This window comes from Chionomys nivalis, chromosome 8 (genome assembly GCF_950005125.1).
Source record: "Chionomys nivalis chromosome 8, mChiNiv1.1, whole genome shotgun sequence".
Lineage (NCBI taxonomy): Eukaryota > Metazoa > Chordata > Mammalia > Rodentia > Cricetidae > Chionomys > Chionomys nivalis.
The window spans coordinates 54,784,495-54,853,607 of NC_080093.1; the positions used below are offsets into that span (position 1 = coordinate 54,784,495).

General features: G+C 51.9%; 3 protein-coding genes and 1 long non-coding RNA gene across 10 annotated transcripts; 1 reads left to right on the forward strand and 3 right to left on the reverse strand.

Annotated features, from left to right (window-relative positions):
* Positions 1-1,943: 1,943 nt before the first annotated feature.
* On the reverse strand, positions 1,944-12,754 carry Tnnt3 (troponin T3, fast skeletal type). Of its 3 annotated transcripts, XM_057779931.1 has the most exons (11): positions 12,731-12,754; positions 12,508-12,522; positions 9,600-9,618; positions 7,247-7,292; positions 6,548-6,664; positions 6,386-6,463; positions 6,021-6,134; positions 5,807-5,916; positions 5,571-5,661; positions 4,347-4,387; positions 1,944-2,162 (listed from the first exon to the last, which is right to left on the reverse strand). In XM_057779931.1, the coding sequence occupies exons 5-11, from the start codon at positions 6,629-6,631 to the stop codon at positions 2,108-2,110; spliced, it is 573 nt and encodes a 190-aa protein (XP_057635914.1). In that variant the 5' UTR covers positions 6,632-6,664; positions 7,247-7,292; positions 9,600-9,618; positions 12,508-12,522; positions 12,731-12,754; the 3' UTR covers positions 1,944-2,107. The 3 variants fall into 3 exon arrangements, with proteins under 3 accessions (XP_057635914.1, XP_057635915.1, XP_057635913.1); XM_057779932.1 differs by lacking the exon at positions 12,508-12,522 and having other exon boundaries at positions 12,731-12,748; XM_057779930.1 differs by lacking the exons at positions 4,347-4,387; positions 12,731-12,754 and adding an exon at positions 3,677-3,717.
* A 2,765-nt stretch (positions 12,755-15,519) lies between these two features.
* LOC130880743 (uncharacterized) lies at positions 15,520-18,506 on the reverse strand. Its single transcript, XR_009057621.1, has 3 exons — positions 18,419-18,506; positions 15,700-15,734; positions 15,520-15,558 (listed from the first exon to the last, which is right to left on the reverse strand). It is a non-coding gene; the product is annotated as an uncharacterized LOC130880743 (long non-coding RNA).
* A 1,805-nt stretch (positions 18,507-20,311) lies between these two features.
* Prr33 (proline rich 33) lies at positions 20,312-25,245 on the forward strand. Of its 2 annotated transcripts, none has more exons than XM_057778981.1 (2): positions 20,312-20,395; positions 23,509-25,245. In XM_057778981.1, exon 2 carries the CDS (start codon positions 23,516-23,518, stop codon positions 24,824-24,826), a length of 1,311 nt encoding a protein of 436 aa, XP_057634964.1. In that variant the 5' UTR covers positions 20,312-20,395; positions 23,509-23,515; the 3' UTR covers positions 24,827-25,245. The 2 variants fall into 2 exon arrangements, with proteins under 2 accessions (XP_057634964.1, XP_057634963.1); XM_057778980.1 differs by having other exon boundaries at positions 20,312-20,381.
* On the reverse strand, positions 22,032-56,258 carry Lsp1 (lymphocyte specific protein 1). Of its 4 annotated transcripts, none has more exons than XM_057778982.1 (11): positions 56,039-56,255; positions 32,413-32,556; positions 30,419-30,577; positions 28,193-28,289; positions 27,791-27,883; positions 27,571-27,614; positions 27,337-27,418; positions 26,605-26,739; positions 26,214-26,291; positions 26,010-26,104; positions 22,032-22,374 (listed from the first exon to the last, which is right to left on the reverse strand). In XM_057778982.1, exons 1-10 carry the CDS (start codon positions 56,104-56,106, stop codon positions 26,015-26,017), a joined length of 990 nt encoding a protein of 329 aa, XP_057634965.1. In that variant the 5' UTR covers positions 56,107-56,255; the 3' UTR covers positions 22,032-22,374; positions 26,010-26,014. The 4 variants fall into 4 exon arrangements, with proteins under 4 accessions (XP_057634965.1, XP_057634966.1, XP_057634967.1 ...); XM_057778983.1 differs by having other exon boundaries at positions 25,998-26,104; XM_057778984.1 differs by lacking the exon at positions 56,039-56,255 and adding an exon at positions 44,906-45,447.
* Positions 56,259-69,113: the final 12,855 nt, after the last annotated feature.

Genomic DNA, 69,113 nt, shown 5'->3' on the forward strand with positions numbered 1-69,113 from the left:
CCGCCCTTCGCTTCACCTCACTCCTGCAGCTCTGCTCTGACAATACAGCAGGCCTGACTCCATGAAAACCACTGCAGTCTCTCCAGTCTCTGCTCTAGCTCCCTCCATTCTGCTCTTTATCTTATCAATAATAGAGACTCTTAGGGCCCTATCAATTTCCCAGCTTTGGCTTCTCGGGGACTCTTTGAAACTTCCTGCCTCTTCAAACCTTTGTAGCCATTATGTAACATACATATATAGATAGAGCTATAGATAGATGTATTTACTGTGTGGTGTGTGATCTGAGAGTCAATATTGGTAATTAAGATTGGAATGAAAGAACCTGTGTTTGCCTCAGCCAGGCTATCAAAGAAAGCGGATTATCTGGCAAACGCTGCCGTTGAAACAGCCTTACCTTGTGAGTATACCGCTGTTAATCAATACATTCTGACATTGTGGAAAGACACAAACATGTTTGTCTCTGTTTCTCACTTACCATATTGAAGATACCATCTGAGCAATGTCTAATCCCCCAGCAGCATCATGTGAGGTTTGCTTAGCCAAAGTCCTCTGCCCTGATGTCTCAATCACTGTCCACTCCTGCCCTTTGGACATTCCAGACTGACTGAGCCCATTTTTTTCCACTGTGAGGTGTGCTGCTGTCCCTGAAGCTGGCCTGGTGGCTCATAGAACCTTCTCCACTGGACTGCAGTCAGGGCCACTGAACAATTTTTTTCTTTAATACTGTGTACTGGGCATAGAGCATCCAGCTGCATCATCATACAGTGTGCTTATATCCCTTTGGTAAATTAGTAAATTTAATAAATTTGCACACTTAGTGCAAATGTGAGTGCGTGTGTGTCCGTGCATGCGTGTGTTTCCCAAAGGAACCACAGCAATGTGTACTGGAGTGCACACACGTGGGGTCTCCACCACTCTCTGTGAGGGTGCACATAGAGACGGAGTCTGTACCACTGTGTGTGTTGGGGTGCACACAGAGATGGAATCTGTATCACTGTGTGTGTTGGGGTACACACAGAGATGGAGTCTGTGCCACTGTGTGTGTTGGGGTGTGCACAGAGATGGAGTCTGTAGCACTGTGTGTGTTGGGGTGCACACAGAGATGGAGTCTGTAGCACTGTGTGTTGGGGTGCACACAAGATGGAGTCTATATCACTGTGTGTATTAGGGTGTGTGCACAGATGGAGCCCTCACTGCTCTCTCTTGGGGTACATGTGCTCTCTGAGGGGGTTTATGTTGCCCTCAGGGGGCTGGTAAAGGCTGACTACACTCCCTGTCTTTCATTCAGGGCACTGGCTGCGGCTGCCCTGCCTCCCCAGTCTTCCTGGAGGTGTTTGTGCATAAGCCCCTTCCTCTATGAATACCTCGCTGTGCAGGGCTCCGCGTCTTGATCCAATTTCTGTGATTTATATTTTCCATAATTCTATTTGGTCAGGACTTTCAAATTTATTGCACAGTTGTGTTCTGTGTTCCCTGTAATATAGGAGAACGCTGTTTGCCGAGCTTGCTCCCTCGTGGGAAACGTGCTTTCCTGCATTCCTCTCCCCCCTTGATGTGCTAGCTGGAGCTCCCCCTCGCCTCCCCCCTTTCGGGGTGTCTGCAACGTCTCCAGGCAGCCAGCCTTCCTCCCTAGCCCTCCCAAGGCTGGGCTGTTTCTTCTTTAAACAGTGCTTTGGGCTGCCCAGGCAGCCTTCTAACATGGAGGGCCCTGGTGCTGGGGACAAAAGGGGTGCCCTAGAAGTGAAAAGCCTCTGATAGAAACAGCAAGTTCTGGAGGCACATTAGAGCAAAGCATCCTGTGCAGTTGAGCCATGGTTGTTAGCAGCAGGAAGGTACCCGGAGTCTTCCAGGGCCGTACTGGGGTATGCTCCCATAGTGCTCCTGTCCTGCATCACCACCTCCCACCCACCTCAGGCCCCTTATACATGACAGCATATACACAGTAGAGGGGAGTCTGATAACTTTATTCCGAGACCCCGGAAGGTGAGGGCATTGAGGCAGGATGGGCCCTGAGTTCCAGAGGAAGCCTGGCCGTGAGGGTTGGAGGGTGCAGAGCTGGCAGGAGTCAGGGTAGAACGTCTCTGCTGCAGTGCACCACTCGGCTCCTTTACTTCCAGCGCCCGCCGACTTTGCCCTTGGCTGTAGCACCAGCCTTCTTGCTGCTGCAAATGGGAAGCAAGTTGCGCTTAAGGGTCAGAGTGTCCAACCAGCCACTGGAGACCTTTGGCTCCTGTCTCCCCAAGCTGTTGCCCCCACCTCCACTGCACACACCTCGTTCCAACCTGAGCAGTAGGAACTGACTCACCTGCAGAGGGCCTGACAGGTCCTGGACACTAGTGTGGTTAGGACAGGGTTAGCTGGTTACCTGGGCTCACCTTCTCTTCTCCTGCCTTGGCCAGGGGGAATACTGCAGACAGACCCATGCCACCCTAGCTTCAGACATTATTGTTTTTGAAAGGCCTGTGCCTTTCTGATGGCAGCTAAGGGTACCTGTTCCAAAGGACTTGGGACCCTATTAGCTGAGGTCATTTGCACCCCAACAAGTTGGAAGCAGGATGAGCACTGTGTGAAGGTCTAGGCTGACCAGAGGCTAAAAGTGTGTGAGCTCTGAAGTTAACCCAGTGGGACCGTGGGCTGGCAATGCTGTGTCCTCACAGACCTTCCTGAGCATCCTAACATGTGTGCACACACATTCACATGCCCGTGGCATCTCGTCAAATTAGCCTGCCACGACCCTCCAGCCCACCCAATAGAGATGCAAGCCAACAGCCTCTTCCCTGGAGGAGCACCCATCTTTCCCTGAGCATCATGGATGTGTGGAAGGAAGGAGAAAATTCCCAAGAAACAGGAAATCTAAGAAGCCCCCCTTGATTCTGTCCTTGAAGTGTGACAACCCCATGTCCAGCCTAAGAATTATCAAACTCAGAACCTGGTGAGGGGTCACTATAGCAACAGGCCCTGGAATCCTGTGGGACCTAATGTCTTGAATGGAGGGGTTACCCTCCTGTGGAGTCAGTTCTCTCTCTGTCTCTCTCTCTCTCTCTCTCTGTCTCTCTCTCTCTCTCTCTGTCTCTCTCTCTCTCTCTCTCCATCTTAAATATCCCAAGTTAGCCTTAGAAATTACTCTTCAACTGATCTTGAACCTCTTGATCCTCCTGCTTCTACATCCTCCCACAATGCTGGGATTTATGGATGTGCTCAAGCTTAGGTACTGGGGTCTAACTAAGAGCCTTGCATATGCTGGGCAAGCACTCTATCAACTGAACTATATCCCTACTCCCCACTCCTTTCTTTTGGTTGTTGTTAGCTAAGATAGGGTTTTATGTAGCCCAGGCTGGTCTTGAATGCCTGATCCTGCTCCCAACTCTGGAGAGGTATTGGGATTGTAGGTTTTCATTACCACATCCTGTTACAGGCTTCCTGCTGGCCAGCATATCATAGAGTTGGAAGGTATCACTAACAAACCCCATCTGGCACCTCCTGCATGCAGAAGAGGAAGGAACCATTGGGTCCCAGGGCCCTGTTAGTCTTGTTATTGCTCTGCTAAGGGCCAGCCACCAAGAGCCCTTGTTCAGGGACCAACTGCTAAAATGTCTAGGCCCTAGGTAGGGTTGCAGGTGGCTGGTCCTGGGGACTCTGGGTCCAGCACAGAGCGAGAACAGGCTGGGTTACTTACTGCTTCTGGGCTTGGTCAATGCGGCTCCTGAGAGTAGTGATCTGTAACAACACAGGTGACTTACTGTGACAGGGACCTGGGAAGCCCAGCAGGGCACTGGCCAGGGGACACAAGTCTTTACCACAGGACTGGACAACCGTGGCCTCTCCACTGTATCCTCATGGCAGGGACAGTCTCCTGTGCCATTTTCCTTACTGTCTCGTGGTTTCTTTGTGAGAAGACACTGTTGCTTTGTCCTCAGGCTGCGTCTTGACTTGCTCTCTCTAGCTACCACACACAGCAGCTCCCGACTGGCCACTTACCTTGTGGCTGTGGCAGGATGCAGGTAGGGCAAGGGACAAGGTGGAGCTGAGGCCTCCAGACCTCCCAAAGTTCCACCTCTGACTCCTGATCCCCACCTTCCTGCTCCTTGACCCACAGTGCCTGCTCCTGATTTGATGGCCTAGAGGCCCTGGCCCCAAGTGGAGCTCTGGGAAGGCAAGATCCTTCCTTTCTCATCTGCCAACAAGGGCATCGGCCGGCCTCGTAGCCACCAGCTGAGGTCAGGAGAGAGGAGCTGTGGCAGAAGGAAAAGGCTCTTTGCCACCAGTGTCCTCAAAATCCCAGATCTTTGCCATGCGAGAGGCTAGCTGAGCATTGCACACCCACAAGCCTGGCTCTGCCTACTCACAACTTGGCCAGCATCTCCACTCTGGCCCGGACAGTCATGATCTAGAAAAATCAAGATGGTTACCAGGTTGGGTGGGCAGTTGAGGCTTCAAGGCCCTGATAAAAGTGGGGCCAGTCTTTTAATGGACAACCAGGCTCTGCAAACCCAGGAGACCAGACATGGGCAGAGTATATCTGGAGGCTATGGGTTCCTGACTTAGTATTGTTGCTGAGAAGAGTGGTCTGGTCTCTGCTTGGTGGAATCTTCTCTGAGCTAGCTCCCGGGGTAGCTAAGGGATGAGTATCTTTCTAGAAATGGCCAATAATTAAGGTATGGAGACCAAGGCTCTTCAAAGTTGAGAATATAAGACCCATTTCATCAACCTAGAGGTTGCAAGAAGGAGCCAGAGCTTGTGGATTGCCTATCTTTTTTTTTTTTTTTTTTTTTTTTTTTTTTTTTTTTTTTGGTTTTTCGAGATAGGGTCTCTCTCTGTAGCTTTGGTGCCTGTCCCAGAACTAGCTCTTGTAGACCAGGCTGGCCTCAAACTCCCAGAGATCCGCCTGCCTCTGCCTCCCGAGTGCTGGGATTAAAGGCGTGCGCCACCACCACCCGGCTGGATTGCCTATCGTGATGATTGTGGGAGATGCCCCTGCATGAGTTCTCGCCTCTCCCTTTACCTGGCACTGGGGGGACAAGTGGGGAAGACAGTACAACTATGCCAGTGAGACTAAGGTGTTTGCATTTGCAGTAAAGCACAGTGGAGAAACCAGGACAGGGGCCTCATCCATGGTGAGCAGGACCAAGCTTGGCTTCTAACTCGTCCCCCAGGGTCCTGCCCTGTCTCTCCCCTTACCTCTCCCTCATACCCATGAGTGTTGTAACACCATTCCAGATTCTCAGACCCCCAGAGGAGACACAGTATTAAACTCCCTTTTCCAGTTTCAGGTGAGGGTGTAAGTCACCCTGCCTGCCTGCTTGCCTACCCTGAATATGTCATGGGAACTTCAGCAGTTTGAGAACGCATACTAGTTCTAGCTACACCGTTGGCCAATTCAGATGTAGGTCAGGCTGATAGCTCAAGTGCCTCCCCTGAAGGACAGGCTCTAGAGGTGGATCCCCGCTGGGCAGTGGAGCCAGGTCTCAAGGTGAAGGCAGACCGGAGTATAACTGGGTTATGGGGAGACAGCTGACCCTCCAGGAGAGTGAGACCTTGTAGGCCCAAGAACCAGAGATGGCTAGACTCACATCGTATTTCTGGCGTTTTAGCTTCTCCCCAAACTCAAATTTGTCAGTCTCCAGTTGGTACAGGGTATCCCAGAGTTCCTTGGCCTTGTCCCTGGAAGATGGAAAAGAGGAGGTTTGATAGGATGACGTCAGAGAGGCAGGGCCTAAGACCCCACTTCCTCCTCCAGCCACCACAGAGAGTTGTGACTTGATTCTTCTGGGGAAGGGCCCAGTGCCATCTGGGAGGGCCACTCTACCTCAGCTTGTCATCACTGAGATGGTCGATGTTCAGAGGCTTGCGTCTCTCTGCAAGAATCTTCTTCTTCATCTCCCTGGCTGTCTGCTTCTTGCCTCTCTTCTGGTCAGCCTGGGGAGGGGAGAGGTGGTGAGAAGCCCAGTCTCAGGAGGTACCTGACCCAAACACCAGCCTCACTTGAAGGCCACCTTCAGGGCTCTGAGCATGTTCCTTACCTTGGCCAGGTAGCTGCTGTAGTTGGCACCCATGGAGGACAGAGCCTTTTTCTTCTTCATGTCATCCTCGGCTCTCCTCTTGGCATCTTCCTCCTCTCTTCTGGCCTTCTCCTCCTGCGGAGACCCCATCCCCAAGATCTTCAAGGGATGCCCTTTGAGCAGGCTTCAAAGACTAGTTTTGGACTTAGCAATTTCTAGAAAGAGGTTGCTCTTCGGCAGGGGAGGGGGGGCTCTGTAGAGTAGGAAGCATTAACCCAGTGGCTCTGGTTGTTGGCCCAACAGAGGGCCACAGTGAGAGGAAGCCCTAAGATCATCTGCTTCCCTGGCTACACAGGCTGGAGGCAGCAGGATGACATAGTCCTTACCGCCAGTCTGTTCTGGCGTTCCCGCTCCTTCTCAGCGCGGATCCTCTGCTGCTCAGCCCTCTCTGCACGACGCTTCTCCTGAAGCCAAGAGGGCAAAATCGTCAGCCCTGCCCTGCCAGGCCCAGTCACTGCAGAAGCACCCTGCCAGGGCTGCAAACTCACAATTCTCTCCTTGAGTGCAATCAGCTCTTCTTCCTCTTTCTTTCTAGCTTCAAAGTGGCTGTCGATGAGGGCCTGGAGCTCCATGAGGTCCTTGTTCTGACGCTTTTTCTGGATATCCTTGGGGGGGGGGGCAGAGAGAAAAGTTCCTACCCTTCCTGGCCAGCCTGAGACCCATCTGCAGCTAAGGAAGCTTTCTACCAAGTCTCTACAGCTGCAGTCTTCCTGAGACCCAGAGTGACCCAGTCTGGACAGCCCAGGGTTGAGATAACGCTCTTCCTGTGGAGAGATCCAGGTCCTGACTCATCGTGAAGCCAGTACCATCCTTGAGGTGACCTGTCTCAGACTTGACTCTTTCATCCTCAGAGACGTCCTCTTGGGTCAAACACAGAGGAGATTGTGAGACTGACTTGCTGCATACATGGATGGGTGTTTGAACAGATAAACGGATATATGAAGGTGTGGATGAAAAGAGAGACGGTTGAGGGAAAGGCTAGGTGGATGAGTGGATGGATGGGCGGGTACAAGAATGCATGGAGGAGAAGGGAAGGGATCTCTGTTTCCTTGGGTCTATGAGCGAATTATGGTCCTGTGGATGGGCTACCTTGCTTCTGGCTGCTTGGGAAGATATGACCTGAAGCCTAGCCTAAAGTTCAAAGACTGGAGCTTGGGATGAGGGTGTTCTGGGCCCCATACACTTACATCGAAGTCTACTTTCTCCCCTTCTGGGATCTTAGGAGCAGTGAGTCTGGGGAAGAGACACAGAAGTTGTTTCATAAGCAGGGACAACTGGAACCTTCCCACAGCAGAGGCCAGCCAGCCTCGAATCTAGGCTGGCCTCCTCTTCTTTCTTGCACCCTGGCACCCAACAGAGCATGTCTCTGCTAGAGCAGGTTTGCCTGGCTCTTTGTTCTTGGGTTTCTAACCCATGTTCCAGGAGTAGTTTGTCCCTTCCTAGAAGGCGTCACCCTGTTTTTGTCACCTCTGTTTCGTTCACTGCTTCATGCTGCCTTTCTCAGGCACATAAACAAATGTAATTAAGCCCTGGCAGAAGGCAGGGTGGCCACTATGAGCCCTCCCGGGGCAGTGACTGGCATCAGCTTCTGGGGTGAGACCTGTCTTGTGGCTCTGGACACTCTTTTAATCTTTCTTTCTGGGCGCCCAAATGAAGGAGCGCCTGTAAGGGGAAAAGGAACCCCCAGCCCGCTGGCTGTGCGACCCCCTCCTCCTGCCAACACATTCCAGATGGAGCAGGGAGCCCAGACAACCACGGCTTTTAGAAGCAGGCCACAGAAGAAAGGGGAGCTGAATAGCGATCAAAACCTGGAGAGGGAAGGGATTTTTCTAAGCTCTGAAGCCCCAAAGTTCCCTCCAAGGGAAAGCTGTACAGATGATGTTGTGCAAATGAAAAACTTATGTATGTGGGGTGGGGGGGAGAAAAAGAGCAAAAATCGAAATGCAGAGGGGAAAAAACCAGACTGAAAAAAAAAACAACTTTTCAGCAAATACAGAGAAGATTTATATCCCTGAGTGAACGGGCGATTAAGCAAACATGGAGACGTGTCGCCCATGAGAAAAACGAGCAAGGGGCACAAGCCACTGACTGACTCGCAAAGAAAGACGACCAGTTGACAAACATGGACAGTTCGTGGTGGTGCCATCGGAGGAATGTAAGGCAACCATGAGATGTGGTTGGCCGCTCATCAATGGGTGAGGGGCAGACACCCGTTCCCGCCTTTGGGCGCGGAGGGTGTGGGACACAAGACTGCTCACAGCCCACTTAGGAGACCGCCTTGGCTGGGCCCTGGTGGAAAGCAGCTTGGCAGTGAATGTCAAAGTCTTCAGAGCATTGGTCTTCTTTGACCCAGTAATTCCAGTTCTGGGAATGTGGCCTAGGCAAACAGCCCTCAAGATGGAAAATGCTTTCCAACCAGTGTTATTTATGATTGTAAAATATTGGGGGAAGCCTGTGATCGGGGAATGGTTAGGAAAATTATGGTTTGTCCAATTGATGGAATATTATGTGGCCATTCAAAATATTTAAGAAGACTATGTAAAAACATGGAAAAATACTTATGAATAGTGCTAAATTTTTTTAAAAACAGAATTCAAGACTGTATAGACAGTCCCGTGCTTAAAAAAACATAGTCAAGATCTTTATTTTCCAAGAACTTCGTGTAGAAAAAGAGCAGGAAGAAATAAAGACCTTTTTCCCCTCTCTGGTGCCTTCCACAGTCTGGCTGGTGGGTGGGGGGAGAATTATGGATGGATATTTTCCCCTCTTCATTTGACTTTTATGTATTTTCCAAATTTTCTTAATGAGGTGTTTTATTTTCATATTGAGAACATAAATAATTTTTCTAAGATGAGAAACTATCTCACAGTTCTGCATTACTTTATGTGAAGTTGATTTAAAACAGCATTCAAGGGAGGAGTGTGGGCCAGTCACACTCTTCACTCAGCTTCTACCCTTCTCTCAAGGATGGGGAGGGAACAAGGGGCAGGAGCCAAAAGTTCAACCTGCTGTAGTGTGGAACAGACAGAGAGGCTTAAAGGGACAAAAGGGGGCTGTATATGGAGGGTTGTGGACTTCCAAGTCCAAGATCCTGGGTTCAGCTACCCCCTGGTGCACTCACAAGTGAGCAAGCAAGGCCAGGGTAAAAACCTCTGCAGGGCGCCTCCCGGGGGGTCTCAGCCCCTTTTGGGATCAGGTCAATCCAGAGAGGGTTTTCACCTCAAGCAGGAAATCCTCACCCCTCAAGTCCATTTTTTTTTTTTTAATATCTGGAGACCTGGGTAATCTCCCAGCATAGCCAGGCATGGAAGATACGTGACCCCTTCAGTCCTACTTCTGAGCCTTAGTCTGTGTCCAGCGGCCTCCTTGACTGCACTGGCTGATGGGGAAGACCAGCCTAATGCCTTTTTATTCCTTCCTACTCGCAACTTTAGTCTCTATTATCTTCTGCCATTCGGACTTTTCTTTTAAAACAGTTCCAGGCCTCTCCTCCTGCCCTGTTCTGGCACCCCCATAGCACTGCCTGAATCCCCCACTTACTTGGGTCTTGGTTTCTCCTCTAGTCATGTCAGCCAGCATGGGGAGAGAAAGAAAGAGAAATCAGGTAAGATAGGATGGTCTTTCCTGCCACAGGAACCACCAGGCTGGGGACTTCTACTCAGCCCACCCAGACTCCTCAACTATTCAGAAGCAGGAAGCCTGTGAAATTCCCCATGGGCTCTAAGAAGGACTTAGGGTGCGGGGATGAAGGGATAAACCCACAGGAAGGCATAGGTGTCCCCAGAGGACTGGAAGAGTGGGAAAGGTAGGAAGAAAAGAGGCCTAGAGGTCAGATTTCTGGAAAATCTGGGAAGCATTTGGGATGCTGGTTTATCTCCACTGACCAACTAACTGCCTCTGAGTGGGCAGATGCTTGGCCCTGGCCCTCTAACTCCGTGGCGGATGCACATAAAGCCTCAGCATCTTGAGGTTCCATGCCAGAGGAAAAAGGAAGACAGACAGACATGTGGACAGATGGAGTGAAAGGGCTGGAGAGTGAGCAATATAGACACTGGACTAATGGCTCCTCTCGCCTCACACAGGCAGAACCAGAGTCCTGTGCAGGTGGAGCAAGGGGCTGCAACAGCGGCTGGCAGGCCTTACCTTCCTCATCCTCCTCCTGCTCCTCCTCGGTGACAGCATCTTCATGGCGTGGGCACAAGCGCACATGCAAGAAAAAAGCCGCGCAGCTGCAGAAGTGCAGAGGCCACACAGCAGCAGTGGCCACATGAACAGCGGAGGCAGGCACGCACAGGGCCCCGTGCTTGAGGGTGGCAGGGAAGCTCCTACACCTTCCCCAAGGCTTAGTCCCCTCTGTGGATCCTTGCTGTCCAGGTTGGCCTCTAACTCTCAATATAGCTAAGGATGACTTTGGACTCTTCCTCCTCCTGCCTCTACCTCCCAAGTGCTGTGATGACTGGTATGTTCTGCCACACCTTGTTTATGCAGTCCTGGGATTTGAACTCAGGGCTTTGTGCATGCTGGGCAAGGAGGCTGGGCTGTGAGTAGAGAGCATGGGGACCTGTCTTGCCCAATATGCACACAGTGATGGGATCTAGGTTTAGCCCTGGGAAATCCTGAGGCTGTTCTCCCTTCCAGCTGTCACGGAACCTGCCATTACTTTCCAACACGTATATACTTCTACTTGGGCACATACTATGGTTTTGACAGTCGCTTTATTTCAAACCCTTCATAAAAGTCTTTGTTCATAGAGCCTGCCTGAGAATCAAGAAAATATTTTTGGCTCATTTATATCTGTGAGTTTTGACAGGTTCAGCCCTTAGGATAGGGTCTCCTGATCCTGGGAACCTGCCCTCTGACCCCTGAGAGGCTTTTTCCCATGAGTCTCGGTGGGGCCTCTCTTCTTCAGAACCTCGTCTAAGCTGGTTGTCCTGAGGAAGGGCTGCTTCCTGAGTGTGCCCCACTCCTGCAGAGGTTGGGACTGGTGTTGACCCTGGTCAGGGCCTGCAGCTGCTCAGCCTCGCCCTTCCGTGCACGGTCCTGTAGCCCCTGTTCTACCGCTAGGCAGACGCAAAGCCACTGCCATTTGTGCACTCTGTCTGCCCGGAACACAGTGAGACCTGGCAGGGGAAGCATCTGGGACTCCCAGCAACTCTGCACTTGGCCAGTAGCCAGCAGGCCCCATCTAAGGTTTGGGTGGGGGTCTTGCCTGCAGGTTCTGACCAGTGCTCTTCTGGAACACCTATTTCTCACCTCTCCAAAAGACACGGGGTGACTTAACAACCAAAGCTTGTGGCAGCACTACCTGAATAGTAGCTTAAATCTGCCCATAAGCCTGATGCCACTCTTGCTTAACCCGACCCAGGGAACAGTGGGGTCCTGCAGAGCTCTCTTGCATGAGGTCTAGGGGAGTGGCCTGGGGAAGGACGTTAAGGGGTTGGTGGACTCACGCTCCCCTTATGAGATTCTGGGGACCGGGAAGGATGGGGTGCTCCCTAGAATTAATTGCCTGAGAGGCAGCTGCATAGTGGCAAGGTAAGGTTTCCCTGTGCTCTTTCTCCCTACCCTCCTGCCTGTCTATTTGTCCCAGTCAGTCTCAGTTCTGGCCCCAGGGAGGCCTGGTGACCTAAGATGTGTGGCCTGAGAACATCCTGGATCCCGCTCCTAGCATTATCCAGGTACTTCCTGTCAGGCCCAGCCACCAGGAGCCTGCAAGCATGAAATGGAGGGGCTGAAATGGGCCTCTTGAGTTCAGCCCCTCCTCCCTTCCCCAGTGTAACCAGCCTTGCTGCTAGGTTGACAGTTGCTCCCCCCTCCCCCGACAACCCCTGTCAGTTCTGCTTGATGGGTGTGTCTGGCTCAGGCCCAGGCACTGGGTGGGATGCTGGGATCTGACTGATTGCCTGTTTGCATGCATGGCCCCCGGCTGTTCCAGGTCTCTGACATCCCCACCTTGGGCCTCAGCCTGACTTTCCGCTTCACCCCACTTGCCCCTCCACCCTCCCTTCAGCCTCACCCCTCCTTTCTTTCCTCCCTCTGACTTGATATCTGGGGTAGGTTGGAGGCTGCCTATCCAACCTTTTTGCATTGCTCTACCTATCTTGATGAGGCCCCCAAGAGTCCCAGGGGATCTCCAGTGCCATTTTCCTAAAGCTAGCTCTGTAGACCCAGGATAGCCCATATGCTCCACTTAATCTTCCTGATGGAGGGCTAGAAAAGTCTTTTTGCTCCTTGCCTTTAAACACTGTGATTGGGACTGCCACTGTCAGCCACCTAGGCCAGCAGATCAGGTTAGCTTCCCTAGTCTGCTCTGTCCTCAGTCCAGAGGCCAGCAGGGCTTAGTTGGTGGTGGTGGGTACATTGGAAAGGGGGTGGGAGGCAGGCAGTTGGAGAGGGGAGGGAAAGGAGGGGAAGGCTCTTCATGGCTGTGAGGCAGATCTGGACCTACCTTCTTGGACTTCCTCTGTGGAGCAGCACCAGGGGAGAAGAGAGGGAGGGAGGAGAGAGAATGAATGAGTGGAGGGCATGTGGGAGAGGGGGAGAGGGAGGGACAGGTGTACAGGGGAGATGGAGTGAGTTACACGGCACCCTCTTGTTCCTTTTTGGCTGGCTCCTGCACACATACCCCCATGGCCACATATGTCATATGGCATTGAAGTCATGTCACATACCTGGTTCAGGGGCTAAGGAGGGCCACGGAACAAGAGGCAAAACCGCGGGTCAGAGGTCAGAGGTCAGAGAAGGGATCCAGGTTAAAAGGACACAGCCAGTCACCGAGGGGTGGGATACATGCAGGAAGCGAGCAAGATACTGTTAGAGTTAGCGGTGGTCCTGCCACCCTTGGCCCCACACCCCAGATTCTGGGACCCACTCAGAATTTGGGAATAGGAGGGGCTGAGGCAAACCGAACTCACCCCCAATCTGTCCTTCCTCACAAGTGGGGAAACGGAGATGAGGGTTGGGAATCTGGCTCTTGCTTTTGGGGCAGTGTCTCATTTGGTTTCTTCCCTCATCTACCCACCCCCTGTCTGCCCTCAGCCAGGATCAGTCTAGAGCTGCAGCCCACTTGGAGGCTCTGGTACCCAAGGGGAGCAGAACCAAGGCCTGCTCCAAACACCTCTTTTCTTGCCATCCCAGAGCTAGGTACAAAAGCCCATTCCTTGGGCCTCTCTGCCTGATAGCCCCTAAGGAGGGTTGGGGAGTTGGGACTGTGATCAGGTTGATGGGGGACACAGGCTAGGGGAACTGACTAGGGAGGAGGCCTTGGCCTGTCTTCACATCAGGCCCTATAGCAGGGCCTCTGGCTACTCCTGCATCTCTTCCTAAGATCTGAGCTCTTCCGATGTTTGGCTTAGTGAATCTGGCCTAGCAAAGGTCTCAGTCACCACTGTGGGCTTTCACCGACTTCTCTGGGAAAAGGGACTCAGTCTATACCTGGCTCTATAGTCTCTGCTCCCCCCCCCCCCGTACTAGGCTGTCTTCTCTAGCGTTGAAAGCATCTGATAGAGATTGGGGCACTTATGTTGTTTGTGGGGATTTTTGGAGTACTCATCTCTTTGGTCAAGCGTTGGCCGTGGTTAGTAGGTTATGTGGGGCCACATGGGGGGCTCCTTGGTTGGCTGGCGCCTCCTTGCTTCCCTGCCCTCTTCCCCACACCACATGGCTCCAGCCAGACCCTAGGCTCCACATGGGGACCAGAAGTCCTGTATCCTCATACCTTCCTCCTGGACTTCTGCAGCCGAGGAATGCCAGGGAGTGCAGGGTGGCAGGGAGGAGAGAGGATAGGATTAGAAAGGAGCACACAGCAGGCCCTTAGAAACAGGGGCTGAAGCCGGGCGGTGGTGGCGCACGCCTTTAATCCCAGCACTCGGGAGGCAGAGGCAGGCGGATCTCTGTGAGTTCGAGACCAGCCTGGTCTACAGAGCTAGTTCCAGGACAGGCTCCAAAGCCACAGAGAAACCCTGTCTCGAAAAACCAAAAAAAAAAAAAAAAAAAAAAAAAAAAAAAAAAAAACAGGGGCTGAGGTCACAGCCCTGTAAGATGAAGGTTACACCAATTTCACCATTAGGGCAGAGGACAAGGGCAAATGGGGGTCAAGTCCTAAGCCAACTCACCTTCTTCCTGGGCTTCCTCTGAGGGTAAGTGAAGGTGACAGAGAGATGGCATGTAGGAGAGAGAACAAACAAGGACATTAGGAACAGGGCCTTTCCTGGGCTCTCTTGGACCAAACATGATAGGGAGAGAGAAGAGAAGCCACAGTGGCTCTGAGGGGCTACAGTGCAGGGGCCAGGACCCCTGTTATTAATGAACTGAGAGTTTTAGAGGCCAGAACACATCCCACTTCACACACCATGGACACAGTGACCACAGAACATGTGTGAGTGCTTAACGAGTATCTATCAACCAGTTGAAGAGATAGAGGGTTAATAGTTTAATTAATGATCGAACCATTGACCATTAATTAAATAATGGAATTATTAATTTGATGGTTAATGGTGCATTAATGATGAGGGAAGTAGACAGTTAATTGTCAGCTCAGGGAGGATCCCCGAAGGCCTTCCCAAGGACGGCCATGGAGAGGCCTGTGGTTTCCTGAGTTACCTTCTTCTTCGTATTGTTCTGTATTAGAATAGAACAAAAGAAAGGAGCTCAGTTAGCAGAGATGGGACTGGAGATGGTGAGGCAATTGAAGGGCCAGCCTGTTCTGTCCCTGGATAGTTGGGTACCACTACTGGCTAAGGATCAGGTCTGAGAGCCTCAGTCCAAAGAGGCTGTGTGGTCAGTCCACAAAGTGCTTGCCATGTAAGCATAAGGACTTGAGTGTCAGTATTCAAATAAAAATCCAAGTGTGGTTACACACTCTAGGGACAGGAGGAGCCCCGGGGCTTGCTGGCCAGGCAGTTTCGGCTAATCACCAAGTTCCAGGTTCAGCGCCCCCCAACCTCTCCACCTCCCCACCCTCATCTCGGAAAAAAAAGCAACAAGGTGGACAACTTCTGAGAAATGACACCCAAAGCTGACCTCTAGCCTACACATACAAACATGTGGAGCACAGCTATACACACACAAACACACACACACACCAGAGGCTTTGTGGCCTTAGAGGAGGAAATGTCTCAGCCATGAGGGTGACATAGGATGTCTCTAGATGTCATGTCCTGCTATGGCCATGTGAGTAACAAAAGGTGACAAGGACAGAGAGGCTGCCTCTTGAGTCCTCAAGGCATCACAGACATGCAGGTATATAGGTTGGGGGAGGTCAAGGTGTGAACACCGCAGGAAAAAAGTGTATGCCAGAGATCTGAGACAATTTGGGATAGGGATGTCTTTGAAGCCCAATGACTGATCTAGCTTGTCTGGGACTCTTGGGCACGGGGTCCTCAAGAGATGAGTGATGTCAATAGTCAAAGCCCCACCCCCCACCAACGGTGACTCTTTTATCTAGAGACGGAAGAAAAGAGAGAGAAAATAGAGAAGACACTTACCCTCAACTTGTTCACTGTCAAGGTGGTGGGGCAGGGGGTAGAGAGAGAAGAAAAGTGAGATGAGCTTGAGCTTCTGATCAGTTCTGCAGGTATCTGCAGGTACCAGGGGTCCCATCCCACCAGCAAGGGAGGCTACTATACAGCAGGGTACTCACGTTTCCTCGTCAGACATGGTGGCGGTGGGTTGTGTCTGGAGAGGGAATGACAACAGACAGGACAGTTAGGACTTGCCTTGGTTTAGAAGTCTCACAAGGAGGCAGGTTCTCAGAGATTGGGGCCTAGAGGGGATATGTATAGATTACAATTGAGGGTCACCTCTTGGTCCCCCTGATTGGTCCTTCTCCCCATGACTCTGATCTGACCTTTTTCCTTCCCTGGCTGCAGCCTGGAACTTAGACTCTCTAACTGTTGGACGATTGGGAGGTTTATACATCCCACTCTGGACAGATGTCTCCTCTACAGGATTTTCATGCAAAGTTCTTTCTCAGGTCAGGGGTAAGAGCTACAGGACCCTCTGGATCTGGGGACACCCTGCTGATCTGAGTTGATAGCCTCTGGTTAGGGAATCACCCCAAGATGACGGAGCCCAGCTCCAAGGGTACATTCTCTGTTGCTGGCTCTTCTTTCCTGTGTGAACCTAAACTTCATGCTGTGCCTCATGTTTTTCTTGAGAGTCAAAGTTCCTTTTAGGGTACCCTAGGTCCTCTTTTGTGCTCTCTGAAACCCTCTGAGGTACCCTTTCAAATCACAGAGCCCATAAGCGTTCAGTCTCTTTGTCTCCTTTTTTCCTGAAATACACGGAGACTGAACTCACCAGGGTGGGTCTGAGAAACTTCTCTTTGGGAAGCCTGAATTTGACACGCATGTGCTGATCGGACTGAGCACCTCAGATCTCCTAGCACTACGTCTGGGACTGGATACACGTGTTCGGGTATGGTGGCTACCAGGGCAGAGAACTTGATGGTTCCTGTGAGCTGGTCACTGTACATGCCTGCAGTGCCTAGGGCCTGGGAACCTCCAAAGAACTGTATCAGAAAATCGTCTCAAGGTCTGACAAACAATGTTCATAACAACACAACACAGCTGACTTGAAGACAATAGCTCTGGCGCCCCCAGGGAGGGGGCTAAAAATGCACCAGCAGCTTAATGCTGAGGTGGGAGCTGTTTCGAAGCCCTGTTGATAACATTAGCTTTCCCAGAACTATTGAAACTTCCTGCAAAATTAACCCACAGATACCTGGGAGGTTCTTGGCTAAGCACAAGGTTGAGCCCTGCCTTGTCCCCGGGCCTCTGTGTGAGAGTCCATCAAGCATAAATGGGCCACCCAGCCAGAGCTGACCAACCTTCTCATCCTGCTCTGATCCCTACCAGTCCTTCTAACTCCCCCTTTACTGCCCTCTGTATCCCCCAGGGGCACTCTGTGGGGTGGGAAGGTCCGTGGGGTAGTGCAGTGTCACTGAGACCCCCACCTCGCTTCTCCCGCCTCTAGTTTCCACTGGACCCACACACCTGTCAGCAGCAGAGGGAGGGGGGAGTGGGGGGGGGTTGTGCATTTACAAGGAGCCAGTGGCAGCTGAAGTGTCCAAAAATAGGCATCAAAATTAGCAAGACTCCTCTGTCCTGAAACCCAAGATGGCAGGGGGGCAGGGTACTGAGAACAACCCAGCCATTTTGGCTCCCCTCCTGGCTCTTGCCGGCATCCAGCAAGAGCTGCCTTACACCCTTCCAAAGTGGGGTAGCAGTGGCCCTCACTCCGGGTTGGGAAACTGAGGCTACTGGTCCTCTAGAGTTCCCTAAGGCCCACTTGAGCAGATCTGGATCTCTCCACCTTATTTCAATATCCCTGTAAGTTGGGGAGAGGCAGAGGTAGGGTGGCAGGAATGGGACAGGGCTGGCCAATCAACAACTAGAGGGAAAGCAGTTGTCCCGTGGAGAGTTCTGGCCTTAGAAGGGATTTATGAAAATAGCCTGTGAGGTCAGGCTCCTTGGGGGTACACGCCAACCTCCGTTTCTTCAAGGGTGATAAAACTCAAAGGGAGGCAGGAGGCCCTGCCACTCACTTGCTATGGGACCCTGATCACTTCCTGCCTTGGGCCCAGTACCCTCTGATCAACCTTGTCTGGTCCTATCTCCTCCAAGGACTTCCAAGGACTTCTAGAAAGCTCACACTCAGGAAGGTAGGGTTCCCAACCTGGAGATTTCAGCAAAGCTGAGGCCTGGAGGGCTAGGGTCTCTTGGGACCACCTATTCTCCCAGCCATAAGCAAGATCAGAAAAGACTTATCTGCTTAGGCCCAGTCCCTCCCATTCCCTCTGTCCTGTTTCTGCTTGGCTCTTGTCTATCCTTGATCTGAGCCTTAAGATCTGTCCTGGGGTGGGGGGCCCAGATATCTCTCCCGTTGCCTTCTTTCCTAGGATGACCTGAGATAAGCCCGTATCTACAAAATTGCAAGAGTAGCTTAGGGCTCAGAGCTCTGGCTCCAGGAATGAGTTGAAATTCCATTCCTTCCCTCAGGTCACTTTTACACAGCCCCAGAAAGGCTCCCACCCTGCTATATCACAGCAGGCAATCTCAGAGCTCTGGGTAATGTCCCCTAAGTGGATCCTTATCTCACTCTCTGAACTTCTCCCTAGATCCTACCTTAGGAGGGCTCCTTACCCCTGAGGCCCCCAGCATCTCCCCTCCTCCCTTCTCCCAGGTCCTTTTACTCTGGTTTGGCGCCAGTCATCCTGAGGCTCAGCCGCCATGTTTCTAGTCATCAATACGTAACACAGTATGAGGCCCAGGTCCCGTTTGAGTGCCCCTTAGATGTTAGGTACCCAAACCCTGACACAGTCACCCACTCCTAGGCCAGCTGTTCACATCCATACCCACCTGCAGTTGAGTCTGAGAAAGGCTGGGGGCTCCTTGTGGACAGGACCAGCAGCAGCAGGCACTGTCCGACAGCCTCACCCCCTCATGTTATAGTGACATCTGATCTTCCCTGGCAGCCCATTGGCCAGCAGATGGGTGGCTGGGGCATGGGGAAGGGGAGGGTGTGCCCAAGCAGGCCCCTGACCAAGTATAGGAATGCCCTAGAGGAGGAGGCCCAAGGAGGCAAGGATGGAGGAGACATGCCTGGAGGAGGAGGCAAGGTCCCCAACTGTCCTAGAAAGGTGCCAGTTGCTATTTTTAGCTACCCCCCCCCCCCGGCAATGGGCACATGCTTGGTGGACTGACGGAGGGAGGAGGAACGGATTAGATGGAGCCCAAGACTGTGTTGCGCCAGGCTGGTATTGGGGAGTGGTCATCAGAGCTTGGGTTTCAAGTTCCTTGGCCCCCTGCTCCTCTGCCCAAGGTGGCTTGTAGGAGTGGAAACTTTGCTCAAGATAGGGTCTAATTCCATGTGACACCCCTGTAGCTCGGCCTTACGCCTCCATCACAGAGAGAGCTCAAAACACCCACAGAATGAAGGACCTTGGATCCTTGGCTTGTATTGCACCAAACCCCTTAGAAACCAGGCCTATTTTTTCAAGTGGACACCATTGGAACATATAACAAGAGAAATGATGACCTAAAACCCTGTGGTGGTTGTCAGTCTTCCCCAGTGACTGGGGAAGGCTGGGTCATGTTTGGGCCTGTTTTTGGTCTCGGGGTTCCTTCCTAAGATGTTGAGACCTAGGCTCTATTTGGTTCTGAGCAGGCCTGGCCATGTGCCTGGCCTTTCTTTCTTCAAAACTCCAGGGGGCACCATCCAACCATGCACACCTCTCCTGGGCCTTGTGTGCCTGGATAGCCCTGCCTTTAGGGAAACTAAAGCACCCAGTAGCAAGAGACCAACTTGGCACTTTCTACTCATTTCCTCAATTCTCCCAGACCCCACGGGTTGGGCATGACAGGTAAGGCCCATGGATCTGTCCAGTTCAGGAGAGAAGTCAATGTGAACCCCAGGGGACACAGACAGGGCTCCTGTTCTTGGCGTCCAAGGGTTAGAGACAAGCTGGATCTTCGAGTTTCTGGAAGGTTGGGATTGACCCACCAACCACTTCCTATGTGTTGGCATCCTAGGGTTAGAGACAAGCTGGATCTTCAAGTTTCTGGAAGGTTGGGATTGACCCACCAACCACTTCCTACGTGTTGGAGATGGGCCATAGAGTAGCAGAGACACACAAGACCCACCTTGTTGTCAACATCAGGGTGGAGCCAGTCTTTTAGCCTGCTGGCTCACAGAACAGGACCTCTCTCCTGCTCTCCTCTGCTCCAAGCACCTGCCCCTTAGAGGTCCCTCAAAGCTGGAGTTGCTGGGCTACCCCAACCTTCCACAGCCATCCATGTCCTTGGATAGATAGGGTTCAGTGAACTCCAAATAACATGGATGCCCAGTTCAATCTGCCCTTGGAGGTCATGTAGAGTTTATGAAGCCCCACACTGGTGCCAAGGGGACTCTAAATCTCTTCTGTGCTAAGGCCAGCCTTCCTTTCATCAGGTTTTAACTGAAACAAAGCACATTCCTCAGTTGAGGAACACAGAGAGCAGACATGAAGGATTTGGTCCAGTCTGTAGTTTTTGAAGCCTTGCATCCAGAAGCTCTTTTGTCTGAGAGAAATGGGGGTCCTTAGAGGTCTGTAGGAGGGTATACTATTGTCTCTGTAATGGCTCCTTATGGCCAGCAGGGGAGGGTGGCTGCCCACTTCAGAAGCCTTTGGCAGGCACTCACAGTGAGGTCAGAGAGACAGGGCAGGTCTTATTTTGGGTAACAGTCATCTCCTTCTCAGGGGACCAGGCCCAAGGTACAGCAGGACAGCATAGAGTGGGCACTGCTGGACCTGTTGCTGCCGGCCACTAAAGACTTGAGCAGGTAACACACGCCAGGTAATACACAACAGGTCCTACTTGGCTTGGCTGGGGCTTGGTGAGCAGGGGAGACAGAGCAAAAGGCTCCCTGGGGATCTGGGAGAGGACTGGAGACCTTGGTGGAGGTGGGGGACAAAGTCTGTTGGATGGGTGCTGAACTTCTACCCAGGAGACTGGTTGTGAAGGATCCCTCAAAGTTGGTGAATGAAGAACTTAGCCTTGCGGACAGAGGAGGTTGAGAAGGGCCTGTCTTTCCAGTGTTTTGATTCCAGTAGCCAATATGGGTGACTTCCAAGATAGTGGGGTGCTCAGAGGCCATTCAGACTGGGAGTGTAAGAGCCCCTGGACCCTGAGCCTTACCCAGTACTCCTAGTTGACCCACTGTGGCTAGCTCTGCCAAACCCAGGATAGGACTGGCTGACGTGGCACTTGGGACTCAGCCGCTGTGATCCGGGCAGCAGCTGCCTCTATGCATGACAGCTCCTTCTGGTTCTAAAAACACAGATCGGCTCGACAGGTATTAGGGAACTTCTGGGTCCATAGGACTTCACTTTGAGCAGGACCTGGAGGAAGAAACCCCAGCTATTGGATTCCTCAGGAGTCAGGCAGGAAGATGGAAGGGCAGTGTCCTGGTGTCTTGGGCAGGGTGGGCAGTGTTATAGCAGGGGATACCTGAGACCCACACAAGGTTTAGCGGAGTTGTACTTACACACCTTGCACTCTCCTCCTGAGGTGAGTCAGGGGAGCATGGTGCAATAAACACTTTCCCTCTGTCACTTGACATGCCCATTCTGGTCCTACACTAGTATATCGCTCCCTGTCCCCTTAAGGACCTTGAAACAGCTTCTGTCCTTGGTCACCTCCTCATCTGAGTAGAAAGGGCAGAGAGTGTCCTGTGTCCTGGGAAAAGCTTCTCGTGGAGCAGAGCAGAGCTCCACATCTACATCATGGTGAGGCTGTGAGCAGGCTGGGGCCATCAACCTGTGTGAACGTTAATATTCCAGAGCTATGTGTCCTCACCAGTTGAGTTTGAAGCTTTCAGAAAGTCAAGATTCTGAATGTCTAGGTAGATGTCATAGTCAAGCTTAGAGCATCATTAGTCAAGGATCTCCAGAGTCTAGAGGCAATAGGGTTTAGAGTCAGGCCAAGGGGCAGGCTTGTGAGGGGCGGGAGACCCCAAGGACAACATCCCATAGCTCAACTGGGTCATTCACACACTTGGTCAGCCACTATACATTCACTCACCCTCACAATCAGCTCTCACAGTTTCTACTTCCATTCCTTCCTTTCTTCTCTTTCCACCATTTTCTACTCCCCCACCTATCCATCTACTCATCCATCCATCAACCCACCCACTCAACTACTTACCCATCAACATGCCCACCTGTCACTATTCATCTACCCACCCCTTATCATTCACGTCTCCTTCTAGCTACCCATCCATCTACCCAGCCAGCCAGTCAGCTACTCATGTATCTATCTGTCCCTCTATCTACCCATAAATTATCTATCCTTCCGCTCATTCATCCATTTATCTACTTACACTCTATCCATCCATCTACTTACCCATCATCCACCTGTCCATCCATCTATCACTCATCCATCATTCACCTTGTTCCCTGTTAGTGAGCACAGGAGAGCCAGTGCATGGGGTCATTCAAGATGCTTTATTACACAAAAAAGAGGGACTCAGAGTCCTGAACATTCAGCATGGGGACAGGTACCCCTGTATCTGACTGGGATGCTGGCCTTCTCTCCTCCATTCTTCCTTGGGAGCTCCTGGCTCCTCTAGGGAGTGGTCCCTTTAGCTGATGGTGAAAGGCAGAGTTGGGGGGGGGGTTGATCGAAGAGTAAGAGGGCATAGAAGATGGAGGGTCCAGGAGCGAAAGGAGAGGGGAGTGGCAGCTGGGTTGTTGGAGGCTCAAGAGCAGTCCAGACTGGCAACGGGAAGCAACTTCTTGGTCAGGGCTGGGAGTGGCTTCTGGCTGGAGTCTCTCCTGGGAACATAGGCAAGGGTATGGGGTGCATTAGGCTGGGGCTGAAGAAGTGGCACAACCTGTCCTTCTCTATGACCCTACCTTCCTAGTGTCCATCAGACCTTACCATACCCCTCCTTATCTGGGGAGGCTCCTGCTGACAGTGGTCAGTCACCTGGGAGACCAGCTCTCAGGCTCAAATCTATTCTGGGCCTAGACTGGCTCAGGGGGCAATACTGACTACCCACTGGGGCAGCCCTCTTGAACCAAACCCAAAGTTGCCCCAATTCTTCAAGTCCCAATTTCCTAAAGGTAACTCAGAAGCTTGGAGCAAGTGTGGGAAGACCACCCCAGCCCCCTGCCAGTGTTTGCTTCTGCTCCAGCAGAGTCAGCTCCGACCGCGGCAGCCATAGGCCTCCTTCCACCCCAAACCAGATGGCCTCCAGTTTGGCCCAGATGCCATTTGTCAGTGTCCTTGCAAACATGTGGCGCCCAGAAACCAAGACAGGCAGCTCGGCCTGGACCACCCCTGGCAGGAGGGCTGTGGGGATATCCCATTCAGCATAGCTCAGCAAAAACTGCTCCCGTCTTCCTGCTAATCTACCTCTAAGGATACAGCCTCAGCTTGCCTGAGCCTTTTGGCTGCCACCCCTCACCACTCAAAGCACACGGACGCGCCTGTGGTCACGCTGGCGACGGCATGGCGGCCCTCACGTGTCTGCAGGCAGCCTGCCCTCCACCACTGTCCGGCAGCTGGCCAGGCACAGGCAGTTTGCTTGTAGTTCATCAGTGGGTCTCTGTTCCCATCCTGTACTACTATAGGTCTAGGCCCCAGCTGGTACTTGGAGATAAGGCCAGCTTTATGCAGGCTATCATATAGGACAGATCCCTGAAGGCAGGTTCTAGGCTTTGTCACCCACCAAATGACCTGGAGCCACTGTAAGTTCACCTCCAAACCAGGGTATGATGAAGGCACCCACAGCGACTAATGCATAAGGCTAGAAGGTGCTTGCAATATGGGAGAGCCTGGGAAGAAGGCTTCTAGTAGCTGACTCTGCACCTTCTCCCACTTCGGCATATGAAACCACCTAGCAGCCCCTCCTGTGGGCAGGAGAGGGGGCCCAGCCTGACCACTCTTTCTCCCCTCTACCCCAGACCAGAGATGTTCGTTTCAGTTGTGTCGACACCCCAGGCAGCATGTGGCCCAAGACCTGAGGCCCCCCATGGGCCCCCACCACCCTTGCTGCCCAAACCTGGAAAAGACAACCAGAGACTTCAGAAGCTACTGAGAAAAGCCGCTCGGAAGAAGATGGTGGGAACAACCCTCGCCCCACCTGGGGCCTTCCGTACCTCCCTGTCCCCCGTGAGTGAGGCCAGTCATGACCTGGAGACCACCGTCCAGCGTCCTGCTGAAGCCCCTCACTTGGTGGTCCCCCTGCCCCGCTCACCACATATCCCCATTGTTCACCACGTGGCCTCGCCCCTACAGAAGTCCACTGTCTCTTTCAGTCTTCCTCAGCAAAGGTCTCTGGCAACTCATTTCAAGGCACCACCTAGGCTTGAAGCCCCAACCCCAGAAACTTCCTGGCCCCGCAATGGCTTTGCCCATGTATCTGCCCCTACAGCAGCTGGTACCCACATCACCCAAGTGCATATCCGGCTGTCACCATCCTCGCATACTGGGACGTCTGAGTCCCCCAGGGTGGCCCTGGATGGGGATAAAAGCCTGCGTAAATCTCATACCCAGCCTCTCATCCCAGTAGCACATATTCGCCCACTGCCCACCGGGGTGCAGGCAGTCAGTCCTGGGCCTGAGGAGCCCCCTGTAACAAGGCCACCACCCAGTTTTCAGGCCTCAACATCCAGAGAGTCAGGTGCTCGAGTGGTGGTGCCCATAGCCCCTACCTACCGCTCATCTGGACCCTCACCAGCTCCTGCAGCTCCCGAAGCAGAACACCTAGAGGAGCTGCCCACAGCCAGTCTTGCCATGGAGCCCAAGCATGTCTCCAGCCTTCCAGCAGCTTCAGGTCCCTCGGGCCTCCCCCAATGCCCTGTTCCCAAAGTTGCACCCAAGCCCTGCCTTAGTGGTTGGACACGCCTGAAGAAGCAACTGATGGAGGACGCAGAGCAGCCTGCATTTCCAGAGCCAGAGCTGAGCGTGCAGTCTATGCAACCAGAGGTGCCAGCCCCCATGGTCCCACAGCCCCCTGCCTCCAGGGCCTCTAGGATGTGGGACACAGTGCTGTACCGTATGTCACTGACTGAGTCCCGTAGAAGTCACCCTGTGGGGCCCGGAGATGGGGGACACCCCCCGGCCTGCCTCAGTCGCTTGCCTTTTCTGTGCCGACCTCGCTTCAATGCCCGGAAACTACAGGAGGCTGTCCGGCCTGCTCCTACACTGCACCCCATCCTAGAGCTACACTCCCAGCCCAAGAACTTCAACCGGACAGCAGCAGGTTGGAGGCTCCAGTGATGTAGCCAGAGTGGCCTCCGGGACTCTGGACTGGGGTGGACAGAGACTGACTGAGACTGAGCATACAGAGAGAGGGTCTCAGTCCTCACAAGTGAACACAATAGGTCAGGATAGTGCATGGCCATGGCAGCTGGCTGCTGGCTGCTCAAAGGAACCTATTAGATAGACACAGAAGAGTTGGTGGGAGCGGAAGTGGCAAGTGAGAGAGGTGGATGAAGCGGAGAGCATGTGTCTGGAGGCAGTTTGGAGTTGTGGAGGAGAATGCAAGTTGGAGAATATTTATGGATGATGAGAGCCTGACCTCAGGACCAGGGTCATAGAGGGCTTTAGGCCCAGTGCAAGCTGGTTTGGGTGAGAGGTATTCAGAGGTACATAGGACTGGGCAGTGGAGAAAGGATGTTCTGTGGTCTCATGTGTGTCTCGTCAGTAAGGGCTTACTGGGTAGGGCTACACTGAGGGCAGGGCTTAGTACAAATCATAACCTTTCAACAGTTGGGTAAGGACAGGTCAAACCAGAGGGTTATAAAGAGGCAGGGGTCAGGCACTAGAGGGACTCCAAACCTAAAATCTGCCCAACTCTGATAGAACATCAGCTGTGAGAGGAGGGACCCAAAGGAGCCAGGAAAGGCTCTCTGTCACAGCCACCATAACGGGATTCAGCAGGGGTTGGGCTAGAAGTCCTGCTTGGAATATGATGGGTACTATGGCTGTGGCCAGAGCTACCAATAAATGTATGTATACCCATACAGGCATCACCTCTGTGTTTTTCATGGGATGGGGAATGTAGCAGAGTCCCTAGGGGTCTTCAGCAGGGCAGGGGGACAAGCCGCACTCCCATCTCCTTTACTGGATGTATGATAACCCACACTTTTGGATGCTGTGCCACACTCAGTTTCTCCAGGGCCGACTCACATATCATGAGTCTCACTGGATATGGTAGGAGTTCCTAAATGGAGTTTGAGTCTCCTATGAACAGTACTGGGCCAACCTGATCCTGCTTGAGGGGAGAGAGATCCAGGCTTCAGAGAGCCAGAAGACAGCTGGTAGCCAAACAGAAGACAGAGAAACTCTAAGGCCAGGTCTTCAGCCCTCAAGATCTAAGATACGGCCCATCTATGCCAGTATGCTCCCGGGGGGACCCATTTTGTCATGCTTTGGTCCTTTGACTCACCAAGATACATACATGATCTATGGCACTGGGCTGTCATCCACAAGCACTTTCTCATACTTCCCATGTCCAGTGGCCACGAACTTGTACCTCTTTCCAGATGGGGTGCTCTGTTAGGTGAGACTAAGCGTCAAGGAGATAGCTATAGAAGGGGGATGCTGCTGTCTCCAGAAAGTCTTTGAGGAGGGGATGTAGCCGCCGCCATCTTGGCTTACTAACCTTGATGGTGGATGAGGTCTTTGAGCCTCCTTTCTGCTCCCACAGGCTTTTCTTGCTCATGTCTCCAGCTACAATATCCTGGGGGTGGATACAGGGCAGGGTCTGTCATAGGACAGTTACAGGCCAAGGGACCTTTTCTTCTGCCTGACCTTAGCTGACTGGAAGGTCGAGAACCTGCCTGCCTCACTCTTGGCAGGGAGGAAAAGAGAGTCCTACCGCCTGTTTATTAGGGCAACATGGATTTTTCCTTGAGTCCTGAAGCCTCACATCCACACTTCACCTTGGCTACTCCAGGTTTGCTTTTCCAGAGGGAACCACCAACCCATCCCCACGATGGACAATTTCCCATGCTCTGCCCCCTCAGGTTGGTCTGCCTGGAGAGGAATCCTACCTGGCAGGAGGGTGTCTTGGAAGCCGACTGAGTCTGTACCTCTCCTGTCTCCCAACGATTCTTGGTACTGGCCACAGCCATGCTGGGCAGCTCTATGGAGGGCTGTCGGGACAACTTGGGAGTTCGACCAGCAGACTGCAAAGGAGACAGAGCCCCAAGACAGTCACCATGGTAGGCACCAGCAGCCTTTGCCCATCTTTGTGTTTGCTGGAGGTAGGGATTGTGGACAGATGTGTTAGCCTTCATTTGGTGCCCCATGAGCTACCCCCACTTCTGAAGAACATAGGAGACACAATGTCATATGGGTTCTGCTTCATGCTACACATTTGGGGGCTGGAAGAGCATTGTTTGGATGGAGTTTACGGGTTAGATGGAGAAGATTTTTTGGTGTGATGGGAGGTGCTGGCTAGGTGAAGGGGTATCACATGAAGAACAGGGCTGATGGAGGGATGTTGTTGAGGTACGTGGGCTTTGTTAGACTGAGGGAGGATTGGCTACATGAGGGTGTGTTGTATGGTGGGAGGGGCACTGGTGGAGTGGGCGTGTGACAGGACAGAGGCATGCCTACTGCGATGTGAGAGACCTAGAGTAGATGGAAGAGCAATGTGAGTTGAGGGAAGGACACTGTACAGTAGAGAGGGGTATGATGGGATGGAGAGAGGAGCTTAGGTGGATGGCTGATGATGGCTATTAAAGAGGAGACTTGGCCTCGGAGAACTGAGTATACTTTACCTCAGTGGCCTGGGTATACTGCTGCAAGCGCTCATCAATTGTGGAAATGGGCAAGGCTGGCTGGGACTTCTTCACACTGTTGCTGGGGGTAGAAGAAAGGATAAGTCTTATGTTCCTTTCCAGTGTTCTCCCAGCCCACCCAAAGCCTCTCCCAGGGTACCACATCCCCCGATCTCAGTCCACAGCTGCTATCCCACTGTGTCTTTGAGAATGCCAGAAAGAAGGGAGACATACCTCTTCTGTATGGAACGATTCAGGGACTCCGTCCTATCTGCCAGCTGTGGAGGGTGCAGAGTGTGGTCATGGAGAGACACACGAGGCCCAAGTTCCATCCCTCAGTGAGTCTCCCCACTGACCCAGCCCCACTTCCCTATCACAGGGGTTTACCAGGGCAGCAGGGGATGGATGAAGAAAACATGAACACGGAGAAAGGGGATGCTCAGGCTTCACCTACTTTGGTGGTGGGGCTTAGGGGAGGTGAACTCAGTTCCACAGTCTCTTCCAAAGCCAAAGGGCTGGGGCTCCTGGCCTGATGACTTGTCAGGTGCTAGGGACAAAGCACATAGGCAGCTTAGATGACCTCTCCCTGTGCCCTCCTACCCCACCCAGAGCCTGTCTGAGGCCTCTGGGGCCTCAGGCCTAGTCTGGCCCTAACACGCTACAGCTCTGGAATCCCCAGCTGCGGGAAAGAATCTCTTGGTCATTGGAGAGGAACTTGCCCAGAGGGTCACCCGCTTCTCCACCCTCCAAGAATGTGTTCTGGAAGGACTCAAGGACAGCTATAGGTCAATCTAGGAGACCTCAGCACCCCTGCAGTATCACAGACCTAGCCCCTCAGGGAGCCCTCACTTCTTACCTCTTCTGTCTCCCCAGAATTCCCAACAGCATCCTCTGGATTATGCTCCCCCTGGCTCAGGCACAACTTCTCTAGGTGAACGTTGGTTTGGTGAGAACTGTGGAAGAAGAGAGAGGCAAACTTAGTTGTAGGAGACAGACCATTTGTTGCTTGGTTCTGGGCAACTTCCAGTTCCAAGCCTTAGGTGTGTCATCTGTAAAACGGGAGCAGTCCAATCGAGTTGGTCCACAAGGCTCTTAAGACCCCAGTGATAACCGGGCGTTGGTGGTGCACGCCTTTAATCCCAGCACTCGGGAGGCAGAGGCAGGCGGATCTCTGTGAGTTCAAGTCCAGCCTGGTCTACAAGAGCTAGTTCCAGGACAGGCTCCAAAACCACAGAGAAACCCTGTCTCGAAAAATAAAACAAACAAACAAAAAAAACAAAAAACAAACAAACAAACAAACAAAGACCCCAGTGATAAAAAACATTAGGGTTTATTTAAAGAGATAGGGGTGTTTCAGAGGACAACTTGGGGGAGTCGGCTCTCCTTCCTCCATGTGGGTCCTGGGTCTCTACCTCAGGATTCTAGGCTCAGTGGCAAGCACCTTTAACCACGGAACATCTCACAAGTCTAGCCAAGGCACTTTTATAGAAGAATATGTAGGGCTTTGTTCAAAGTCAGCACTGACCTAGGGCCTCTGTACCGAGAAGCCCTAGAAGGCTCCCTTGAAGACATTAGCTACTGCTCACTCACTGAATAGGGCTGCCCAATTGCTGAAGCTGGACACGTCCTGCAGCCCTCTATCTGGATAAGTCCAGTTTCTGGGGGCTTTTGCCTTGCCCATATATGGGCAAATAGATCAGCAGAACACAGCATTGAGGAATGGCCACTGGGGGCCCAGACCCAGAGTATTTGGGGGTGCTGGATTAGCGGCTGGAAGAAGCTAGGGAAGGGACTGCATTACTGAGGTGAGGGGCCTTGGGGAGGGGCAGCTAGCCAACGGGCAGCCGGGCGTGACTCCGCATTCGAGTGGCTCTGAACCTGGAGGAGAAGATAGTAAATTCTTGTATTTTCCATGATGTCAGGCCCCTTGGTGTACGTGCCAGCCAAAACCCAAACCCACCACCCAAGGTGGGCTGGGGTTGGAGCCAGCAGCAGCCACACAGAGGGGCCATTCAAGAGCTGGCGCGGACCAGGCAGCCAGGCGGGTTTGAGGGTAGGGTGGAGGCTGCAAGGCCAGAGCTATGCCTGAAGATCGAAAGTGCCCCCTGCTGTTGAGCCAGAGAAGGGAGTGTGCTGAGGGCAGGGCTGTAGCTGCCTGCCTAGAAACCCAGAATACTCACAAAACACAAAGGCACACAGGGGGAAATTGAGGCTGGCAATGGGCAGGCCCAGGATAGCTGGCAGTGGACAGACTCAGAACCAGGGCCCCAGAAAAACAGGGGTTTTGGAATGCAGAGGGTGATTGAAATTGAAGTTCATTAAATGAGAACGAGAAAGAGCTGAGCTGAGTTCTTGCTGGCCCAGGGGCCTCTGAGGGACCAGAACGGGGCTGAATCACTGAGCAAAGACAGCTCAGCCTTTAGCTCTGGCCCACTCAAGGCAATGGGGGTTCTGGCCTCCAATTTTGGAGCTCCTTAGCAGGGCCAGAGACCCTCACTACCCAGGCCTGGTGGGAGAGGCAGACTTATCTTCACACCTGGCCCTGATCTAGGGGGAAGGCAAGGTGAGACGTCATCAGCAATCCTTCATCTCCAGACCCAAGGGGGCTTTGGACCCCCATTTGTCCTGATTTAGACAGGCACACACGTCCACACATCTGGAAAACGTGTCCCCTGGGCCGCCTCACAGGCGCACATCTGGAAGTACCTGCTCCCCTTCGTGGGAATGGAGCTCAGCCAGCCTGGGGAGGGCGGGCGGGCGTGGGCTGCAGCGCCTACATTACGTAAGTGGGCTGCAGCTGTGTGCTGATGTGGCAGCCCCCCACCCCTGTTGGCCGCAGCTGGTCAGGATGGGGCCCCCAGCCCTGGGGAACCCAGGAATGCAATATCTTCATTGCTCTCTCCCTGTAGCCCCTCACTGGCCACCCTGCCATCTATCTCCTTTTTTTCCTACCTCCCTACCCGCTTCATAACCTCTGAGCATTTTGGGGGCCTTTTGGGGAAGAGCAGACAGAAAGGAATTGTCTAGGCCCAAGCTGGGTTCAGAAAGAGCCAATGCCCTGCCCGGCCTGGTCCACACTTGCCTGTCCTCTGCCTGCTTTTCCTCTGGACTCTCACTTTGAGAGGGCTCACTACCCTCTGCAGTCCCCTCGTTCCCCCAGGTTTGCTGCCGCTGCTCTATTTTTTGGGACCAGTCACCAAAACCCTCATCTTCATCCAGTTCAGAGGACTTTATCCTGAGGCTGAAAGAACAGAGGAAAAGAGGGTTAGGAAAAGACGCCACAGCCTATGCTCCTTTCCTTGTCTCTTCCCTTAGACCCAGACTCCCAGAGTGAGCCACCATCTGCTTCAGAGATGGCTCTCCATGGCTACATTCTGTCTCTTTGAGGTCAGAGAATCACCCAGGGTAGAGCTGTGCCTTCTCTAGCAGCCTACAACTTTCCAAGAGCAGAGTTGTGCTTTTCCTGTTCATCTAGGGCTCCCTGAGGGCAAAGCTATGGCTCCGCCATCAGTCTCGGGTTCCATGATGACAGAACTATGGCTCCACCATCACTCTAGGGCTTCCCAAGGACAGAACTATGGCTTCACCATCAGTCTAGGGCTTCCCGAGGACAGAACTATGGCTTCACCATCAGTCTAGGGCTTCCCGAGGACAGAACTGTGGCTCCACCATCAGTCTAGGGCTTCCTGAGGACAGAACTATGGCTTCACCATCAGTCTAGGCTTCCTGAGGACAGAACTATGGCTTCACCATCAGTCTAGGCTTCCCGAGGACAGAACTGTGGCTCCACCATCAGTCTAGGGCTTCCTGAGGACAGAACTATGGCTCCACCATCAGTCTAATGTTCCTTAAGGGCCAGACTATGTTTTCCTTATTAGTCTAGGATTCTTTGAGAGCAGAGATGTGCCTTCTCCTTCAGTCTATGACATCCCAGAGAGCAGGACTATGCCTCCACCATCAGTCTAGGGCTCCCTGAGGGCAGAGCTATGGGTGCACCATCAGTCTAGCGCTCCTTGAGAGACAGACTCTTCCTACCTCATTAATCCATGACTGCTCCAGAACAGAGTTATGCCTCCTCCTTCAGTAGAAGGTTCTCTGAGAGCAGGGCTATGCCTCCCCCATCAGTCTAGGGCTCTTTGAAGGCCAGGCTTTACTGCTCATATTAGTTTAAGGTTTCCTGAAAGCAGAGATATCCCTCCCCCATCAATCTAGGTCTAAGAACATACATAGCTTTGCCTCTTCTTCCAAGCTAGGGCTCCCCAAGGACTAGGCAATGCCTTCTTCAACAGTCTAGGGCTCCCTGAGGGCAGAACTGTGTTTCTTCAACAATCTAGAGCTCCCCCAAAACAGAGCTCTGTTTCCTTCTTCAGTCTAGGACTGCAGGAGAGAGGGTGTGCCTTCCCCCATCTATCCAGGGCTCCTTAGGCTGCTGTGGTTCTCAGGGTGGTTCTCACAGCCTTTTTCAAGGAGCAGGGTGAGCTACTGGGCAAGAAACGGTTGGGGGCTAGCAAGGACCCAGTAACTAAAGACCTGACTGAGAGGCCATGACCCCTGTAGCACCCCACCCCGCCCAAAGCTGCTGACTTCGAGAAAATGGAACAAAACAGGGCCAGGAGGAAGGGGAGAGTTATTGGAAAAACAGCCCAGCCCAGCCGCGGAGGCCTCCTGGGCCCGAGGAGGAAACGAGCCGGCCCGTAGCCGCCAACTTGGACGTGGCCTCCGTGAGTCACTGGCAGCCAGGAGTTTGGGCGGGGGGCTTGGGGGCCAGGGCCTCATGGCTGGGGTCAGCACCAGCCCAAGCCAGGGCTGGAGACGTACAGGGTGTCCAGAGCCTGAGTCAGGGCCCCTGGAGGCTGGTTGGAAGGGGAGGGCCTCACATAACTTTATGGACCCTCTGGCTAGTCAGCATCCCACAGATGGTGTTTACTGGAGACTGCAATGACCTTTGTCCCAGGAGCTGGTCCCTTCCTCTAATTCTTACACTGTGGCTTTAAGTCCAAGGCCTGACCCCCCAGTATGTGTTTCTTCCCAGGTCCTGTGTGGCAGTAAATAGGGGTCCAGGACCCAGCAACCTACAGTGTCTGCTGTCCTGTCTGCTCCAGGGAACGATCGCCTTCATCTTCATCTTTGTCCTGGTCCTGCAGCTGCTTCTCTCGTTCCCTTTGGCGCTGTTCACGGGCAGCCTCTTCTTGGTCTTCTTCTTTCCACTGAGCTGTGAGCCTGGAGAGCAGACCCAGAGAGACAGTCATGCCACACGACTGAGACAGTCTTTCGATGAGTGGGATGGTGAGGGTAATGGACAAGCCCTGCTGTTGGCAGGCAAGAGTAAATCCCTGGACCAGTCTGCAGGCCTCAGTTTACTCCAAGATAAAGGCTGTGCAAAGCAGTTGTGAAAGTGCCTTTGCCCAAGGGAGGTAATCCCAGGGCTCTGTACGCATAGGTGAGCCTTTGTGAAGAGAGGAGACATCGGTGTCCACATAGGTTTCAGGCAACCCAATGTTGGGGCTTGTGACCAACTGTCCTGTCATGCTGACTGCCTCCTATGTTAGAACATAGTTACCTTGTTCAACGTGGGGACCAAGAAGGACTTTGGGAAAGGTGACAATGAGTTCAGAGAGTCTTAGACATGGCCACCAGTCAGATAGCTACCCCTACAATCTCCACCTGGAACCTTCCTTCCTGTCTCCAAAAAAATGGCATGTTGGGAGACAGTAGCCACCATACAAGGACCAAGTGTGAGATTGCATCTAGAAGTCACCAGGTCAGGCTCAGGCTCTCTTTGCATCTGCCCAGCTCCTTTCTCTCTCTACTTTGCACTTGGGTACCTTAGAGCACCCCAACCTCAACTCAGGGTCCTCTCCACAGAGATCTCTCTGGGTTATGTCAAAGGTGGGGAAACTGAGGCAAGCAATATCTGCAGCCCTCAGAGTATGCTGACTCAGGCTCCTTAATTCCTTTCTCTAAGCCAGGCACAGTCAGAGGAATCAGGCTGGTCTGGGCACAGGGGGTCTGGAGACCCTACACAGCAAACCTGTGTTGCTGGTGTCTAGTAGATACTGCAGGCCTTGGCCACTGTTCCCCCCCAACAGCCCCTCCAGCTTGTCTGGAGTTGAGAGGGGTCGGGTCCTCTGTTTTACAGTTCCCACTGTCCCAGGACCAAGGTGCCTGAACTGCTCAGAGTCGAGTCTCCCCTCTGGGGTCTCTGTGCTTCCCGGGCAGTGTCCGCCGAATGACCCCACAGCCCGCTCCCCTCTGGGCCTCAGTCCCCTGGCCAGGAAGCCCTGCCAGCACATGATCTAATCTCTCCAGGTCTCCCCTAAGCCTCTCAGACAAAAGCCAGGCCTCTCCACAGGCTCCAGGATGAGGTTCACTCCTCCCTCATCCCCCCACCACCTCCCGCCCGCCAGCCACATGGGACTCCAGCCACGCAAGCTGCCTGCCCGCCCCTACCTTGCACCCCCAAACCGAGCTGCCTGCCTCAGCCTCAGAAGGGCCTTCAACTTCCAGCCTGAGAAAGCCCCTTAATTCCCTACACCTGGCTCCCATCACAGGCAGATGCCGAGGGCCTCCTGGTTCTCTCCGTGGCCTCAGCCAATGTGGGGGCCCCTTTTGGCCCCTCTCCACCCGGTGAAGTACAGCTCTGTGCTCTGGGGGCTGTGGATTGCTCCTTGCACACACGTTTACCAGCAGACACCCCCCCCCAAATGTCAGGGTACAGTGTATGGGAAAAAGAGGGCTTCCTACTCTGCCTGCTTTCTAAGGCAGACCATAAAGAGATACCCCCTGGGTGGGTTTGTCCTTGTTTTCTGAATCTATGTATGTGCAGGGTAGGTGTACAAGTGTTTGAGCCTATGTGCAAAGTTCTTGTATGTGTGAAAGCAGTAAAACACTTGGGTGGCTGTGTAAGACTGAGACGGGGGTACAGGACTCACTTAGCTCAGCTCCGAGTATGGATATCTTGAATCGGGGGTCTCACTCTGAACCGAACCAGAGCTTCTCCTGTTCTACCAGGTGCAACCTCCTTGCAAGCACAGTTTTGGGCAGGAACCCTCGGGGTCCTTCACTCTTGGAGCAGAGAATCCAAGCTACCATAGCTTGTCACCAACACACAAAGCCCAAGGAAAGGGGCTATGGGGGCTTGGCTTGCAGAAAGTATAGGGACCAAACAGAGCTCTTTCCTGAGCAGGGTACAGGACACATAGACATTTCATGTGGCCACATAGGCACTCACACACAGGCCCTTCCACGCACGTGCTCACACATGAGTACACAGGGTCACCCTCCAACATGTGCAGGCAAGGGTAGGGAACGGGGGATCACAAACAGCAGGTCCTATTCCCTCCCAAGCTCTCAGGGGGCCGCCCCTGCCTCACTATTTACTGTTTTCCTAACCATCACCCCGACAACGTGGTGCCGGCCTGAGCCTGGGGCTGGCAGGAGGCCAATGTGTATTTTCTGGGAACATCCTTTGTGGGACCCACCCCCTCCAAAGTTACCCTAACTTAGCCCTCCCTGGACAAAGTCTTGGTGACAGTGGGGTGCAGGATAGGGGTCTACCAGCATCACCCCTCCAGCCCCTTGCTGGAGAAAAAGCTTGTCCCAGCTCCTGACCCTGCTCTGAGGCTGAGCAGGCCTGGGGCCCCTTTCCCCTGCCTCTTCCCTCCCGCCTGCCTCAAGCAATGAGTAATGCGCCCCCTCCCCATGACCTCACCCCGTCGCTATTCCACAGCTGGGCTCCGTTCTGGGAACTGGAAGGGGGTGGCTCTCCTGGGGTGGGGTGGGGTGGGGGCCTCTGGCCTGGGAAAGGCGCCCCCCGGCCAGCGGCCCAGACCCCTTGGCACGTTCTTCGGAGCTGTCAAGACTCTGGCGATGGCCGCCCCGCCCGTGGCCCTGGCCCCGCGCAGCTGCAAGGGATTTGGCGTTCCCGTACAAACGCAATCAGGCCATTTCCTGAGTCTGTTCTGGCTCGGGGGGCCCAGGGCTCAGCCTAGGGGCTGAGGAATGGGGCCCTGTCCCCCCACATCCTGCCCACACTGTTACAGGGCTTACCACAGGCTGGGGCTGGGGTTGGAGCGCGGCCTAGGCTGGAGCCCCACCCAGGTGCACTAGGGTGTACAGACCCCCACCAGCTCCCACTCTGAATGGGGCTCTTTAACTCAAGACAGTTGCTCCCGTCTTTTGCACCCCTACACAGTATCTCGTTCCTCTTCATCCTCTGCACCCCTGCCCCCTCTCCTGCTGCCTAAACCCTGCTGAGAGCCCAGCAGAACCCATCCTGGATCTAGCCTTCCCAGCTACCCACCCTCTTTGTCCTTCCAAGGATACTTTCAAAAGGTTGACAGGCTTCAGTCCCTGTTGCAATTCTGCCCCCTGCAGGCTGCCCATGTGACTGCCCCTTGCAGCCAGCTTGAGCTCAGAATCTGTACTGTTCCTACACCCTTCAGGGGGACATTAGAGGAAACTGGGGAGTGGGATCATGCAAGGCTATCCCAGGTGACCTTCAGATTACAGGGGCCCCTCCCACCACTGTCTCCTGGGTACCAGAGGACTGGAAGTAGCTAGAGGACTGGGGGTAGCCACCAAGAGGGGTTGATTTGATTCTCTAAGACCACCAGGGTCTCTTGCCCTCAGGGAAGAGCTTCCCCAAGGTCACAACACTGACCATCAGGGGTTCTTTTGACCTGAAAGTGACAACATAGCGTTGGGCTAAGGGACAGAGCAAGGAAAGCCCTCCTGGTGCAGGCTCCCAAAGATAGGTGCAGAACTCTGAAGGTGGGACTCAGGGTCAGCCATGGGTGATGGCTGTAGGCTACCACCCACGTCCCACACTTCTGAGTACCAGTCCCTGTAGCTGCTATCAGCAGGACACATTGAGTGTTGGAGGTAGGGGTCCCATTCCCTGCAGACAATCTACAGAATGGTGTGGGGGGTACAAATGCTCAATTGCCACCCACTCTGGAAAGAAGCAAGGAGGTGGGTGTGTGGAGTGCGCTCAGATCAAAGTGCAGAGCCTCTGGTCAGTAGGTGAGTGCTAGGTGGGACAGGCAGGAGAGGATAAATTCTCTCCCTGAGGCTAAGGTGGCAATAGAGGAGCCTGGTCCCTACCTCTGGACACCTGGCTCCGATCCAGTCCCCCCTCCCCTTCATCATCTTTTAGCAGAGCATGGACATGGTGGGGCTATTCTTTTCTTATTGTCAGGGTCAATGTACCCAGGGGTTATTTCACTGGGCAAGACCAAGTCTCCACCGCCCAGAAAAGCACTGTAATTACTTGGCTGAAGGGAGGGGCATGGTCTTGCCCACAGCTGTAATGGAGGAGTGGACCTTTAGGCCAAGAGAAGGAGAGTGACACAAAGTCACATGACAAAGAAGCCTGTGGGCCCCAGAGGGACTCCGTGACCCACAGAGTGGCCCTTGAGGTGTGAGTTGATCCCACACCCAGGAAGTCCTGGTTCTATTTGGGGAGTTAGTGGGGAAGGATGTGGCGGGGGGGGGTGGGGTGAGATGCAGGACAGAAGGAAGTGGAAGGGAGAAACCAAGCCTGGACCAAGCTGGGAATGGGGGGACAGGAAGTGGATTTCAGAACAGCCCAGTACCATGACATGTACAGCAAGACCTGGGCCTCAGTTGGGAGGGACAACGAATGGGGCCTGGATTTGCAGCACGAGATGAAAGGGTCCCTGGAAACAGTCAGTACTAGGTCATGGCTGTAGGAAATGCCTCCCCAGGGTGGAGATTTTTAAGGAGCCCCAGAGAAGCAGCCTGAGTAGGCCAGAGGTGGGGAGATGGGGTAGATGGCACAGGGCAGGTTGGGTTTCCATACCTGGTCCCCAGGTCTTTCCAGCCCAGGGCACTGCCCAGGTCTGTATTCTGTCCACTGTGAGAAAAACACCCAGGTTAATACCAGAGGCTCAGCCCCAGTGGCTCATATTCCCAGGTTGTTGCCCTTGGTCACAGGTAATCTGGACAGCCAAGCTTGCCTCTGGGATCAGTACTTCCCACTTTAAAGATTCAAGCCATCTATTCTGTGAGAGTACTTGGTTTGCCTACCCTCGGAACACACAAGCAGCCCACGTTCTTGGGACGTGGTTAGTGGTATCCATACAAGCAACAGTTCTGAAGGTTCATGGTGGCCAAGCCTAGGGGCGGGCCTTGGGAAGATTAAAAAGTGCAGATTGTTTGGCTGGGACTATGGGAATCACAGAAGGTTCTGGGCCGAGAGTGGAGATGCTCAGAGCCAGGAAGCTTCGACTGCCTCAAGAGGAAACGGCAGATGAGGGGGAGACATTATAAGTGGGGAGTTAGTTGCTGTCATTGGGACAGCTCATCATGAGGACCCTGGAATGGGGGTGTCACATAGAGGAAGTTGCAAAATCAGGATGGGCATACCTGTCTCCTGCCCTCAGGAAAAGAACGGCACAAACAAGCATGTGGGAGGGCATTGGGGAGGCAAATTGGGGGAAGCCTACGGATGCATGTCTCAGGGGAGCAAGGATAGGGGTTAGATGGAACCCCAGTTCTGGAAGAAAGGGAGTAATGAAGGAACTCATCCACCCCACCCCACACACACATGGGGGCCAGCCTGGGGTCCTAGGATTAGACATCCTGCAGAGGGCCTCAGAGGAGGCTGTGGACTCCAGTTCTCTCTTTCCTACCAGATGGAGGCGCTGTCCGCCCAAGGTGGGCCAGGTGGCTACCACTCTTGGTACCCTTTGAATGAAAAAGATTTTGAGGTGGGTAGGACTCATGGGCAACTATCTCCACCAACTGACCTAGAACTACCCACTTTCCCCCGTGACAGCTAAGGCCTTGTGCCTCTGTGCAGTCTCCATACTCGCCCCATGATTCTGCCTTTTCTCAAGGGCAGTACATTGCATTAGAAGACATCTATTTGCCTCCACCCAGGACCCTCAAACCTGCAGTCTTCCCAGATGGCCTCTGTCTGGAGTTTAGTGCCAAGGCGTCTTAGAGACGGCCATCCCCGCATGTCAGGCCCGTCAGACCCTTGCACGGGATTTTGCTCCCCGGAGGGAGTCTTCCTGGCTTCTTCCTCTGCCTTTGCCTCCCCCCACCCACACACACATCTTGCATGATTGCTGGGTCTAAACCCCACCCAGCCAGCATCTCTTCAGTTCTGCCCGCTTTCTTTCTTTCTTTCTTTCTTTCTTTCTTTCTTTCTTTCTTTCTTTCTTTCTTTCTTTCTTTCTTTCTTTCTTTCTTTTCTTTCTTTCTCTTTTTCCTTCCTTCCTTCTTTCCTTCCTTCCTTCCTTCCTTCCTTCCTTCCTTCCTTCCTTCCTTCCTCCCTCCTTCCCTCCCTCCCTCCCTCCCTCCCTCCCTCCCTCCCTCCCTCCCTTCTTGCTTGCTTGCAGCTGAGGACTGAGAAAGCTGAGGTTGCACCTGGGGCTTACCTCCGGCAAGGGGAGTCAGAGAGACCAAGGCTTCCTCTGCCACCACCCCTGTCTCTGAAGGCCTGGTACTCTGCTGCAGCTCAATAACACCCCAATACCTACTCTCTGCTCCACTGCCGCTGCACTAGCTGTGTTTACCTTCCTAAGATAATGACATGCCATTTTTCTCCCACAAACCACTTCACCTGTCCTCCTTCTTAAGCATTCCTCTTGCCCACCAGTGCCAACTATGGTAAGCTCTCCACCGCCCCATGCATCTTAGTGGGCCTGAGAGGCCAGCCCTGACCCTTTGTTGTAGAACAAAGGCCACAGAAGCAAGCACAGGCTCTCTCAGGCACATGGGGCAGTGAGTGTGGACATGCAATTGGCATAGTGTACTTAAGGCAAGGTATCATCATTGCTCATTCTGCTCTGGTGGCATGGTGAGGGGGGCTGCTGAAGAGTGGTCAGGGCATCAAATAAACACATAGACATCTGGGAGACATTTTTAGAAGGGACCGTGGTTTGGGGGACCTGAGGAGGGGAAGGTGTCTAATGACAAAGCTTGCTTACCTTCAGGGTGTTCCCATCTTCCTGTCCTTAGTACAGATGCAAGTACTCCTGTCCCCATGTCCCTGAGTCTAGGTACATCCTAAATCATCTTGTTGCATCTCCCTGGCCTCTGAGGACTTTACATGGATGTAAAGGGGGTTCTTGCATCTGTCCTCCATCCATCCTTACCCCACAAGTTGGGGCTACCCACTTAGAATCTCGCCACTTGCACGCTCCTTCCTGGGAACTGAGCACACTCAGGGGAGGCAGGCACCATCTCTCCTTTAGGGCAAAGAAGGGATGAATCTTGGAGCCGTACGTCAGGGAAGTGAAACAGCAACCCATCTGGAGACCACAAAACCCCTCGGAAGAGCCTGGTGAGTCAGATGTGGTCCACACCTGTCCATCACACTACCCAAGCCGCCCAAGTAGACCCCAAGTCTGCATTCAGAAAGCGGCACACTCAATGCCTCAACCTGAAGCTGTGGCGTCCTCAAAGGTGTCTACAGCTGGGTTCTGCAGAGCCTTTCTTAAAGAGCTTGAGGCTGAAAAATGGGAATGCTGCAGGCCCCTCTATCCCACACCTCCCTCAGAGACTGGGTTAGGGTTCTTCTATCCAAGTGTGGTTTAGAACCAAGCTGGTCGTCCCACGGATAATCCTCTCCCCTCCCCTGGGTCTGGGAACCCTACCTCCTACGATGTGCTTCCCGGTCAGCCCATTGCTGGCAGCTTCTTCATTCAAGACTCCTAACTCAAACATCTCTGGCCACCTGACCCCCATGGCCTAGGGGTGGACACCAGGGCCTAGACCGCCCATCTATTACATCTTGTCATGACCGCGGCTTGTGCTGGTCTGAGCTTGCGCTCTCCCTTCACTGGTTCTGCACGCTGCACCCTCCGTCTCACTGACCAGAATTGCCACAGGGGCTAGGGCCAACTACACAGCAGCCATGAGACCTCCCTGGTGCCCGCGCTCTGCTGAGCAGAGGTGTCTTCTGGCTGACCCCTCATCATAAACTCCCAGTGGGGACTGGGCTCAGAGAGACCGTGGCTTGCAGCAGCAGACAGCCCTGGCAGAATGCTCACAGGGCTCACGAGGCAAGGCTCTGGCACACTCTCTGACACGCGATGATGGCTGGCACTGGCTTGAGATTGCCATCCCCTCCTCTTTCCTCCCTGGCTGGTTGTACCCAGATCCACCTCGCCCTGAAGGCCTGGCTACAGCTCTCCTAATGGATGCTGCTCATATGCCTCATCCTTCATCTGGTCACAGGTTTACACATTGTCTAACTTGTCTGCTCACCTGGACAGATGCATGGCAGGTGACTGTGTATAGCCAAGGCACTCCCCAAACCCATAGTCCTATGCTTGGCTCTGAGTGCCCCATCTGCCTCAATTTTCCTGCTCCCCGAGTAGTCAAGCAAGGAGATTGGGTACCTATTGGTTAATTTCAATATTTTATCTGTTCCTTGATCCGAGAACACCCTGTCTGACCCTGTGGCCACATCTGAGATCTCGGTGCTATCTAACTCCCAGGGATGGATCATTCCTGGGGTTCTCATGGAGGAAAGGGTCTATCCCAGGTTGACCTGTTTCAGCCTTCAGCCCAAGATATCCCTTACAAGGCATTGACGCTGAACCCAGATTCAGTGCTGTAAGCTGCACGAAGCAGGCAAGGGCAAGTCTCCATGAGCTGAGAGAGACTCACGCATCCCTATGGGTACCACATCAGCTGATGCCAGTGGGTCCTGCACTGATCCCAAGTCCATTTCTTGGCCAACACCTAGCGCTAAACTGAACAACCATATTTGTTTTTCACAATATCCCCACCACATATGCTGAGAAAAGAGCCGCATCCCAGACCTAGGAGACCTGTATGGTCAGTGCATGGCAGGGTGTCCTCCTCACTCTCTGTGAACGACATGTAAGGAGACAAGGCAGCTACAGGAATGAGGGGCAGGACCCATGTCGGAGGGTCCTGGTTGAGGGGGACACCAGCCCCTCCCTTCCCACAGCTCTTCCCATCTGTTTTCTCACTGGCTCGCAAGCTGCTTCCCACCATCACCTTTATCCTTCCCTTTCAATACCAACCACCCACTGCCCAGGTCAGCCAAGTGGGGACAGCAGAGACGGTACCTTCTCTCCAACGCTGGCTAGGACCCTTCCCCTTATCCGTGTATCTGTTCACTTCCTACCTCTTTGCTCCTTCTTCTTCCTTTTCTCCTTTCCTACCTGGTAGGACATATTCTCTTAGGGAACTTTCAAAGCCCCCAGGAGCATCCAGTGTGCTACTCCCCTGACACCAGCATCTCCAGGTCAGGCCCTCCATGTCCTGAGTGCCATTACCAGCTGGTCTTAGTTCATTCCCTGCCCTGGGTGGATAGTAGCGAACCCTCATAGCCACATTCCTGCTCCTTGAGACAGCAACCTGCACAGCCAGCTTTATAGGCTTAGGGCCAAGTCTGGTCTCACTTGGTACCAGAGCCTGAGAACCTTTCTCTGCCCACAGAACTGCCTAATGGGTTCTAACCTCAACCACTACCCGAAGCTCCTATACCTACCTGCAGCTACTTGCCCACATCATCCCCTGTGCTCAGCTGAAGCCCTTTGCCCTCCTATAGCCCATGTGCCCACCTGTGCTCTGGAGACCTTGGTGGTCCATCCTGGCATTGTTCTCTGGAGAGATGCTCTGGGCCTGTCGCAGTGTCCCTGGAGGCTATACCCCTGCAGCTATCCCGAAGGTCCCAAGAGCCCCACGGTGTCCCCTCCTGGCTCCAGCAGAAGCACGGGGTGGGTGAGTCTCTGGGTGCCTTGGTGCCCTGGTTGCTGCTTGCCGCCTGATCTACCCAGCTCTGACGCACCGGCTGGGACTGGAACCGGAACCTCAGTCCTCTGGGCTCTGGCCCTGACACCCTGCCCAGGGGGCTGGGCCACTTGGTCCCTGTACCCCCTGCTGCTGGCTCGGCCAGGCTCCAGGCAGGACAAGCTCTGGCAGACAGACCACCCGGCCCGCGGGGGTGCCGCCCACCGGCCACCCGGCCTGCCAGGGTGGGGCCACCCCACCCTCGGGATCTCGGCCTCCAATGGGCCCGTGGAGCCACGCCTCCCTGGACACTGTGGTTGGAGGCCTGGCTTCCCCTCCCCCCCACTGGGCCACCCAGCAGACTGCCAGCCCCATCTGCTACCCTCTGCCACCCTGGGATCCCCAGAGGCCTAGTGGGCCACATGTGGAGTGGGAACCTGCCTGAGTAGCCTTATACCCCAGGGAAGCCATAGACTGATGCCATCCCTGCTAGCTGCTGGCTGATGGGTGCTGGAACCTGATGAGAGAGAAGCTCACACCACCCAAAGGAGGCTTGGTTGGTGATGCCTCCCAAGGTGACTCCTGGCTCAGTCTCTTAGGCCAGCATCAACCCAAAGTACTTCTGACCAGCCCAGCTGCTCTTAAATCTAGGTCCCTGGGACTGCAGAACCAGGTAGCCAGCCCAGAGCCCAGACGGCCATCCTATGGTGGACCTGGGAGGACCTGGCTCCCCTGAGACAGAAGTGGGTATCCAAATCCCTAACACAAGGGAGTAGATGTAAGCCGGGGGCTGACCACCCTCAATTCATACCCAGACTCAGATTAAGGGAGCTGTAGGGACATGACATCTATGAATTTAAACTGGATTCAGTTTGTATCTTGGCCTCTGCTGGCACCCAGCAACCCCTTCCAGAGCTTGTCAGAGAGGGGACTGGCAGGGCTCTGCTACCAGGTGTGAGGAGAAAGCCTTGGGTTCCTGGGGAAGGGTCTGGGCAAAGACAGCGAATGATAGGAGGTAGGTCACCTGCTGGGTGACCTTGAACAAGTCACATGACCTCTCTGAGCCTCTTTTCCTCATCTGTCCAACAGAGACAAGGCAAAGACCTATTCTTCAGGGTTGGGCTAAGTGGAAAGTGTTGGAGGTTGCCGGCGTGTGGATAGAGGGCACGACGGAGTCAGGGGTGAAGGGTACTAGATGGTAGCATGCACATGCCTGCACATATGTGTGTACTCAATGCACATGAGAGGCGTGTTCCATTGAAAGACCAGGCTCACAGAGATGCACAGTTTAGCAAATATCCACCCCTGGCCATCGCCTCGTGACACCCATTGTGGTCCCACTGCACATGTGGACAAGTGGTTCTCCAGCATCACAAGGGACAAGCCCCTGGGTCTACTCATCCACTTCGTCAGAACCCCCTTAGACCTCCAGGAGCCTGCCCTCCTGTCCTGACCACTGGCTAACCATTGTAGGCCTTGGTTTCTGGGTCTCCTTCCACCTCTCTTCAGCTCAAGACTTGAAATGGTGCCAAACCTGACCCCTGCCTAAGGTCTACAGCTTCCACGGCCCTGTCGTCCTGCCTCTGGATTAGTAGGACGGCAGCCTGGTGCAGGGTCTTGTGGCTCTTCCTGTCACCCCACAGCCACAAGGTGCTGGAGTCAGTTTCCTTCTTGTTATAGGATACTGCTGAGTTGGTAAGATTGATCAAAGGTGCTCCTAAATGCCCAGGGGACAGGGCACTACAAGGAACAGTGACAAAGGAGGTTCCATCCCAGCCTGGGCAGGACGGGAGGAATATCCAGCCTGAGTGAGGTGGCCATGCATCAGGACCCTGAGCAGGCTGAGCTGAGCCTGAAAGACTGGCATGGGGCATGGCTATGGTATCGGCTGGGAGCTAGGGTGGAAAGAGGCCGGGAGGCCGCTTAGATCCTGGTGCTAGTTTGCTGACCTTGGTTGCCAGCTGGGACCACAATGGGGCCAGGACGTGGAGGTAGCTGTCTCCTGGCATCTGCCCATCATCCCATCTGTGCCCTGTCTCACCACTGAGAGCCAGGACCAAAACACAGAGACATAAGAAACAATGCCAGGCCCACCCTCCAGGAACATGAGGTTTAAGCAACCAGGGAAGTGGGCCAGGGAACAGGCCACCAGATGAGCGAGGAACCGAACTTTCCTGGCTAGGGAGACCATGACAGGCTTCCTGGAGGAGGTGGCACTGCAGCAGAGCTTTAAAAGCTGGAAAAGGAAAGAAAAGGAAGGTGGCTCCGAGGGCAGCAATGCACAGTTAATCATTAGAAGTGCCTGAGGTTTGCAGGGCCTGGGCCTACAGCTGCCTATTCTCTCCCATACACGCTTTACATAGGAGACAACAGGCTGAGTGAGGAAGACTTTCAAAGACCTGAGGTCCAGAGGCCAGAGAATCAGGACCCCCAATGGTTCCAAGCCTCCCTCTCCCAGGACTGTCCGGCCAGTGGTTTCTGGGGCCTATGGCTGTAAGCTCAATTTCATTTGTAAAGTGGGGTGGGGGTATCACTTGTTAGTTCCCAGGGGCAGCAAGAAGATGTGATGGGGACAGGCCTGTGCAGCTACGCTGAAGATCATTTCCTGTGGGTCCCCATAGGACCCACAGGGAGCTATGGGAGGAAGAGGTGAAGCCGCCTGGCTGACCAGGATGATGGCGTCGTGCTGGGCTTCTATCCTCCCGTAACATGTGCATAAGCAGCCTGGCACAGTCCGTGTGCCACATATCTGCCAGTCTGGGTGCAGGGGGGTACCACTGTCAGCAAGGGTGCTGCGGGCACCATGCCTGGGCTGGGAGGGACCTACCTCAGCAGCTTCTCCAGGCCCCGTTTGCTAGCATTTCTCCTCAGGAGTGCGGGGCCATTCATGCTGCGGGCCTGCCCGCGACGATGCTGGTGACCTGGCCTGACCCCTGGCCCTGGGGACACCGCCTGCAACTTCAAAGGCTCCTGGTGCTGTGGCCCAAAAACTCTGCTCTCCTCTCCTCTCTTTTCTTTCCCTTTCCTTCTCCTTCTCTTTTCCCTTCCTCTCCTCTCCCCTGCCCTGCCCTCTCTCTTCTCCTTGTCCTTCTCGCTGTGTTCTTGTCCCTCTTCCCGTCTCCTGTCAGTCTGTCTGGTCTCTCTGTCTCTGACACCCCTTCCTTGTCTGCTCTATCTGTCTGAAGGATGTCTGTCTGTCTCAGCCCCTCCAGCCCCTGGGGACGAGGGTGTGGGGCTGGCTCCCAGATGGCGGCCCCAGGCCCTTCCACTGTCCCTGGACCCTGTCTCTGTGGGTCTCTCTCCCCTCTCCTTTCTCAGGATGCCTAGCAGCTGCTTTCCTTTTGTCCCCCAGCCCCCTTCTCCGCCCCCTTGGTCTCCTCCACCTCCACCACCTCCTCCTCCTTCCGAGACTAGTAAAAATGTCAGAGAGAAACCCTCCCAGCCCCGCAGTGTGGGGGCCTGGCTGGACCTCTACACCCGCTTGTGGGCAGCATGGTGGTATGCCCCCCTCAGACCATCTTGGCAGCTACTGCCACTTCCCACCTCTCTGCCCACCACTCCCCCGGGTGAGTGGCCCATAGGTCACCTCCCCATTCTCAAAGTCTCTTGCCCATCTCTGCCTGGCTGCTGGTCCTTGCTCTGAGTGCCGCTCTCACTGACCCTGGCTCTCTCCTCCCAGGTCTGGGCCTCAACTGCCCCTGACCTGGCTGACTGCCCCTCCTTGCCCTTTCCTTCTCTTCTGGGTTTTCACTCCTATCTCAGTCTCCCTCCTACCTTCCCTCCCCCCTTCCTTTCCCTCCCTTCTTTTTCTCCCTCCTCCCCCTCCTTCTTCTCCCCCCTCTGGGTCTTCTTTTTCCCTCTGTTTATTCCCAGCTCTCTGCTCTTGTATAACCTCCAGGGGAGGCTGGGCACCCCAGGAATCTTCCCAGGTCGCCTAGCTGGGAGGCTACTGCCCTCCCCAGAACCTCAGGCTGTATTTGGAGCAGGGATGTATAGACACCACAGAGAGCATCTTCGTTGTGTAGAGAGCCAAAGTTCTGAAAGTGGTGGAGGGTACCCGGGTGGTCGGTGCCCTCACCAGCCAGCCCCCTACCCTATCCTCTGGCTCAGACCCAGGGACAAGCAGCCCAGCCCATTGTTTTTCTGGTTGGGCTTAGTCACTGTGACTCACTGGAGAACACTGGAGGCTAGTGGCTGGGCTGGGAGGAAGTTGCCATGGGCCAGTTCTGGGCGAGTGAGCTTGCATCTGGTGGCTTCTCAGAACCCTCACACTCATAGCTGCGGACAAGCAGTACTGCTAGACCCATGAGCCAGATGGGAAAATCAAGGCTGGCCAACAGCACTGTGCCAGGTCACAGAGCCAGAGTCTGGCAGAACCAAGACCATAGTTGGGTCTATTGACTGCCAACAACTGCCCACAGTGTCTCCCCGCACACATCTGGCCCCCAGTTGTACTCCATCTCTATACTGGAAGAATGGACACACATGGGTTACTGTGACCTCCAGGTAGGCCAGGAAGTCAGAGTGCAAGAAACCTCAAGACTACTGAGGGCAGAGGAGGAAGTTGGAGTCTCGTGAGTGGATCACTGGTGCGAAGGAGGTGTGTGCCTTAAGGTGACGACACAGATACAGTGTCCCATGGATCCACAGTTCTAATCTGCAGCAACCAAAAAGCTGGCTACCCACCTTTTCTGCCACACTTGCTACAGGATGAGATCCAGCTGTTCTGAAGACAGCGGTTACAGCATGTCCCTCCCCCAGCCTCTCCCAGGAGGAGATGGAGCCAGAGTGTATAGCAGAGACAGCAGAGTCCACTGCCCTCTCCAACAGTGCAGAGACATAATAAACAGCACATTCTAAAGTAATAAGGATGGGGCCGGGATGAACCTCCCTCTGGTGAGCCCGTGCTGAGGAGATCACCCAGCGGAACCAGCTTGCGCTGCGCCTGCACCACAGTTCATCTCACCACCTCCACGGTCCTGTTCCTATTCCAACTAGACAGTCAGGAAAGACATGTGGTCAGGGAAATTTGGGTTCAAAAAGAGGAAGAATGTTTCCAGGCAGGGGAGGGCTGTCTTAATGGCGGGGGAAGTTCCTACAAAGAGATGTAGAACGATTTAAGGCTTTGAAGCCATGATATGTATGGACAAGTGAGCAGAACATTTGCTGCTGGCATTATTGTCTGTTACTTGTCCACCTACCCATCCATTCATCCATTCATCCATACACAGATCTATACACTCACTCATACACCACTCACCCATAACTCACTCTCAATGACCTACCTACCCATCCACCCACCCATTCATCCATTCACCCATCCATCCATCCATCCATCCATCCATCCATCCATCCATCCATCCATCTTGTGTTTATGGTGCTTGCATTTTTATGTATCACTTATCAACCCATCAACTCTTTTCTTTATATCTTCTCCATATTCGTTCATAAATCTGCCTTTCTAGACATCTCCTCACCTAGGAAACTGCACATCTAGTTGCACACATCTGTTTGTGTGATCATGTATGCACGGTCCTCAAAGCAAGTCAATACACTGTGTATGGAAAATCAGCCCCCAACTGCCATCATCACCCACTCTTCCTCCCTGTCACCCTTCCACTCACATATACACTCAATTAGCCACACTTTTGTCCACCAATCCATATGTTTATTCAAGAAACACAAATTAAATTACAGTAATTTTCAATGTACTGGGAATTCAGCACCACTCTACAACACTCATGATGCTGACATTCCAGTGGGAACAAACAAGTAACAATGTATCAACACATTGCCCATGATGGTTAATGCTGCTGAAAGTAGGAGTCAGGGTATGGACATGGAAAGAGGAGCACCGGGACCAAGATGTTTTGTATGATGGTTAAAGGGGAAGAAAAGCTTAGTGGGAAGGAATAGCATTTCCTGGTTTAAGAAGGAGGGGGGAGAGAAAGAGAGAGAGAAGAGAGAGAAGAAAAAGGAGAGAAACTGACTGACTTCCTCACAGTGGGAGAAAGTATTCCAGAAACATAGTACAACATTTACGATGGAGAGGTGTCTTTTCACACATCTGTGTCTCCAATAGTTCATCCCATACCAATTTATCCATTTTGTTGATTTGTTATCTGTTTATCTTGCCACCATAATCTATTATTGTATCTATTTATTATTTATTTACAGTCATATGTCTGTTTCTCTTGATATTGTATCTGTCCAGTCATTTATCTATGTCCTATCTACTCACCTTTCATCCACTTATTCTTTCATCCTAAATGCCATTCTCCAACGCATCCATTTATCTATCCCATGCATCCATCCATCTATACATTCAACCCCCACTCATCCATCCACCCACTCATTCACTCATTTACCTATCTATCCAATCCCCATCCATCCATGCATCGAACCATCCATCTACCCACCTACCTACTAATTCATCTATCTACTCACACCCATCCACCAACCACTCATCACACTCATCCACCCCACATTTATCCAACCACCCACATTTCTATCCATCTGCCTACTCACCCATCTATCATCTATCCATATGTCCACCCACTCACCCATATATCATCCACCCATATATCTACCCGCCCGTCCATCCATTCAACTGTCCATTCATCCGCTCACTCATATATCAACCCATCCACCTACTCATTCATCCATTCACCTTTCCGTCCATCCACCCCTTATTAATCTACCCACCCATATATCCACCCATCAAGTCATCTATCTACCCCTCATTTATCAACTTACCCATTCACCTACCCATATATCCACCCACTCATCAATCCATCTATACAACCCCCATCTACCCATTCACTAATCCATCCACCCATCCATATATCCACCAACATTCAGTCATTCATCTCACATTCATCTATCCAACCCATTGTTCATCCACCCATCTACTCATCCATTCATTTATCCATCAATACACTCACTCATATATCAACCCATTTATCCATCTATCCATCCACTCATTCACTCACCCACCCACCCATTTATATGCTCCCTGGTCATCCATCCCACCCATATATCCACCTATTCAGTCATTCATCTATCCACCCCTCATCCATTTACTCCTCATCCATCCATCCACCCATCTACATATTCATCCATCCATCTAACTACCAACTCACACGTTTATCCATCCATCCATCCATCCATCCATCTGTTACTTCCTATTTATTCACATCACACTCATTCATTCATCCATCCACTCACCATTCACTCATCTATCCATCCAGCCACCCATCTTCCCATCCATACATTCAGCAACATTCAGTCATCCACTCACCCATTCCTATATCTGCCCATCCACTTATTCATCAATCTATCTACCCATCTATCCAGCCAGCCAGCCAATCACCCACTCACCCATCCATCCACCCATATTTCGACCCATTCATCAACCCACCACCCACTCATCAATGCATTCATTCACTCCACATCCATCTGTTCACCCCATCCATACACCCACCCATATATCGACCCATTCATCCATCTGTATATTCCATTTATCCATCCATCAGCCCATCCATTAATCTGCCAACCCACATATTTACCCATTTATCTATCCGTTTTTCAATCCATCTATCCTTACAGCCACCCACCCACTCTTCTTCCACCTACTCATTCACCCACCTAATCAGTCACTCATTCACCCATCCCCCTACCCATATAACTTTCAATATTCAATCACCCACCCATATATCTATCCACCCATCTTCTCATTCATCTAACTCCACTCACACATTCACCCATACACTCATTCATTCATTCATCTACCCACCCACTCACTCACTCATTCACCTATCCATCCACCCATCTGTCCATACATTCATCCACCTATCTATATATCTATCCATTCATCCACTTCCTATTCATCCACCTACCTACCCATATATCCATCTACCCACCCATTCATCATTCAGTCCATTTATTCCATCCATCCATCCATCCATACATACATACATACATACATTTATGATTCCATTCACTTGTGCATTTATTGACCTGTCCACATATCTATTCACACACCCATCTATATACCTATCTACCTACTCATCCATACACTCATCCATCTACCCACCTAACACTTTCCATATTTCCTTCTTCATTCACCTTTCCTTGTATTTATATATTTATCTGCCACTCATTTCTTCTTTTATTTTCTTATTTCCTTTCTTCTATGACTAAGACATAGCCTAAAAACTCATGACTCAAGAATAAAGTTCCAGGAGGTCAGGTCCCTCCCTTAATAGACCATAAACAGAACTTGGGAAGCACAGATATTCTCTGTCTCTGTCTATGTCTCTCTCTTTCTCTCTTTCTCTTGGATTTTTCCACACAGGGTTTTTCTGTATAGCTCTGGCTGTCCTAGAACTCATTCTGTAGACCAGGATAGCCTTGAACTCACAGAGACCCACTTGCTTCTGCTTCCCAAGTGCTGGGATTAAAGGTGTGTACCACCACCTTAGCTCAGATACATTCTCTTGTCCGTACATCTTTATAGTCCCTAGAAAACATGCTCACAGACCAGTGGACTACATGGAGAAAGACCCAGTAAGCAGTGGGAGCCTACTGGTGGAGGGGCCCAGAATAGTGGCATTTAATAGCAATGTGGCTCTGATTTACATAGTGGGATGCCTCCTAATGCTTCCTGCACTCATCAGCTCCCTGTGTTCCCCTTTCCAAGCAAGATCTGGTGGGCCAGAGCTAAAGGCGGAGCCAGGGAGCTGGGTGTGGTGATAAAATGTGGTTGGAGCTGGGACTAGGAGAAAGGGCAACAGAGTCTTTCCAGATTTCTTTGGAATAAACTAGCTAGATCCATCTGTCTTGAGTTCTATTGCTCTTTTGAGGAGAGGTTCCTGGGAGAAGAGGGAGACAAGGGAGGTGGGGGAGAAAAGTGTGAGAAGGGGGAAAGAAGGAGGAGAAAAAGGAAGGGAGAACAGAGAGAAGGAGAGGAAAGGAGGAGAAAAGAGGAAGAGAAGAGAGAGGAAGGGGAAGAAGAGAAAAAGAAATAGGGAAAGAAAGGAGAGTAAAGAAGAGGAGAGGACAGGAGAGAAGAGAGGCAGGAGGAGGCAGTGTTGACTTTCCTCGGAAGCTAACCACACACAGTAGGCTGCCTTAAGAAAGAGTGTACAGCCACCTTGGAATGGGAATGTGGATCTGCTCCCTGTAGGATAGAAGGGTGTGAACCTGAGATCCCGTCTGCTAGGGATGGGACCCCAACCTCATATATTCATCTAGGTGGCAGCTGGTAAAATCAAGGCTGTGGAAGGAGAGTTGGATATAGGATCTATCTCACCCAAGGCAGACAGGATCTCCTGGACATCTACACAGCCTTCCTATAGTACCTGGTCACATTGGGCTGGCATTTGTGCTGACCTCATATACACTGCCGACAACCTAACTTGTTCCACCTCTGAGGAGCCCTGATGTGAGGAGGGGGCTCAGAGGGAACAGAGGCATCTTGATTTTGCAGATAATTTTACCTGTCGATTGCCTGCCAATCGATGGAGGCAGATAGTCTTCGTTCCCCACTAACTTACAACTTCCCAACTTGGAGGTGGTCAGCAAATGGAGCCTGGTAAAATTGACCTGGCCACCATAAAGGACCAGAGCCTTTCCTGACCCACCAATTGTTTGCTCTAAACCTACAGCCCCTCCCCTCTCTGCTGGTTCCTTGACAAAAGGTATGAGTGGCCAGGCTAATCAGGCAGTGGTGGCACACGCCTTTAATCCCAGCTCTCAGGAGGCTGGCAGATCTCCATGAGTTCGAGGCCAGCCTGGTCTACATGAGTGAGTTCTAGGATGGTAATGATAGTTACATAGAGAAACTAACTACCCTGTCTTGAGAAACTTTAAAAAAAAAAAGTGTCTGGATAGTGAAAACCTAATCATGGGAAATGAGCTGGGCTGTCACCAGGCAGCTCCTTTATCCAAACCTGTCTCTGCAGATATCAAAGGACTGCCATCCAAAGAGAGGCCCTGATGCCTCAAGGCCAATGAGAACCTACCTAAGAGTTACCATGTGTCCGTATACAGACTGGGGCTTCTTAGACCCAGAAGAACCCCTATAGCTCTGCTACCAGAGTAGATGCAGAGACTCAGGCCTATACTGGCCTAGACTGTGCCTGACAGAACACTGGGGGCCTGTGATGTCCCCACAAAGCACTTGCCACCAGCAGAGTACCCCTCACCCTGACCTGGTCTATGTCCCACAAAGACCACTAGTTCCTTGTCAACTGCCTTTGCAGAAGAGTGGGTGCACTCTGGGAATTCTCACCAGAGTACCCTAAGAAGCAGCTTGGTACAAGCCTAACCCAGGTCCTAGCCCCTCCCCTTAAACCCACAGAGGACATGTCTAATTACAGTAAACCATCTCTAAAATGGCCACTCTTGGGGGGATGGTGTACAAGATCTTTGCATGCTTAAAGAGCTTGGCAAGAACACCCAGGTCATGAATGCTAGGCCTGAGCAGTTGCATTCTGACCATGCAGATGAGGAAACTGAGGCACTGGATGGTGACCCTTCACCTTCTCCCCTTACCTCAAAGTGGCATCTCAACCCCTATCCCAATAGCTCAAGTTCCCAGAGGGAAAGGCCTGGTCCACCTCCCCTGGGTCTCATCCCCTAGCAAGCCCCTACTTCTTTAAGGCTCATCAAACCCTGTCATAACCCTGTCAGGGAAACGGAGGCAGAGGCAACCACTGATACAGTAATAATGTCACCCTGCCAGGGCCATCCTGTCCTGGGCCATCTGTCCCAGGCCTTTCCCAACACTGCCTACCTCAGGCAGACAGGGCAGTGTGAGAGCTTCTGGAATCAGCAAAGGTATGTCTGTGGGGTGCTCCAAAAGTACCAGGTATCTGGTTCCCCTCCTCAAGCCAAGATGGGGATCTGAAGGAGCTGGATGGAAGGTGGGAGAAAGCCTAAGGTCGATCCACCAGGAGGAAGACATTGTCTGGGTGAAGCTTGACCTCCCTCTGCCTTGAAGAACCGCTGACTTGGCCTAGCCTGGCTCAGCTCTGCAATCTGTGCAGAGAGCTCCAGGCCTCAGTTTCTAGTCTTCCCATTTTCAGTGCTCACCCTAGGAGGTCAAGGTTGGAGGAATTCCTCCACTGGGCTACTGCCTCTCAGATCAAGGCTCTCAATATTGTGCAAGGCCCTCTGACTAGAGCTCAGAGGATCAGAGGAACAGGTGATCCAGGAAGGAAGGAACCCTGCCTAGGTGACCCTCAGATTGTCCTATTGGTCAGCAGGTGTGGGATTAGGTCAGAAATGTTTCCAAGGTAGATGGTGACCAGGAGCAGGGCCCTTAGCAAAGCAGCATCATATGCTGAGGGAATCAGGATACAGACATCCCAGGGGCCAGATGAGCCATGCAACTCAGGGAATGGGTAGCCAGGTAGAGAGAGCCAGGCCTGTGCAGAGGATATCTGTCTACCCGAGTCTGCCCCCAGTGAGAGGAGCCATGGCTCCATGTAGAGTTGGGGCTCCAGGACAGGGGTAGTGGTTGACTCTGAGGCCCTTGAAGGCATGCTGAGCGATTATCTGTGAGCTACACGACTATGCTGCACAGGGGAGTTGTAGGGGAGGGAGGCTTTGTTTTGTTCTCTCCGTGTCACCCAGCAGTCCCCGCAGAGCCATTTGCAGCCCTGTGGAGATGCCACACCCTGCTCCCACAGGACAGGAACAAGCTGCCCTGTGTTGGGTAGGCAGGCAAAGAGAGAGCACCCCACTGGAGGAAGAGTGGCCGTCCTGTATCAGTGGGAACACTGGAGTGGTACACAGTAGCATTCCAGCCATCTGAGGGCTCTGTGAGAGGGGCTTGGCCTTGGCCTGCCCGCCTTGGGCCTGGAATGCATAAGTGTCCTGCTATGCTCACCCTGGTATACTTGGACAGGTATGAGGGCGCCTGCGGGGCCTTGGCGCCATGGCGCGCGGAGGTCAGCGGAGAGAGAGGCCCCAGGGCGCGACTTGGCCTCTGCCTGGTACGCCTGGTCTTCTATGGACACATGGGGTGAGGACTCCCTGATCTGTTCCAGCCAAAACTGACCCTGCTCAGTTCTGGCCTTCTGGGGTTTCCTGAGCGGGGACTTATTAGGTCAAATATCCCCCTCTGGGTACCAGCGACTTCTTACCACTTTAAACAGGAGAATCCCCTGGCCTCTGAGTCACCCTATGAAAGGACAGTTCCACCTCGCCCTGGGTCTCGGTTTCATTCTGAGAGGTCAGCGGTGCGCTTTGTTCTCTTTCTTCCACCATTTTGGGAAGGACATCTTTAGGGGATTCCCGGGCCCGCTGAGGTCTTAGGACTGTGGAACAGGAGTTCTTGACAGACAGGCACAGGTGCAGTCCAGCCCCAGTCCTACAGTAAGATGCCCAGGGATCTGCTGTGCCTGCCAGAGCTGTGGGCACCCTTAACTGTGTTGCCTAGACCTTGGCATTTGAGACAGCTGAGAGAGGGGGCCGAGGAAGGGCCCAGGAGGAGGGTGGGGCCGGCAGGGCTGCTTGTGTCTGCCCTTCTATGGGCACAAGGTGGCAGGGCACTGGCGTGAGGACATTTCTGAACAGGGTCACAGCTGTCGCCCGATCACCCTGTTCCACACACCCGATAGCTTGTGTCCTTACCCAGCCTGGGCAGAATGTCCTTAGAACCCTTCTTGGGCCCTCATGATATATGTCCCCCCTCCCAGGAGACAGCTCTCACAGACCTTTCTGGGGACAATGAGGCCCTGAAAACCCCAGGTTGGCACAAGGATGCTGATCCAGGTCAGGCCAGTCTCTGTTTAGCCTCCGACTCCTTTCCTGGCTAGAGGGTTCCCTGGACAGTTCTCAAACCAGGGTACACAAGGAAAGTGGGGAGCCTGAGGTTAGCCCTCTGCCCCCAACATGTACCCCTCACGGTGAGGCCTCTTTGCCATTATCTGATAGGACTGAGGTATTCCTGCTCTGTCCGCGATCTGGAGCCTGACTCCATTTTACAAGGCAGTCTGGGGCCTGCAGGGACTCTGCAACACCTGCTGAGGTGGCCTTCCCTCCTTGAGCCTGTGGGTGAACCTCAAGGACCATACCTTCCTGGACAGTCTGACATCTCTAGCAGCAGGTTCTAGGACTCCCGAGGTCTTACCTCCTTTCCGTTCCTCTTACACACCTGGACCACAACCCCCACATCCTGCTCCCATGAGGCCTCTCGTCCCTGACTGTAGAATGTCCCCTTTTGCCTCAGCCTATCCCAGAGACCTGTCATTTTCTTCTAATACCTGTTCCTGCAACTGAGCGGAGCAGTCACACATGGTTTGGCTTAGTCTCCATGTCTGCCCACTGGCAGTCCCTCCTCGTGGCCCCCAGCTTATGACCCAACACAGGGCAGAACTTAGCAGTTCTTTAACTCACAGATGTCCTTAGGCAGCTGACGGCCCATGTGTCTGTGGCAGAGGAGTGGCTCTTTTACCTCCTCTGGCATTCCCTTCCCATACTCACTGTATCTAATAGCAGTGTCTGGTCCACAAGGGGCCATTGAGAATCGCCACAGAGCAGCTTCAGGAACCTCTGAGACCAGGCCACCCCTGAGTATCTCAAGGCAGGCCAGACCCCTCAGACAAACCTACAGGTGAGGGGTCAGCAGCCTGGCCAGGATTCACAACTCCAGTTTCTCCCAACATAACTGTTGCTTTCCCACTGATCAGGCCACATCTAGGCATGCCCAGTTCCTTCCACACCAAGCATCTACCCCTTATGTTCTGGCTATGGACCCTAGCCAGGGATCTATCCTTGCCCAGTTAGGCCAGTTAAGCTGTAAAGGTAGATAGAGGAGACACACACCTCTATGGTGAAGAGGGGGTTTCTGCAGAACCTCCAAGGCCCCAGTGGGTAGCCACACTCCAAGACTCTGTCCCTGTAGGACTTGGCACAAAGCAAGCTGCCTGCTGGGGCTTAGGGGACTTACCCTACGCTGTCTTCTCCGTGCAGCTCTTCCTGCTCCTCGCAGCTTGGATTGCTGGCAGCCTCCGCCATGGGCCTGATGTCTTTGGTGTGGGTGCACTCTTTGTGGCTCCTAGTGCTTCTCTGTAGATGGGCCGTGGCCTAGAGCCCCCACCCCAGCAGGTTTCACTTCCTCCTTCTGGCAGCAGGTTGAGGTTTGGAACCTATTGGGACTTGGGTTGGGGTGTTGTTTTTTGACTATGTTGCTGCAAGAGAAGAAGAAGAAAAAAACTAAACCCAAACCACGTATCAGGAAGTGTTGAGCAAGCTGCGCCGCCTGGGGTGACAGAAAAGGGATGGGGCAGAGGTGGGTAAGGATGCTCCTCACAGTTCCGGCTAACATAGCTGGGACACCCTGTGTATCTCTAGGGTTTCTACCAGCAGTTCTGAGAGTAGCTAGCTCTCCCAGTGTCCAGAATCCATGGTCTCTTCAGCATCTGTGGACTCTGCTTTCAACTGCTTTACATGGAAATTCTCTGTGCTTCCATGTGTGCTCACAGAACATGGTGGAATCAGTTCTTGATACTTCAAGGCCTTGGACACTCTTAACTCATCTTTGCTTTCCAGCCATGTCCAGGATCCTACACATGGTGCTCTGTAGGTCTAGAGCTTGCCTCAATATAGACACCTGCGTCTCCTTCTTGTTCTGTCAGTTCAGTTCTCTTTAATCCTGTTTTTGTGCTCTGGGTATTTGGAACCAATCTTGGAGTTGGTTGATGTTCCCAGCCAAGATGGGGCGGGTCATGGGTTATCCTGTGATAACCAGGACATTAGCAGGACTGGGGGATGGACTGAGGCTTTTGGGAGGAAACCAAAAGGACTCTGGGTCATCAAGGAATGTTGGAGAGTATGAAGACCAGATTCTAAAGCTCCAGTACTTGGGTTGAGGTGTCACTGGGCCAAGTTGGGGCAGTCATAGCATGGCAGAGACTCCCTGCTTCAGATCCGCTGGCCCAAGAGATAGAACGAAAGGAGCCAGTACCATCTCAGGCAGCACTGGCCAGTGGGTAGCTCGGGAATCCTGCTATGAAGTCTTTCAGGGGAAGAGGGACAAGAGTATAGGAGAGAGCCTGGGGGTGTTGGGAAACTCAGTGGAACCCTAGAGTGGCATCTAGAAGCAGACTAGTGCTTGCAAACCTGCCTGGAGGCCATGAGTCCTTTCTTACCCATGTGGCTTAACAGTGGCAAAGCCTGGCTCGCTCTGTCCCAATCCTGAGGAAAGAGACACAAAGAAGACCCAGGTGAGCAGTGTCCAGTAGGCTGGGCCAGACCCCTGCCTGCTTCTTCTTTAGCCTCCTGTCCCGTCCCTTTTTGTACTTTGCTTCCTTGGGAGCCTCCCGAGTACTCTGTTGGTGAATGGCTGGGAGCGCATGTGGCAGGTTCTGCCATGACTCCTCTTAAGGGGTTCCCAGAGGTTCCTATGTCTGCCACGGGGCTCCTCCATCCAGGCACCTTTTCTGTGGATTCCAGCCACTATTCTTTTTGTTTGCTTGTTTGTTTTTGTTTTTTTGAGACAGGGTTTCTCTGTAGCTTTGGAACATGTCCTGGAACTAGCTCTTGTAGCCCAGGCTGGCCTCGAACTAACAGAGATCCGCCTGCCTCTGCCTTCTGAGTGCTGGGATTAAAGGTGTGTGCCACCATTGCTTGGGCCAGCCACCATTCTGTATGACCTTCCTCTGGCCTGCTGGGCCTTAGGGCTGGGGGATGGGCAGATGGAGGCTGTCTGTAGGCTGGACTGACTTCCCAATCTTCAGGGCCAACATCTTCCAGAGGGAAATTCAGATCCTGCTAGCACAGACCCTTCAGGCCTACAAAGGGAGCTTCTGCCCGAGGGGAAGTCCCAGTCTGGGTCTTCCAAAGCGGAAGTGTTATAAAGTCTGCCCCAAGAGTAGCTGTGTGGAGGGCAGGACTCCTGAAAAGGGCGTGGGTATTATACCCAAGTCATATCACGGAAATGGACTTTGCTGTCAATGTGAATTCTGGGCTGGCAAGTTGGCCTCATGGGCAAAGGTACTCGTGAGACCAAACCTGATAATCTGAGTTCAATCCCTGGGACCCACTTAGTAAAAGGAGAGAACTGATTCCCACAGATTCTTCTCTGATCTCCACATACATGCCCGGGAACATACACACACTTTTTCTGTGAATTCCAGCTTCTACTATGTATGACCTTCCTCTGGCCCGCTAGGCGTTAGGGCTGGGGGATGGGCAGGTGGAGGCCATTGGTTGTCTGTAGATTGGGCTGGCTTCCTAATTTTCAGACCTCCTGTTCAGCTAGCATTTCCAAAGGGAAATTCAGGCCCTACCAACACACACACACACACACACACACACACACACGGTTTCTCTGTAGCTTTGGGGCCTGTCCTGGAACTTGCTCCTATAGACCAGGCTGGCCTCGAACTCACAGAGATCTGCCTGTCTCTGCATCCCGAATGCTAGGATTAAAGGTCTGCGCCACCACCACCCTGCTCCATGCTTTTTTTTTTTTTTCAAACATGAGTCCTCTCTAACAGGGTTGCTGTCTTGTTATTTGATGGGCAGGCACCAGGATGGCCTCAGCAGGAGTTAACCCCATGCTTCTGTATGTCTAGTCTTCAGAGCTGAGAGCTAAGCAAATCTTTTTTCTTTGTAAGTCACCCTGCCTCAGGGGTACTGTGTAGCAGTGGAGAGTACACAAGATGCCTGGGACACGTGGGTGCTATGTGAGCTGCCTCATTCACTGTTCTAGTTCCACCTGAATTGGGAGATTTTTGCCTTCTCTGAATTTCACCCAGACCCCAGCCATCAAAGAGGGCGCCCCTGCCTGTTTGGCCTGTCTCCATCTTCCCAGGCAGATGCAGAGGCTGAGCCCTCCCATTAAGGATTGAATTGCATACTCCAACATGCATATGTTGAAGTCCTAAACCCCAGAACTTCAGAATGTGACCTTATTTGGAAATTGGTTTGTTGCAGATGTAACCAGTTAGGATGAGGTCATTGAGGGGAAGGGCCTGCTCCAATATGATTGGTGTCCTTACAAAAAGAGGAAATTTGGGCACACACACACCACACACACAAACACACACACACCACACACACACATACACACACACACACACACGAGAGAGAGAGAGAGAGAGAGAGAGAGAGAGAGAGAGAGAGAGAGAGAGAGAGAGAGAGAGAGAAAGAGAGAGAGAACCAGTGGGGGAAAAAAGGCAGAAATCGGTGATGTTTCTACAAGACAGGGGTCACCAGTCCCACAGAAGCTGAGACAGGCTGCAAAGATTCCCCCCACACACACCACTTAGCCCAGCGGGGCCTGTTCTACCTGTCTAGCCTTCTGCCTCCAGAATGAGAGCAATGTGTTCATCATTCTTAGACACTTAAATTGAAAGTGTCTCTCACAGGCTCATGTTTTGAATGCTAGGTCCCTAATTAGTGAAATTCTGTGTGTGTGTGTGTGTGTGTGTGTGTGTGTTGTTGTAGTTGTAATAAAACCCAGGACCTTAAACAAGCTAAGCAGGTGATCTACCCCTGAGCTACGCCCCCAGCCCTTTGTAGTGCTAATTTTGAAGGATGTTCTTGCAGGCTACCCACACAGACTATGAAGCCTTAGGGAGGAGGGGCCATTTCTGGCAGAAGTAGGTCTGTAAGGGCAGAGCTTTCCAGGCCCCCACTGCTTTTGTCTCGGGGCTGTTTTTTTTTTCTTCCCTACTTTCTAGCCAGCCTCTGTTGAGGTCAGGTTGTGCCCTACTCTAAGTGACTCCATATTGTATAGAACAGGGGTGGCTGAGCAGTGCTCTGGACGACACTATTTCACAAGCAACCTTGCTTTTGACTCCACTTTGATGGAGAAGAAAGACCACAACCCCTAGGTGGGTTCGGGAACTGCACCACTCATCAGGTACCACCTACCTGGTACAGACTGGCAGATGATTTATTCCTGGGAACAGAAAGGGAGCCACACTCTAACTGTGTTGGGGTGAACTGAAGCCATGGTGACAAGTGCGAGTATTAGAATCGTATCAAGAAAACCAAGCCCAAGGACTTATCAGAATGCCACCCCAAGGAAAGGGTGTAATTTCCTTACCTGGACCCCACAAACTGATGGACACTTACCCTATGATGGTATGGTCTCCACCAACCTATCTTCTGAGACCTGGGGTATGTGTGTCAAGGGCTGACAAGCAAAGGAATCCCCGACTGCCTCAGGAAGTTTAGCTCTGCTTGGTCCCCTGCTCCTGACATTTCCTTGACTGCCTGCCATCTGGACCTGAACCCCCAGTTCCCTCCTCCAGACCCTTTTGGATCTTTCACCTCACACCTGGACTCCACAGCCTCACTCTCGCGCCCCGAGAGCAGCTGCTCTCTCCAGCACTGGTCTGGGTTTATCTTATCGGTACAGACCCTCTCTCGGCCTGCCTCTGAAGCCTCTTGAACTCTGCTGGAGCCTGGGACTCGCATTCATTTCGTAAACCGCAGGTGTGACCATAGATGTAGATACATTTCCTTATTCTGGAGAGCGATCTGAGAGTTAATATTAGCAATGACGACTGGAAAACAAGAACCTGTGTTTGTTCCAGCCAGGCCACAGGGTAGGTAGGACTATCTGGCACGTTGCTGTCATTGAAACCCCTCTAAACATTACAAAAGGGCCTTGCTATTTAATACATTCTAACACTGTTTAAGACTTGAACTTTGTTTCTTATATAGTGTGCTCATGACAACCTCCATGTGAGAGATTTCTACCTCATATTCTCACTGTCCAGAAAGGAGGGCCTCTACCCTGCCTTCCTGCTGTGATGAGCTGAGCATGCTCCCAAAAACAAGCACCAAAATAAAATGGTTATTCATTAAATTGTTTCTGTCAGCTATTTGGACACACACACATATATGTATATGTACACGAGTATGTATGTATGTATGTATGTGTGTGTGTATGTATGTATACGTGTGTATATATGTACATGTATGTATGTGTGTGTATGTATATATGTATGTATGTATGTGTGATGGTTTAGTCCCCATCTACAGAACACACCAAGCTGAGCTCTGTGTGTCAGTCAAACAGGTCCAGGCCTTCCCAGGACTGGAGGGCAGAAAGCCTCTCTATCTTCTAGGACCTGAAGGGGTCATATCCACAGGTTACATGATGATGCTATGGGACTTAGGGGGCCCTACAGGGTGCCTTAGAGCCATACACACCCGCTCCCCCCTCTCGCCCTCTCCCTTCCCCATTCTCAATAGACTACTTGTTTTTCCTTTTGCTTCTCAGAACCAGTACTCCAGGTATCCTCATGTGGATCCCTTCCAAATGCTAGAACAGATTGGCTCTCGTTGACTTCAGCACTCCTGAGCCCTGGATTCGAATCCTCCCGTGTTCCAGAATCACTCTACTATACAATCCTCCACAGTGCCCCCCATCTGTCCCAGGGCTCCATTCTCTGTCACCTCTATTCCATCTGGACCAAGGAAGTGCTGAGACAGAGTCCCCAGTAGGAAGTGCTGGCACTTTAGCGATCTATGGTGTGTGTGTGTGTGTGTGTGTGTGTGTGTGGTGTGAATGTTGTCTGAGCTCCCTGCTGACAAAAGCCCACAGACACAGCCCTACCCTTGAGCATCACCCCAGATCACACACACACATCATTGTTCACTTGGAGTCATTGACTTCTCAACTCCAAGGGCCGCACAGGACCAGGGCATAGTCAGCACACCTACTACAGTGTCCAAGGTCAATAGACTGATAAAGCAAGGGAAGCTGGAGCTCTTACTGGGCTGTGCCCACTCTGCCCGGGAAGACAGGGCAAGCAGGCACAGCTGAGGAGAACGTCTGCAAAGCAGGCTGAGCAGATCACCTACAGCCCTTAGAGCTGGAAATAGCTCCCAAGGGCTACTGCCGGAAGAAGAGCTGGGCAAAGTCCATTTCCAGTTTGTTCCCAGTAAAGATGGAAATGCAAGCAGATGGTGGAGGTGGTCCCAGGAGGGCAGGGGTGTGGGCAGAGTGAGGGAATAAGGAGAAGGGTATTTTGGAGATTGGGTGGTCTTGCTTGAGTAAGGGACCACAGGGACAGTCTGGCACCCAGGTCTGGATGGTGAGCCCATGTGGGGCATTCACCAGTGGGTGAACAGAAAGAAAGGTAGGCGTGGAGGGCTGAGGTCTGCATGTCACTTGAGTTGGAGAGTACCAAAGGGACTGAGGTAATAACCTGGGATTTCTTTCTGCGGGGTTTAAAGGAAAGGAGGGCTGGGTACTGTTAGAAACAACGTTCAGGGTCACAAAGAAAGAGGCCATCTTTCCCTCTGCGGCGTCAGGGCAGGGCAAACTTCACTACTGATCAAGAGGATGTGCTCAAAGTCGAACAGCGAGAACAGGAAGTGCACTTAGCTTTTGTTCTGACTCGGGTGGTGACTGTGTCTTTCCCCCATTAGCTCGAGCCCTTAGTCTTAATTTAGTTGGCTAGTCTGGAAAGAATTGGCACACAGGGAATGGAGGAGGAAGGGGAGAAGGGTCACTGCTCCAGGCCTTCGAATTCTTGGAATGCAGCAGGGAGCCTTTGTGTAAACAAAAGTTTTACTGAGTCAGGGAATTAAACAATTTGCTTAAGTCTTACAGTGTGGGGGAGATAAGACGTTTTGAATTCCTTGTCCTAAACACAATTTTGATAGTATCCGATAGAAACGACTCATTTGATATTGCTTACAAATTCCTCCTTATTTTTAACCATTTGGTTCTTCAAACTCATTACGACGTTGCTTTTCTTTTTCTGTCCTGTCTTATAAGACACTGAAGTGGGGCGTGTGTACGTCTAGTAACAGTTACTCAGGAAGCCACAGTTGGGCTCTCACAAAGCACTAACTATCACCTCTATTTCATGCGCAAGGTTTAAGGTAAACCCAGCCTCCTAGGGGTGATTCTTTGACCAGGAGATTGACCTGACTCCATAGGAATGTTAAGTCTTTGTCTAAGCCAGAGATCCTATTCTTTTGAGCAGGAAGGGTTTTCTTTTCACAGGCCTTTATTGCTAGCTGATTATTCTACCCCTCTAGAGAACCTAAGAAGCACTTTGGAACAAGATCTGAGATCCCAAAACACTTCTGATATCTTTGGCCTCTGGCAAAGAGGAAGCTGCTAAGAATCCTAAGGACATTTCTAGCTTTTAATCAAGAAAGAAACTGGTTACTTTTCTTTGGAGTCCTTTTTGCCCTAAACAGCCTGGACAATTTCTATCTCTTGTTCCTATCCTCTTCCCTCCGAAGCTATCATCCTAACTGCCATTATATGGTTGAGTTGATGACCGGTCTGGCATCTTCCAGCTTGTCAGGTCCAAAAGAAACTGGGATCCAGAGTTTTGGCACCAGATGACTGCTCCAAGGTATGGTTGAGGAGAAGGTTTTCATTGTATATATAAAGGAGAGTGCAGCCAGAGGCGTCTGGAAGAGTCCAGAGCAGGGACAGAGGTAGTAGACTAAACATGACCAGCAGACTGAACTGGACCATGAGAGGAAAGAAAGGGAGGGGAGCAAGAGAGAAAGGGAAGAGAGAAAACAAAGACAAGAAGAGGCCAAGAGTGTGGGAGCTAAAGAGAGGGAGCAAAAAGAGCGCTTGGCTGAAATGGCAGGGTTATATAGGAAGGAGAAGCTGGGGGAAGGAAAGCCCATGAATGGGGGAAGTTTAAGGTAGGGAGCGTGTGTGTGAGAAGAGCCGAGAGGACCTAAGATGTCAGCATGAACTCTGTAATAGGTTTCTGAGAGAACCTGGAGACCGGCTTTGGTATGCTAACAGGCACAACAGTAGCCATTTGCTCCTAGTTTCTTTTGGACCTAATATAGCTGAATTGGAGTGTCAGGTATGGCAGTTTTGGGGAACCCCTCGTGAGAGTCTACCTAAAAGACACCAGTCATTAGATATAGGAAGAAAGGGGAGTCCTTGACCAGTGTCTATAAGGGATTTTAAAATGTCCAAATCAAAGCCCATTAGAATCTCTTAGTGGGCTCACAAGAGTCTCCATCTATTGGGCTCCTTGTTGTTCTTTGGCTAGGTTGGTTTCCAGAATGATGAGCCCACAATCTGTTTTCCTGCCCTTTGGCAGCAGTTGGATCAGCTAAGCTAGTGTGAAGTCCTTCCCATATGACTTCTAGATGGGGAAAGAAGAAATATTGAGCCATCATTTAAATGTTAGGTTAATCTTGTCTTCCTTGGTTGTAGGCAAGTACGTCAGTGAACCAAAGTCTGAAGTCTTATATATGGGTAACATCTTTTGATCAAGAAGAAAATGTCAATGAGATATAGTTGTCTAAATAACATTTCATATGGACGTGTATCTAACGTCTGGGGAGTGTGATTCATTGCACTGTTACCAATTCTCTTGGTCTTTGGCTATATTTTCGTACTAAGCTTTGGAAATTTTGGCCACTACATGCAGGTGGCCAAAATTATTATCTGTTTCTGTACTGTCAAAATACATAGGATAATTATTTATTAACATTACCTTGGTACATACTATTAATTATTTGTCAGGCTTTGAGAGTACCCAGACAAACCTTATAGAAAACACAAGGTAGTCTTTATACACTGCATAGAATCCCTGCCATAGCCATACTTTTGGTTTTGAATGCGTGTGTGTAGCAGGTTCAGAAGAGCAGCAGATACGCAGCAGAACATCATCACATTATGCTTACAGCACCCAGCAAAACTCAACCAAGAAATCCCTGTTAAAACTAGGATGCTGGAGCCGCTACTGAAGGCTCTTTATAGAGAGGGTCTGTGGTGGTTTGAAAATAACTGACCCTCATAATCGCACAGGGAGCAGCACTACTAGGAGGTGTGGCCTTGTTGGAGGAAGTGTGTCACTGAAGGGACGGTCTTTGAGGTTTCCTATGCTCAGGATATTGCTCAGTGCATCAGTCGACTTCCTGCTGCCTGCAAGTTGTAGAACTCTCAGCTCTCTCCAATACTGCATCTGCCTGCCTTCTGCCATGCTTCTTGCCATGATAACAATGGACTGAAACTCTGAAACTGTGAGCTGCCACCTCAGTTAAATGCTTCCTTTCTAAGAGTTGCCATGGTCATGGTGTCTTTTCCCAGGAATAAAATCCCTAACTAAGACAGAGTCCCTTGGGCTCTCCATGGATGAACATCCCATTAGGTGTTTTTACCACAGACATCTTTATCTTATGAGGTAAATAACATTGTACACAAAAGATACTTTTCCTTTATAAACTGAATCCATTGGTTTACAATGGAAAAGAGACTTGCTTTTGAAACCAGTGGCAACTAGATGGACCAAAAGCACCCATGTTCCTTATTTCCTTATTACCTGAAGAGATTTGTCCAGATGAGTATCATCATCTGTTAGGTCATGTGATGGGAAAAGGGATTAACAAGATACAGAATATATATTAGCTGGAGTACTATACTAGGCAGAACACTTGAATTTGAAGTGCTGCTTTCTATCTCATGACTGAGTGGCAGTCAGCATCCATGACTGAGAAGGATGAAGAAGGCAGAAGTATCTGGGACCATCCCTGAGAAGACTTGGGATGATCAATACTGACAGTTTAGATGCGTCTGAAATGGATGAAGGCAGACATCCTGAAAAAGTTAATAAGTGCCCCTCCCTACAAGGAGATCAAGTTGTAGGACGATATAGTACTCTGATATCTTTCTATAAAGGCCACTTTTTCTCCTCTAGTTTATATTCAGTACAGGCCTATGTATAGTAAAATATTAGTGATCTCTTTCCTAAGGCCCAAGGATGGAAGAGATTCCAATGGATAGGGATACAGCGAGGGGAGTCTTTACTGACAGTTACCCATCTATGAGACAAAAGAAGATACATTGGAATGCCTTCCAGATCCTCTTTGTCTCCAACTGGAGTGTTCCTAGCTCTTATTCCTCTCCTCATGAGTGACCATGAAGAAAGGAGACACCTATCACACTAGTCACTGTGTTGCTAAGGGCCTGGATACCTATATCCTCCCCTCTCCTCATTAGCCACCATGAAGAAGACAGTCTCTTCAGATTATCCATGCCTACAGATATGACTCTAATAACCTGTGACCTTACTGGACTCTCTTCATTTTGTCTGGCTGATTTTTAACCATCCAGCAAAACTCCTGAAAAAAAGTATGTGTGTGTATGCGTGTGTGCGCGCACAAAAACATATATATAAAATCTCACATGTCAACGAAATTAGCTTCTAATGATTGTATAAGTTAGGGAAGATTTTGGCTTCCTTGTGCATTAAACTTCCAATGATTCCTTTAAACACTATCTTTTATATTATATCAATTTATATATAATATAATCTATTATAATCTATCAATTCTTATTACATTTCTCATCTAGATAGGCGGCAAGCAGAGAGCACTCAGGGTGATTCCTCCTTTAAAAGATGGCTTTCTATCATCTGAGTTAGAAAGGCCTGGTATAACTTACTACACACAATCTTGGAATAAGTATCTATCCATAATTTAAAGAATACAGTACACAGAAAACATCTACAATAACTTAGAGACAGCATCAGAAAATTCATTTTACTTGGCCTGCTTATGTCAAAGCAACTAAAAACTGAAAACAAGTGCATAGGTTGCCAGGGCATGATGGGGCAGAAACGAGTAGAAGCAAGCGTGGAGCAAAGGAGTCCTGAATCGCTTAGAGACAAATCGTCCTAGAGAGTCTAGGTACCAATTGCAGCCATTAAGACCCATCACGGCCTGCATCCCCAGCCTCCTGACCAAGCAGATGGATTCTTCTTTGCTTCCAGCTCTTGTAGCTGTCCACTGGCCGCAGCTTGTCTAGCACCTGGTAATGTATTCTTTTGGTCATCTCCCCCCGCCCAAACCCCGTATCTTAGTTAGGGCTGCTATGGCTGTAACGAAAGACCACGACCAAAGCAAGTCTGTGAGAAAAAGTTTCTTTGACATGTTTCCACGTCAGAGTTCATCATTGAAGGAACTCAAATGGCAGAAATCTGGAGGCAGGAGCTGATGCAGAGGCCATGAAGTAGTGCTGACTTGCTCCTCCTGGCTTGTTCAGCCTTCTTTCTTATAGAACCCAGGACCACCAGAACAAGGATGGCCCTTCCCACAGTGGGCTGGGTCCTCCTCCACCAATCACTAATTAAGAAAATGCCTTTCAGTCAGATCTTATGGAAGCATTTTCTCAGGCGAGGTCCCCTCCTCCCAGATGACTATAGCCTGTGTCAAGTTGACATAAAACTAGCCCACACCCTGGGATCTGTGCTTTCAAGACTTTGCTGTGGGATGATAAGCACTGACATGAGCCTTGCAAGTCTAAACCACTTCAAAGTGTCAGCTTCTTTTGATACCTGGCTAGTGTTCGAGGTACATGGCTGAGAAAACCCTTTTCGAGACAGAGTTTTTTTCTGTGTAGCCATGGCTGTCCTGCAACTCACTTTGTAGATCAGACTGACCTAGAACTCAAAGAAATCTGCCTTCCTTTACCTCCCGAGTACTGGGATTAAGGCATGCACCACCACCTGTCACTGAGAAAATACTTAAGTCCCCTCTAGAAACCAATAAATATATAACGTAAAGCAATGAATCAAAAATTAAAACAAAAGCTAAATAAAAACCTAAAACAAACACATGCCATGGAGATCAGGTATAACCTCCTTAGTATAGTGCAAAAGCTGCAATCCCTTGAGGGCTCAGTGGCACCAAGAAATTTATGGGTGCCACCCTTTTGATTTATGCCCTTTGCTTATCACATGGCATTCACCATCTTTATGAGCCAAGATGGTGGCAAAACACATAGTTACTTTCTGCTTGTGAGCTCAGCCCCATGATAAAGTGAGACATTCTCCATCGGGGCACAAGTCCCTGTGGGATCTACATGTAACACAGCTTAAATGTAGATAGCTTTACCCATTTTCTTAAAAAGACACCTTTGTTAGGTTAGCATGCCATAGGAGATGGCTCTTATGGCTTAGGCTGGTAGGCCCCAAATAGCAAAAAAACAGAGGAAGGAATTCTGTGGTCTTAACCAAGAAAGTTGAGTCTGTATTTCTCACCAAATTGTAACTGTGGATGCCAAGTGTTGTCATCTGGATCTTGTTTGAACGTCCCCTCAGCCCCTAGGCACAAGATTTTGCTTGGCGCCATTTTATCCCACTCAAGCTCAGTGTGGGCTGAGATCAGATGGATCTGTGACTCTCCGTGCTGGCTGAAATTTAAAACTTTTGGAAACCAACTGGTTAAAATAGTTAATCCTGATTTAAAACCTTAGTAGCCTTGTGTGGCACATTTAGAAGGCCAGCTAGGAAACCAGCTGCCCGATGGCATCGTCTGAGGCAGTCAGACTTAAGCACACCAAGAAATTGTTTCTGCTCCTTGCACCAGGTTCTCTCTCTGAGGGAACTGGGTGGAGTGTGAAAGAAGGGAAAAATCCAGTGCCCATGGAGATGTGTGTGTGTATGTTTTTTGGGTTTTGTTTATTTGTTTTGTTTTGTTTTTTGAGACAGGGTTTCTCTATGTAGCTTTGGAATCTGTCCTGGTAATCTCTCTATAACCCAGGCTGGCCTCAAACTCACAGAAATCCACCTGCTTCTGCCTCCCAGGTGCTGGGATTAAAGGCATGTGCCACCACTGCCCAGCAGTTAGTACAGTTTTGTTTTTGTTTTTGAGACAGGGTTTCTCTGTGTGGCCCTGACTCTTCTGGAACTGCTCTGTAGAACAGGCTGACCTCATACTCACAGAGATTCACCTGCTTCTGTCCCCTGAGTGCTGGGATTAAAGGCGTGTACCACCACTGCCTGCCATATTTTCTTATAAGACTAAGATGGGCCAGGCAGTGGTGGCACACGCCTTTAATCCCAGCACTTGGGGCCAGAGACAGGCAGATCTCTGTGAGTTCAAGGCCAGCCTGGTCTACAAGAGCTAGTTCTAGGATAACCGGGGTTGTTACACAGAGAAATCCTGTCAAAAAAACAAAAAACAAAAACAAGAAAAACTAAGATGGGGAGTCAGGATGGACCTGGGGCTTCAAGTCTGAAATTCTAGCTGCTTAGGAAGCTTGAGGCAGGAGGATCAAAAGT

Excerpts from the sequence above, each read along its gene's own strand:
- Prr33 (XM_057778981.1), top strand. The coding sequence starts at position 23,516 with ATGTTCGTTTCAGTTGTGTCGACACCCCAGGCAGCATGTGGCCCAAGA.
- Lsp1 (XM_057778982.1), bottom strand. The coding sequence starts at position 56,106 with ATGGCGGAGGCTGCCAGCAATCCAAGCTGCGAGGAGCAGGAAGAGCTG. Across the intron at positions 27,419-27,570 it reads AATCGTTCCATACAGAAGAG|CAACAGTGTGAAGAAGTCCC; the intron begins GTATGTCTCCCT and ends TTCTACCCCCAG. Across the intron at positions 26,292-26,604 it reads CCAAGACACCCTCCTGCCAG|GATATTGTAGCTGGAGACAT; the intron begins GTAGGATTCCTC and ends ATCCACCCCCAG.
- Tnnt3 (XM_057779931.1), bottom strand. The coding sequence starts at position 6,631 with ATGGAGCTCCAGGCCCTCATCGACAGCCACTTTGAAGCTAGAAAGAAA. Across the intron at positions 6,464-6,547 it reads TTGCACTCAAGGAGAGAATT|GAGAAGCGTCGTGCAGAGAG; the intron begins GTGAGTTTGCAG and ends TCTTGGCTTCAG. Across the intron at positions 5,917-6,020 it reads ACAGCAGCTACCTGGCCAAG|GCTGACCAGAAGAGAGGCAA; the intron begins GTAAGGAACATG and ends TCCCCTCCCCAG.